We start from the raw sequence: 71,915 nt of genomic DNA, 5'->3' as shown, positions 1-71,915 counted from the left end.
AATAATCAATAATAATTTTCATTTATTGGGCACCAAACAGGAACCAAAAAGAAATGTTTTCTTGTACCACAACGGCACCATTTTGAACGGGACAGCACCAGTACTGTTGACCCTACCTCCCAATAGGGTCCCCGAGTCCTCCTCCATCCTAAAATGATAGTGTATTATGAAAGACGTGTAATTTTTAAATAAAAAACAAATTACTTTTGTACATATCTTTTTTAACTTCTTCTCACCCAAAGTAAATATCTTGATTAGTTTGAAGCGAAAAAATTATGAACGGTAGTTTAAATTTTTTTTATTTTATCAGAATACATCCCTGCAACTTGATAAAAAATATTTTTGGGTAAAGTATTTTTACCCTTTTTCTTTGGAAGCTGTTAATGCCACGGGGCAATTTGTTCGTGCCACGGACATTAATTAGACAGAATTGTAAAAAAGGCTCAATTGCCCTCCCAAGCAAGCAAAATTGTTTTGGTTTCTCTTTTCTCATTTAGCTTTTCAAAAATGTCTCTTGGTGACTTTCCGTGTACAGTCTACAAATCCTCTTCATATATTTTCCATTGCTAATCCTTTTTTTTTTTTTCTGATCTTATTCCTAATCTAATTTGATACTCCCACTATCACAAGACCCAACCAAAACGAAAATGCTATCCGCACTGAATCTTGAGGTACCGAAAATGTACAATGGCATGTGGGGCCTACTTTTTGGTCCCACACGAATAATTCAAACCGTTCATTAATTTGAAAAATAATTTTTTGATTGGCTCCTGCAAAAAATCAACTCAATTGGATTTCCGATAGTGGTTGATCTAATCTTTCAATTTATCATTCAGAGTTTACAATTCTGAATGACAACTTGAAGTTTGGATCAACCACTTATGCATATTCAATTGAGCAGATTTTTTTGAAAGGCCACTTGAAAAATTATTTTAATTAATGAATGGTTGGGATTATTTGTGTGTGATCCAAAATTGACCCGCAAACCGTTGTACATTTTCAATACTCCAAACTTCCGTACCAATAGTAGGACTCCGAACAAAATCTTTCTTCAATAAAACCAAGTTGATACGATTAAAAAAAAAAAAACTGAATTACCAATAACTTCTCAAAACTTTAACTTAGTATAATGATTTCTTCATTTTTAACTCCTCCCATGCTACTGGACTAGGCACTAAAAGGATTGAACACTAAGTAATGCAGTAAAAGGTGTACAATTTTGATTGCTGAGAGGGCAATTGAGCCTTTTTATCATTCAATGTAATTAATGTCCGTGGCACGAACAAATTGCCCCGTGGCATTAACAGCTTCCTTTTTCTTTTGTTCGGTCAACAAGAAGTTCAATAATATTATTATTCATGAAACGGCCAAAATGTTTTTTTTTTTTTTTTTCTCTTTTCAAAAACTCCGTAAGTCGTTTTTGGATGTCATTACTCATCAAGCCCGTAATTGTCCCCAAGGTAGCATATATTTGGTCTGGACGTTTACATGCAGTGGCGGAGGCATATGAGGCCCAGTGGGAGCACAGGCCCCCACTGGATGGATTTGTTTTTTTTTTTTTTGGTTTTTTTTTTGTATTTGTAAAAAAAAGCCTTAGAAGTTTTAGTGTATCACGTTCGAAAAAAGAAAAATCATTGAGGGCATCACCAGATGGTATCTCAATTTGTTCTTTTCCAACACATATTCGTGTGAGACTCAAGAATAAATACTATGAATCCAATATAAATATGTGATGGAGAAGGGTGTTGGAGCACAACCTAGTAAGGTTCCTTATTCACTAAATAACTAAATTACTCATAAGAAAGCCTCCATTCACTGAACATTCGTCTCCAAACCACCACGTGTTCAAGAAATTATAAGTATGGATTATTGTCTTATCAGAAAATGCAAATCAAGCGACGCTCCTTTTCGCCATTTCTCTTATTTCTTTATTTTTCTTCTTAAATCTTTTAATAAGACCTCTCTCTTTTGTATTTGAAGATGATTCATTTAGACCACTAGGGAACTTATAAATTTATCTGCAAGATATGATATTTTTATTTTTATTTTCTTGTTATTTTAATATTATCTAATAGCTAAACACTTTTTAAATAGAAATAAGTCTTGAATAAATAGTGCAAAAGAAAAATCAAGGCATGTTAAGTCGTAAAAAGGAGATAGATAATTTTTTGTTTTTCACAATAAAATCGCGTGTATGAATTGTGCCCCCATTGATGCGATTTTCTGGCTACGCCACTGTTTACATGGTTGGGAAGTCTTTTTCTTATTAATTAATACTAATAGAAAAGTGGACCTGCTGTCGCTTAGGGATAACATGGGTGTTTGCCCCGTTCGGTTCGTCCAAGCTCGGCAATGGACGGCTCAGATCATCTCGGCCGAACAGATCTTAGCCGTCCATGCTGAGCATGAACGGTTCGGATGGGGCCAACACTCCGAGGGACAACAGGGTATCAAAATCGTAATTAATAGTACTATTATTCGTATATATATGGGTCTTTTTCTAATTAATTAACACTAATTCGTATATGTAACGATGTTGTCAAAATATCGATGGTTGATCTGAGAGCTCCGCATCGGTTCTTGCAAAACAAGCTTAAGTACCGGTGTTACTTCTGGCTACGAAAATTGTATAAAAAAGACTCTGCAAATAAGGGTTTGGATTCTTTAGTGATGTATCTCCTTCCTAAAATGCCTCATTAATAAGTTCCGTGATCTCCTTATGACATAGTCCCTACGAAGATGAGTAAATCTTTTTATTTCAGTTTACGTACACTTGCTAGGCTGGTCCGAGCAGTCCTTGGGTTTAGTTCATCCGAGCTCCTTCGTGGGGGTTGGCCGCATTGAGTAGCTTAGCGACCAAATTATGACTCATCATATAGATTTTTAACACCGGCCAGATATACAGTGGCAAATGCGCGTTGTAACATATTTGAATCACACGGTCAAAGTAAATTTCAAAATTTGTACTACTGGAAAAGCAATTCTTTCGTGGGGGTTGGCTGCATTGATTAGTTGAAAGACTAAATTATGATTCATCAATAAGGATTTTTAACACTGGCCAGTTATATAGTGACAAATGTGCGTTGTGACACATAATTGAATCTCACGGTCAAAGTCAGTTCCAAACCTAGTACTATTGGACAATTCGGGGTTTATTCAAATGGTCACTTCTGGACTTAATTATCTTATCAGGCTAGACCTAAGCCATTAATCACATGTGGAATGAGCGCCTCCTAGTTAGGTGCTTCCTAGTAGATTATGGACCATGCCAATTACCCACCAACCATATATCTTAATTTGCACCTGTATTGACTAAGAAATATTTGGGTGTCGAGTAGGTACCACGTGGTGATATCCGTCAGCAATTCTAGTTAGCCGTCCAAACGTGTATTGGACGGCTCAAATTTATTCCTATCTCTCCCCCACCCGATCACTCTCTCTCCTCCTTTTCTCGCTCTAAAATCCGGACCGTTAAAACAAATTTGGACGGCTGGGATCACCGACGGGGGACCACGTGTGTAGTACCTGCTCAGCACCCAAAAACTTCTCGTATTGATTATAAGGTGAGGAAATTCATGAACCACATCTTGACCTGTTGTGTGTGAAAACAAGGCGAGTTTACTGCTCACAAAACATGCCCTTTTGTTTTATTTTTTTATTCGTCCGGTGTCCATGCTCGACTACTTCCGAGACCCTAAAGTAAACAACCAAACAAACTTCCAGTGGTCTCAAGATTTTTTTGTTGACAGTGGAGTCGAACTTTTCGAACTCTGGAATGTAAACCCTTTAACTTATTGCCTGCTTAACTGCTGTGCGGGACTAACGAAATTGTGGTCTGGTTTCGGAAGCCTGTCGTTCTTTCAAGTACTTGTGATACGCTATGCGATATTCTGGTCACGAACATTTCTGAGAGATGCTTCAGAAAATAACAGATCAGGCACGCATTTGCTAATTCGCACAGCAATATGAAGGGTGAATTTTTGTGGTGTGGTCCAAGAGATCATTGAAACACTGTCTTTTAACCGTTAATGTAGCGGATACAAACTCAACTTTACCAGGCCATACGGGTAGAAGTCGAATTCGAGATTGAGACATGTACATGTATATACATCATGTATGAACAGATGGAGATTAATATCATCCAGTCGAAAACGTGAAAATAAATCACTTTCCCAAGTTTTTTCTTCAAAAAACGAATAATCAACAAATGGGTCATGGGTAGATATACAAATTTAAAGAAAAAGACCAGGGGATGCAAGTTTCACGTGATTCCTCAACTACATCAATTGGACAACAAACAAAGAAAATGGAAGGACATTAGATCAGATAGGTAAGTTTAAGGACCAAGTTCGTTCACAATCCCGTGAAGCTTTCTCTCCAAAACTTCTGAACAGATATTGCCCATGATGTGGTAAAAGGACATGAGATCAGATACGTTCTCCACGGACATTTTCTCGATCACTTTCCTTGCTAAATTTGCTCTGTCTTCATTCACCTTCAGTCTGTTCATGCAGGCAGATGCATTCCTCATCTGTTTCAGCCTCTTCTCTTGTTGCAAACTCAATGCCGTGTTTGACTGCAAATGTTACGACAAGGCGCAAAGAAAGAAAAAAAGAGAGGATGTAATTAACGATACGTTAAAAGTGATTTTAACATGAATTGATGTGACGCATCGTAATCCTCCCACACAAACTCTACAACCACACACACTTGTCGCAAAATGTGTGGGGTTCAGACCCCGGTGGTGCAGCGTGTGTGGATGTTGCGCATTGAGGTGACTGAGTGTAAACGTATGTGCAAAAAATCTTTCTGGGTAAAGCACGAGAGGTTCACGTCATACGAGCAAGATTTCGGTATGAAATGCCCATAGACAGTGACACTTGTGATTTTTTCATTTCCAACCAAAGTAAACTATATCCTTCTGATGATTTTTGTGTAAAGACTAAAGAGATCTCTTTTGTACTCCCTCCGTCCTTAAATGTTTGGCATTTTCATGCTTTTTATTGTCCCATATTATTTGTCCATTTTGAAAAGTCAAAAGCAAAATATGGTATATTTCCTATGTTACCCTTTTCTTTTGGGCACCAAATTTCAAATTCAAATTTTCAAGTACTATTCAAAGTACATTTGAAGGGTAAGATTGGATACTTGATTTTTGCACAATACAATAATATTTGTTCCTTAAAAGTTAGAACTCCCAAAAGTGCCAAATATTTAGGGACGGAGGGAGTATTATTTTGGGCCCTATTATTTTCCTAGGTATAGAGGGTGGTTTCACACAGCGCTAAGGCTTTTTATTAGCATTGCTAGTGCCATGGGTACGAATCGCAGAAATGGCCTCCCCCAAAGTTCGGGTTGCGTATAAAATGCCCTCCCACAATCCTCGGCCTCTCAAGATCCCCTCTAGTCGGAAACCAGTACACTGGGTCGTTCCTTTTTTATTTTGTCTTCATTATCTAAATATCATTGTCGCATCGCTCTTAATGAGATATCTTTGGTATGCTAGTTACCTAAAGACTGAATCATAACTCGTAAGATACAAAGCCCAAGTATGCGATAAACTCTATAAATAAAAAAGGAGTTTTTGAACATTTTGACGTACCTCAAGGAATTCTGCCCCGGCTCTAAGCTCAGATTCCTTAGACGGGTGCACTTAACTACCACCAGCATATAAATTCCTAGCAACAGAGAAACTTCGTACGATGTCTTTCTCTCTTCTTCTCCAATTCTTGATCGATCAAGCTTCAAAGATTTTGGCACTCTGGTTGAGCTATTTAGCCTCTTCTGATAAGCAATCACTGCCTTGACAAATTCCTACGCATTTCCATGCCATTCAAATCAATGAACAAAACAATCTTAAAAGTGTACCCAATACAAAACATTACATGGTGGTTGAGAAAGACCACATGGAAATTTGCTCGTGCAATAGCGGTGTGAAATTCCGCCATGGAACCGGGGCCTTGTAGTGCAGGGGGGCACTACAGGGTCCCTAGATCCTTTCCACCATATACACCTACTTCGCTTGTTATGGACAGGACACAATGTCAACCTGGTGTTCCGGACTTCACTGATAATCCTCTCTAAATACAGTCTGACAAGACCACATTAATCGGTGGAGTGCAGACCAAAATTACGATAAATGCAGTGCTTGAAGGGTATAAATACTTGCGGGGTAAGTATCAATTTTTGCTCTGAGAATGAAGATCACAAGTCGACAAGTTCCCGATACCTATCAATCTACAACCAATTCACCATCCCGTAGTTGATCGTTACGGGCCTAAGGCAGATACTATTATCTGCCCATCACGACATTCTTCACTATTTTGTAAGTTATTTCAGGGTCTATAGTTTTCAATTATAAAATGAATAGCAAGGAACAAAAATAATCATATATCTTCAATTTAACCAAAAAAAAAAAAACTGTTATGATTTGTGAATAATATGTCATGGGAGATTGGTGTATTATTACCTGATAAGCAGAGGGGCAACCCAGATATCTCCAAAGGGGTGTTTTCGACCACCTTCACCCGATGCCTATGCCCGTCGTAGTTGTCATAATCCATATGAACCACCCTCTGGTTTTCGGGCAATTTCGAAGACAGTTCTTTCCCTATGTCCTGGTAAAGGGTACCCCCGGAAGCCACATTTAGGACTTGTGACCCCCTGCATATGCCCATGTAGGGTATGTTTCTTCCCAGGCAGAGTTTGGCCAGTCTTAGTTCGATTGTGTCCTTTTCTTTGTCGATTGTGGTGTCGCCTGTGTGGAGTTTTCGTATGTCTTCTAATTCTTCGGGTGATAGACTGGAGGTTTCGGTCTCGTAAAATGATGGATCGATGTCTTCGTGCAGAGGAGGACGCCGTGGATGGGCTCGAAGCTGTCTAAGAGCATGTGGACTCCGCTCACTCGGGGGACGATGACCGGTACGGCTCCGTAGCTGACTATGAGATCGAGAGGTATTCACCTGGTAATTGGAGAAAAAGTTTTAGCAAGCAAACAATGGAAGGTTCAATATACATATCATAACCCAACTCAACAAAACCAATATTCCTTTGTTCTAACATACTTATAATCACATGATTACGCTTGCTCTTCGTCTGTGAAGTAAGTTTAAGCTTCTACTTAAACGGAACCACGTAAATCTTTGTGTTCTATTTGATTGCTTGTTTGATTTATTTTTTTCACTACTACGTGGTTGATCATAACTAAGCTTTTTTTCTTGGGATTCACGTATTTTGAAAATTTATTATCTCAATATCATGAATTGGAAACGTGAAAGAATGCCTTCCGATAAAGGATTAGTGAACACAACATAAACACATGTTCTCTTTTGCTGTTTTCATGCATGATTGTTGTCTAGATGTGCTCACACTAACACAAAAGATTTTCTATATTTTTATAACTTACGTGTCCAGAGCAGTTGACGGGCACAGCGCACCACGACTAATTATGGGAGATCTTCTATTCCTCAAAATTTTATTTTTATTCTTCAACCTGTCTCGATATTCTTGTACTAATTAAGAAACAAGATTCTACGTTCCTCAAAATATCATTTTTGGTATGGCTGTTACATCTCGATGTACGAAATTTACTGCATTTTAGACGGATTTTTTTGAGGGGAGGAGAGGATTGGTGACCACGTATACGTAATACGTGTATGTGTGCCATCGCTTCGGCTGGACGGCAACAAAGGTACATTTAGGTGTCGAGGTGCTAATCCGATTATTCTAACGAAAATGACTTTTGCTGATAAAAATAAAAAAAGGAGAAAAAAAAATGTATGCAGGCATGTGAAGGTAGAAGATAGAAAACCAGAGGAACATGAAGACGTACCGACGAAATCAACGAACTTGTTCTTGCGAACGCTTCGTCTGGAAACAATCAGGACGCGAGGGAGTATTACCGAGAGATCAGATGTTGACATGACTTTCTTTTTGGCGGCTTCTTTAGGGATTTTGTTGTTTGTAGCTTTGTTTGATTGATGTGCTCTTACCCAACCCTCGCACTATTGTCGTGTTTAAGAGAGAGAGAGAGCGAGAGAGAGAGAGAGATATGTGGACGAGTCTAGGCGCTGCGTAAGTAAGGGGTATATATAGGGGCAAGCCAGGTAGAAGCGCATTGGGTTGGGAAGATCTGGGGTTGCGTATTTAGGTCCTAAGGCAAACTTTAAAGATGAGGATCCTCACATATTTCACGAGCGGAAAATTTTATTTGCAGATCATTTTGTAAAGAAAGTTTTACAGAGGTTAATCGTGCGCGGTGAAAGTATTTTTGGACGGTCCGGATTGAAAATCAATTGTGACCGTGATCGGTCAAAATTGAAAATGAATCTCAGTCATTGATTATGCGAATGAACGGTTGAGATTGTGTCGCTCCGTGAATAAGTTTCTCTCGAGTGCACAAAATAAAATAGCAAACCAATCTAAAAAAGAAAATAATAATAATAATATGATATAGACAGATTAAACTTTCGAAAGTAGTGATCGTGACAATAAAATTAGAGTATCACTTAAATATCATTTTTTTAATGGCAAAAGTAGTAATTATGTTACCATAATCAATGATATTGGTTTGTAATTGACTTTTTTTTTTTTTACACATAATATAATACCATATAAAATTGGGAATCCATGGCACAAGCCTTATCTCAGGGACAGACAATAAATATAACCTTATAAGGTATGTTATCCAAAGGGAGGGGACATTAGATATTAGTCATAAATCCTAGCTACTTATGTATATCAAACAAACTTATGCAGCCTAATTTTGTATTAGGCCTTTTGTAATCAATGACATGGAGCCTAATTCCATTAGGCCTTCTATAATTTGAAATATCCCATACTTGTGTATATGAAACTTCTGCAACCTATGCAAGTAGTGATTGCTTTCAAAACATTACTATCGTTTTATGGAATCTGGAGTCACTATTAAATATGTACCAATCACTACTTGACTATCAAAGCTGTCAAGGTAACAAGTGTTTATCAATTGAAACACATTTGGTAACATTTTGTAGTTGGTTTATTGCATTTGATTTTATATATATACTCCAGTATGTGTGTGTGTGTGTGTGTATATATATATATTCCTTTGGGTGATGGCTCTTGTTTCTGTCATCGTCCCAATTTTTGCAGTGATTGATTTCATGTTTTGAAGTCTTAACGTCAAGGTACTTATTTAGCTTCAGTTTCATGTGTGAATGTACGGCTAGGATTGCTTTTTTTGAGAAATCACGTGCTCGCCGGTAGAAGATGGTTGTTTCTTTAGAAAGAAAAGACATCATGAAATTTCTAAACATTTTTTTTTGTTTTTAGTGTCATTATTGTATTTAATGTTTGCAGAGACAAGGAAAAGAATCTTCTGACACCAATGGTGGAAGATCTGACCCTTCTTGATGAGAAATAGCAACAGTTTGGGAGCAAGTTTTCACAGGTATATGGAAGGATTCAAATTGCTCAATTTAAAGTATTCAGTAGATGATTAAAGTTTGTATGTGATCACATATTCATCTGTTTTGAAGCTGAATGCAAAAATTGTTGAGCAGAATGAATTAAAAGAAAAGGAACTGCCACTTGTTCAAGATGTAGAAGCTAAACTTAAAGAACTAACCCAGATCATTCCTGGTCTTAACAATCATCAAATGTCCTTGAAAGCTTCTGCTTGACGATTTTCTAGTCCTAAAGTAATGGGTTGGCCCAAGCGTAGAGCTGAAACCGACGTAACCTAATATCCGGTAAGTCCGGAATCGAATTCACAAAGACGGTGATGTGTGCTGACTAAAAACTCGGGTTGTTACTGATTAAACGGGCTCTTAGGTAGCCACCCCTTATCGATTGATTGAGATTAACTAAAACCTAGAAATTGATTATATTTTTCAAATATTTAAAAGAAAGGTATGCTCGTAGGGTTCATAGCACTCGCAACCAATTAACCTGCTCTATTCAGTGTCCTTAAAAACGTTCGATTTTAGAGAGAAAAAGATACTCCGAGATATGCGAACCTTTATGGTTTCCGTTTACCCATGAGCAGCGGAGAATAAGTTTTGGTCCCCCATTCTCCCGTTCACATAGGCTCCGACAATGCCCAAGTTCGTCTAACAAATGTTCTTTACCTACCTAAAATTGCCTTTTCTTTACTGTTTGAAAATAGGAGCAGTGCCCGAATTGGTTACGGTGTGCTAATCACCCTGCGACCCTACCTATTCGACTACTGGCTAATCAAGCAAGAAACGAAAGAAACCCTAATTTGAAACATGCTTCTATTTCACGAGATGGAAAGTAAACAATAAATATAAACAAATTAAATACCAGCGAATAACTTTTATTAAGAATAGAAATTAAAATGAGTTACCGGAGTGCGATTAGTTGAACAAAACTTTAAAACTTGAAAGGACAAGAAACTCAAAAGAAAAACTCTCGGAACAAAAGTGACTGTCGTTCTTCAATTTTGTCCGTGTGCGCAGCTCTTCCTTTAATATCTTACCGTAGCCGACTCATGTATTAGTCCTATGTTTCCCTTCTTGTTAATTGCCAGCTGAGAATTCCCTTTGGAAGGCCCACCATTTTAGATCTCATTTCAGAACGGATTTTAAGTATTTATTTTTTAAGAATATAATTTTAAGCTAAAAAATAATGGGCTTAATAAAATCTAAAAATATATAATATGGATTTTGTTTGAAAGATCTCATTGAGATCTTTTATACGGTGCAACAAAAAAAATTATTTTTTATTTACATTATTTTTGAGTTTGAAAATGTGAAATAAGTGCTTATTTTTTAAAAAAGTGTTCTAGAACGAGGTTAGTCTAATTAACTGTGAACCATTGGGCCCACCTAGTAGATAAGTCCAAGTCAAATTCTTTTACTTCTAGTGAACATTAATTGTGCCAATTTGACTTGCGAATAATTACTCCGATTGCAGTCCAGACTTTCCACTTGATTGAATTCGAACGGGCCAACGTCGTATATTATTTAATACTAGTGGATGCTCATGCTTGAAGGCACGACGCAACGTATTTTTAACCCAAAAGTGAATGGAATTAGAGAAAATAGAAAAGTAATAGATGACAATAGGTACTCCATTTTGTTAAATTTCAAGTGAGCCATCTACGTACGTTAGAGCACAATCAAAGTCCAAGAAAAATCAAACTCAGTGTAATAATTTATTAACTCCAACACATGCAACAAGACCACATGCGCGCCCCTGCACATTTTATAGGCACAACACAAACAATGATGCCAAAAGCCCCAAATTACCTTGGTAGAGAGGAGAGGAGAGTCGGGTAACCCATAGCAGCTATATCAACTACAATTTCACGGCAATCATCAATAAAGTAACATATTCATATCATCATATTGTTGGGGCTAACTTTGAGGTATTGTCAATGTTGAGTACTCTCTTCAACTCCCTGCAAGTGGGCTGTGGAGCCCCCAGGATTCGTTGAGGTGCGCAAAAATTGACATGAACATCTGAGTTATCAAAAAGGAAGTACATGAAAGGAAAATAAAAATGTTTTTTTTTTCTCCCATTAACAAATAACATCTTAGACTGCAAAAAAACTTCAGGTCCTTACCCTTGAATCCTTAAGGGTTGACCGAAACCAACAATGGGTCAGAATTATAATCAGAATCTCAACTATATTTGTAACATTCCAATTCGGGTCGTTACAACATTGATCATAATTTAGCGAATCAAAATCTGACCGACAACCTGTCTTACAATTTTTTTATCCCACAATTGACTCATAATAAGTAGTAAAGCCTTCATTGTGGATAAGCAAGATTTGTATTAACAAAAAACTGGAAGACATGTACAATTACGCAGGTCATATACCAATTAATCCATACACATTTAGGAATATAAAAATCAATATCATCGCAAACCAGACCACTAATTCAATTAACACTAATCCTGTCATGACTATAGAAAAGCTCCAAAAATAGTATCGTGGATTTCGTGATTGCCCATGCCTAAAGGCACGACACAATACGTCGATAAAAAAAAATAGCGCGACACAACATTTTTTATTACAACTTAAAAAAAATTATCCATGGAGAGAAACAATGTACTACTCTAGACAACATGACACGAAATTGCCTCAAAACATCTAACCTAGAGAGAGGGAGAGAACATGTAGAAACATTAATTAGAATACCCGAAAAATAAAAAGATTTGATTACCTCTTGTTCTGACAAAGTAGAGGTAATGACCCTCTCTCTTTCTCCAATCAAGGTAGGAAGGAAGCTGATATCTTCTCTTCTTGGAGAAGCTTACGAATTAGATTATTAAGAAAAAACGTAGATTCATTGTTGAAGGAAAACGTATGTACATGCTACTCCGTTTTGAGGAAACAACGTAATTATCAAATTTAAAAAATAAAGAATGTTTCCTTTTAGCGTATGAATCAAAAAATGTTTGTTTCGTTTTTTAAAGTAAAAAAATCAACCTAAAAGGAAATTATTGAGTTGGATGTAGGAAAATTAAATAGGAAAATCTTTTTAAGGAAACAATGTAAAAACAATCAATTGGAAGGATTTACCGGTCATAAGGTTAGGGGAGTTTATATTATGAAGTATATTAGAAAGTATTCTCTCAATTAGATGGCTACAACTAACATAAAATATTGATCGGACGGTTGTAAAGGGTGCTGGGTTTATATGTATAGACAAAAACCGCTCTGTTTTATAATATAGATTTCAACTTTGCATATTTTTATATCAAACTCTCCGAATACCTACAACACAAAAATTAAACATTAAAATACCAAGTAATAAAATAAAAAGACTTAGCAATGATAAATTAGAAGGCGCTAATGTGAATATTTACGCGTTTATCAGCTTCTATCAAAAAAATGAAGGAGAAGGCCAAAGAAATGCATGAAAAGGTGTGGTTTTGACCTTTTAGTACTACTGAATTTGTTTTTAGTTCATTAATAAAGGGACAACACATAAGCTTGTTCTTTGCCTTCTTTTTTAGATCATTAATAAAGGGACAACACATTAGATTTTATGTTCCAAAAAACGAAGCCGTGTTGTCTGAGGGTAAAACTAATAAGCTAGTAATTCCTTGAACTTTTATAAAACTAGTGAAAGCAATCTGTGTTATGTAAGGCTTCTGGCATTCTTCATAGAACGTGTTCAGAACTATATTATAAGCAAAAATAGCAATTTCGGTATTGCTGTTGCATTGAGTTATAGGTTTTCACATACGCTAAGTTTCATGGCTTCACATTCCTGCTTCCTTCCTAACCTTGTATAGATTGTGTCTTCGTATTCGTATTCCTTATTTCCCTAATATCTTCCACGGGATTATACGCAGGAGTATACCCTTATGAGTTTGCTTTGTAATTGTCAGAGGTCTTAGTAAAGAATAGTTAGCAACTGGCGAAATTTTGTTTCTCTCTTAAGTTAGTGTTGGGGTTTTGGCTTGTGGTATGAAGAGGATCAGAGTCGCTGAAAATTCTGCGTTGGCATTCTGCACCAGTAGCTATTTGCAACTTAAGAGCTTTACCTTCAACGCCTTACAATAGCATAAGAGATATAACGTTTAGTTTTTACTGGGGACCGAAGCGGAGAAGGGAATGGGTGACTGATTTGGTATCAAGAAACAATGACGTTGTGCAGAGCTTGCCAATCAACATGGGCAGTGCCTTTCTGCTGGCAGTTCTCATCAATCATGGTGTTTCGGGCATACCTCCTAATGCTAGTAGGTAAAAGTAAAAACCTCTGTTTTTTTACTTACTTGCTAATTGTATATACTACTCAAGGCTACACATAGAGTGAGGAAATGGTAAATGGGATGCAAAATTCTGATTATGTTTGTGCATGAGATAAACTTTCTTTTGAAGTTTCAATTTGGTCATGATCCGAACATATTTAGTTGGGAATTCAGATGCCCTAAATCGCGTAGAAGTAAAATTGCATGTTTAAAATGTGATTTGCTTATTTCCTTTAAATAGTTTGAGAAATGCCGTATCTTTGCACAATGAGAAAATCCAACTAGAGTGGAGTTTTGGCATGACCATTGGAGAAGGAAAAATAGGACTCCTAGATTGAGGATTGGTTAGTTTGAACGGTGAGAAATTATGTATTTACCATAAAAATTGAATGCGTCCATAAGAGAGCATTTTAATATTTCAAACATTTACAGTAATCCATCAATAACAATATGTATGCAACCACAAAAATGCAAAAATATCAGTTATAGTTCTACTTGAACCTATGTGTAAAGCGCTGAGTATTGCAGTGAATTGACGGAAAGAACTGGACAATCCAACTATGGGGTAAGTTTCTTTCATAATGAGGGATTATTCAATAATTTTAAAAAACCGAGTAGGCCCCATGAAAAACAGCATGTGCAGGCCCGAATAATTCGAGCTGCTCAATAATATTTTTTTTTAAAAAAATCGAGTAGGCCCCATGAAAAATAAGCTCAATCTGATATGTGTACGTGTTTGATCCAAACTTTTCAAAATCAAATGATCTGAGCCATTCAAAAATGAAAGTTTGGAACGAACAAGTACACATATCGGATTGAGCTTATTTTCCATGGAGCCAACTCAGTTTTTTTTTTAAATTATTGAGTGGCTTGAATTATTTGCATGGGACCTGAAGTGGATCCCGCATACGGTTAGTGGCCAGTCACCGACCCTACTAGTCGGTGACTGTATTGTTTTCGTTAATAATAGTGGAGTATGTGGTAAGTTTGTACAACCTTTTGAAATCTCAGTTAAGTCGTAGCCGTTCCTTTAACATTGCCACGAGTGCATACAAACACACGCGCCCGACCACCACAACAAGTATTACGTAGTACTATTACATTTCCTTTAATATTTTTTGCAAAATTATTTATAAGAACAATTATTTTACCTTGTTAAATGTTCTAAGTCAAAACAAAGCGAGTCCGTTTATATATATACAGTCCGGTTCCTATCTAGACCCCTTCCCGTCCGCACCTTCCATTGCCCGATCGAATTTCGATGATTCGAGCCGCTCAATGTGTTCAGAACGTGATTTTAAGAATACTCGCGAGAAATCGACAAAAAAAAAACACCGGGAAGGGCTTGATTTGAGCAGTTTTTTATTGAACCGTTCAATAAAATACAAACAAAAACTATTCGGATGAAGCCCTTTCCGATCTTTTTTTTGCTGCCGATTTCTTGCGAAAACCTTAAAATCACGTTCTGATCACATTGAGTAGCTTGGATCATCGAAATTCGATCGGAAAATGGAATGTGCGGACAGAAATGGGTGTGGACTTGATCCGGACTATATATATATATATATATATATATATATACACACACACACACACACACACACACACACACATACATACACAGTTCACTTCTCGTAAGGACCACCTTAACTTAACAAAATAATGACCTCCCTTTCCCGATAGAATTTTGATGATCCGAGCCGCTCAATGTGTTCAGGACGTAATTTCAAAGGAACCCGAGAGAAATCAGCAAAAAAAATGACCGGAAAGGGCTTCATCCGAGTAGTTTTTGTTTGTTTTTTTTGTTTGTTCACGTTTTGAACACATTGAGCGGCTTGGATCATCGAAATTCGAACAGAAAATGGGAGAAATGAGAAGGTTTTTATTTTAACTAAAATAAGGATCTCCTCATTTGAAAATGACTGTATATATATATATACACACACACATATATACACACGTGTTATTCTATTTCTCATGCTACTTGATATTAAAAATAGAAATGATATAGGTACCGACGGCCGGGGAGGGATTTCGTACCGACCGGCCGCGCCGGGCCGTCTCCGGCCACTGGAAGGCCGATCCGAGCCGTCCAAAAATTCTAAAAAAAAAAAACCAAAGGGTTTTTGCACGGGAATCAACGGCATCCAAGGTGTGTAGAATGCTTGATCCGAGCACCCCTTTTTCATGTATATATGTATATACGTGTATATACACAAAAAAAGGGGTGCTCGGATCAAACACCCTACACACCTCGGATGCCGTTGATTCCCGCGCTAGGCCCCTCGGTTTTTTTTATAGAATTTTTGGACGGCTCGGATCGGCCGTCCGGTGGCCGGAGACCGTCCGCCGCAGCCGGTCGGTACTTATAGCACAACTCTATTAAAAATAAGAGAAATTTTCGAAATACCCTCCAAACTCTTACCTTAATGTCTAATAGACTCTAAACTTTAAAAAAAATTCAATGTGACACCTAATTTTTCTTCCGTTATTGAAACAGACTTCTACCATCTAAATCCCTTAAATTGCTAATAGAGTTAATTTGTTCTATTAAATGACCCCTGTTAGCAATTTCGTTACCAATTTAACGTATTTAAAGGGTAAGAGTCTATTTGAATAACGGAAGAAAAGTTCAGATGTAAAATTGAAGTTTTTTAAAGTTAATTTGTGTATCTATTAAACATTGAGGTCAAAGTTTGAGAGGTATTTTGAAAATTTCCTTTAAAATAACGATAACAATATCTACCAATAGTATTTGTCAAATTAAGCAGTGGTCAATGTTAGCTTGAGAAATAAAGTTTGTCAAGTTGGTTGTTTTATTTCTCTCTTCAGTGATGGTCTGAGTTCGAATCCTATGGAAAGCAGGTTTGGGGTACCCTGTTGACTAACAAACTAACACCTTGCTAACCCCCACTAATATATCCCGAATGACAAAAATAAAAAATAAAAAATCTTGTTAGCCTCTTCATCCCGCGCGCCATCCATCATTAATTATATATGGAATCCGCGTATCGTTTTTCTACTTTATATTTCTTAGACAATGTGACCTTTTTGACTTCATGGATTACTATTTTAGCAAGTCACCCATTAAAAATGGTTAGCCGAATTGAAATTAATCTGCTGTCCTTTGGTTGTTTCAAATGAATATATGTCCAAATAGATATATTTCTTCACATAGTTTTTTTTTTTTTTTTTAATACTCTGCCTCCAATATTTTTCTTTCATTTCCCTGAAACAAAACAAAACCATTATACGTACCCCGGGCATTGAGCAAGAAAAAGAAATAGTTCTACAAAGATCTCGACGTACACAAATGTATTTAGAACTGTCTAACGAATATAGATCTGACACAATTAGATCAATTTCGAACACATTTGTGACCGGACTTGTGTGTCCGTGTGCATGGCAGTTTTTCTACATACATAAATAAAAGAGCTAATAGGGGCTATATATCTTTTTGTGCGTAGGTGCAACGTAGCAATCGAAAAGACTTGAATCATGGATCAATCTGACCTTACCCGCCTTTGGTCAGTGCGAATGTTTGAACGGTCAAATACGTTAGTGCTGCCCAAAAAAATGTAGAAAGTGATAACTAGGAGTCGATCGGACACTAACGGACAGCATGGTTGAGTGCAAGGTCACAAAAATTTATTTCAAATTAGACGGCCCTACCACCCAAACCTAAATATGGAAACCATCACCTAAGCACAAATTAAATTAAATTAATCTCACGTTGCCGTACAGACAATACCATGATTGAGTTTTCTGTAAAAAAAAAGAAAAAAACAGTAACACTACAACGTACAAAAAGTATATTTGGCGATGAAAAAATAAATTCTTCGTTGTTTTGACAATTTGCACGACAAAATTATTTCCTCACCAGTTGCACCTATTTAGCGACGAAATATAATTTTGTTTGTAGATTTTGTCTCTAAATGTACCAATTTGACGAGGAAAACTAATTTTGTCTCCATATGTACCCTTTTGGCGATGAAAAATGTATTTCGTTAACAAAGGGATACATATGGAGACGAATTTATTTTTTCCTTGCCAAAGATAACCATTTGGCGACAATAAATATATTTCCTTGAGGGATAAGCACGTAATTAACAATTCTTAGTACTCCGCAACAAAATGGAGTTGCAGAGCGAAGGAATTGGACCCTTTTTGAGATGGTCGATGATGGCGCAAGCCAATCACCCGATAAGTTTTTGGGAAGATGCTTTTTTGACTGCAACCCACGTCCCTATTAGCTTCTAAGGAGATGCTCTTTTGACCGCAGCTTATGTCCTTAACAGAGTTATCTTTTTGGTGACGAAATATATTTTCGTTGCCAAATGGTTATCTTTGGTGAAGAAAATTGTATTTCGTCACCAAATTTACTTAAGCCTGATCAACGAAATGTATTTTGTCATAGCAAAAATTAACTTACCATGTTATTCATGAACAGATATTTATGAGGACGAAATTTATTAAAAGGTTGCATACAAAAAAAATATGGTAAGTTAATTTTCTTGCTTAACGTGTATTTTCTTCCTTAACATGTGTATTAATGTTAATGGTACCAGATGATTTGAACTAACATTAAATCTATACAGCAAGATAAATAATGAGGTTTAATAAATGAATTTTATGTTTTAAATTGAAAACGTAACAAATAAAAACAATAATAGATTAGTAATCACATTTGACAATAGGGAAATCAAAAAGTACCAAAAATAAATGTCAAACATATATGTTCTATATTAGATATTTTCAATATATATCAAAGGGTGTGTATGGTGCAGTTGGTTAAAGCCTTGTGCGAATTGCCTGGGTTCGAAACTTAAGAGACGCAAGAAAGTGCATGGGTTTATTTTTCCCATATGAAATTGGCAACAAATTTTTTGTCTCCATTGGGTCACCTTTGGCAAGGAAATCTAATTTCGTCTCCAAAAAGAATAATTGGCGACAAATTTTTTTTTCCCAAGGGTCTTTTGAGTGAAACTTTCTGCGACGAAGTTTTTAGTCGCCAGTTCACTTGGAGATGAAATATGATACTTTTAGAGACGAAAATAATTCCTCGTCTATTATTTGATTTCTTGTAGTGTTATATACTAACAATTACAAAATTCTAAGTTCGATTCAAAAAAGATTGTCTGGTTTACAAAATAAAAACTTCAAAATAATGCAATTTGTTAAGAAAAAAATATCAAACATTTTGCCTTTAGTTACAAAAATATATTAAAAACTTCAAACATTTCGCCTTTAGTTTACGTCCTTAACAGAGTTATCATTTATTAAAACAACATTTAAAATTTTCTTTGATAAAAGTTCTTGTATTTTCCTTGGTGGGTCCCATTAGCACTGACCTAAGATGCATGCATGGACCTGAGAGGATCTGGTTTCTATTTGTCCCAAAGACGATCGGCCGGCCTCTATAAATTAAGCCCCAAGCACTGGCCTAAATGCAGTACCCCATTAGCATTCCCTCTCTCTCTCTCTCTCTCTCTCTCTCTCTCTCTCTCTCTGATATTACTGTGGTGTTGTTTGAAGATGAAGAAAGGGTCTTGTGCTTCACTGCTGTGTGCTCTGGTTGTGGTGCTGGTGGTGCTAGAGGAAGCACGGGTGACCGAGGCGGTGACGTGCAACCCCATGGAGCTGAGCTCATGTCAAGGGTCATTCACGTCGTCGGCGCCGCCGGCAGCGGGTTGCTGTGTCAAGCTTAGGGAGCAGCAGCCTTGCTTCTGTGGGTACAAGAAGAACCCTAGCCTCGGCCAGTACGTCAACTCTCCCAACGCCAGGAGGGTTGCCTCCGCTTGTGGTGTCTCGTACCCGAATTGCTAGAATATTTACAAATCCCAAAACCAAAAGGAAAAATAAAGAGAGTAGCACTATTGGCATGAAAGTGTTAGAATAAAAATGGATCACTTCCTGTGTCCGTCTACTGTTTGTGAACTTGTTTTAATTAAGGATAAATAATAATACAACCCTGTCGGTGAGAGTGAGTCGCCGGCAGAGTCGTCGTTGCGTCTGTCATGTCTTTTTTTTGCTTAGCTTGTTGTGTCATCTACTACAGTTTATGTATTAGCAGAAAATATTGGAAAACATGCTCTTACTTTCTAGTGTTTCCAGATCTGTGTCTCTATTATTTTTGCTGTATAAAAGAGCTAATGGCCATCTTTTTGTAGGTGCAACGTAACAATCAAAAAAAGACTTGAAATCATGGGTCAATCTGACCTTAGCCTTAATTTGGTCGATCAGTGCCAGTGTTCTTATACGTTAGTGTCGCCCAAAAGAATGTAGAAAGTGACATTAATTAACAAAAGAGTAGTCGGATACTAATGGACAAATCTCACGTTGAGGTACAAACTATACAAATCAAACCAAATCGAACTTTATGTTCCAATTATTGCGGTACGAACTATAACATGCATATATGATTGAGTTTGTAGAAATAATTGAAGCTAGCGTACCTAACAGTTACATTAATAGTTACATTAATAAGGTCGCATGTTCAAATCTCTCGTAATTAGTCAAGAGAAGGGCATGCTGAAGGACGGCCGCGGATCTTTAATATTGAATGAGCGAACATTAAATATTGTTATGATCACATACTCCAGAACCATCTTTACGTTAACGTTTTCTCAGCAATATGTTGAAATTAGACGTTTCGTATGAATCTCACCCCAAGTCCAAAACTGAACTTTCATAGCTTGTTCGGTCAATATCTCATTTAGGACCGGGGAACCAGAATCTGAGATTTCGAGCAACGAGAGACCAGTTAGCGTACTAGTCCAAACGAGATAAATAACTCGTAGCAACGATCCAACCTTGTGCACAAGGAAGAAAGAAAGAAACTCTGGAATAAGCCAAACGGTGGAATTACTAATTAGAAACATTGATAATCAACTCCCATAAACCCCATGGAAAGAAAAAATAAAAAATAAATAAAACTCTCATACCATTACGACATTACAGTCTGATAGAAACGTTAGAGGTGATAAAAAAAGAAGGAAATGCTTGATGTCAGTCTCACAACTCAGAAGGGAACCGACAACCGTGAATGGAAAATACTTGCATACAACATACCTTGAGGCCCCTATTTTACCATCTCCAACTCTCCACCTCTATCTTTTGTAGTTTTTATTTTTTATTTTTTTATGAAACTTTGTGTAGAGCAATTTTTGTATGGAAAATATAGGGAGGCCTCATTCAAGAGATTCGCTTCCGGCCTCCAAAATACATTTAGCTCCACCGAATAGATATGGAGGTTTACACTTAGGCTCCGTTTGGTTGAACTTAAAATATTTTACAATGAAAAATATATTTCATGTAAAAAGTTTTACATGAAAATGTTTTTTTCAAAATTATTTTCCTGTGTTTGGTTGAAGTGTCCAATCTTGCCCAGCCTTGATTTGTTAGAGACAGAGTCTTGCTTTTACAGAGAGAGAGAGAGAGAGAGAGAGAGAGAGAGAGAGCACTCTCCTTTGCACCGTTTGATTGAGATGAAATTCTTCCAACTAATCCGACCGAGGTGATCGTGGAGTGGAGTCGGCTATGCGTTGGAAAACAACTTACGGGCTTTTGGACGATAAATCATTTTATGCCCAAAGAGGAAAAAGATTTTCCCAAAAAAAATATTTTCAGGGCTTTTCAATAGCCAAACACCAAAAATCATGTAAAATGTTTTTGGCAAGAATATTTTACGGACAAACAAACGGAGCCTTAGTTTGAAACTTATGAAAAGGAGGTTAAAAAAAAGAAGTAAACGTAAGAAGGAATTCCCTTTCTTTGTTTGGTTTGTAAAGAAAGAGAGAAGAAAATCACGAAACTTGATATCATGCAAAATACACTTTCTTTGTACTCTGCCTCAATTATTTTTTCTTCCTTTCTCTTTATTTCCCTGAAAACCAAACAAAGCATTAACAATGGGCATTGAGCAAGAAAAGAAAATCCATGTACATACGTTGTTTCCATATTAAAGGAAATAGTACTACAAAGGTCTGGACGTACACAGACGTATTCAGTAGTGTCTGATGAATTTAGATCCGACACGATAGATGTGCATGCCACCCAAATAAGTTAATTTGTGACACATTTGTGACCGAATCTGTGTGTCCGCGATAGTTTTGCTACATAAATTAATAAAAGAGCTAACTAGGGCATCTTTTTGTAGGTGCAACGTAGCAATCAATAAGACTTGAATCATGGGTCAATCTGACCTTAGCCTTTGGTCAGTGCAATGTTTGATTGGTCTTATAGGTTAGTGATTCCCAACAAAATGTAGAAAGTGATATATTTTAATTTTTTTTCTCGGCAAAGGCGAAATTTTATAAGATTTGAAAGGATACATCGAGAGAAGGCTGAGGAGCACACATGCTCAAACTCAGCCAGGGGAAGGGGACGCGCAAATCATCCAGCAGAAGTTTGAATGATTTATATGCCAAGACAATTACAATTTTAATGAACAAATACCATCCAAAAACCGTTTGAAATCCTCCACAGAGTACAACCTAATATTGAATTTGACTTTAATCCACTTAGCCACCTTGAACTTAATTATATCCACCACCTCTTCAGATCTTGTAGTCGCATCCTTAAAAATATACTCATTCCGTGTCAGCTGATAAGTGCCAAAATATACGTATTTTGGCCCTCCAAATTATATTTACTAGTCTTTTATATTTGTCAATTGATATTTATTTTGCATTTTTATGTTTACAGGTTGCTCGAGCTCGATTTTCATGATTTTTGGGTAAAGATGGAAGTTAACAAAAGTTTTGAATTGAAGTGCGAAATACATTAGAATTTGGTGATCAATTTAATATTAAACAAAATCCAAGGGACCACTGTGTGATTAATCCATTCAATCCTATAAAACCAACCTTATTTACCCTACTGTCGTCAGCAGCTTTTGGACGACTTCTTCTGTCCGTGGAAAAGAAAACAAGTTACAGAAAGGGGCTGCGGCATATTGTTAAGTATTTTGTTTCTTCAAGTTTTTAATGTTTTGTTCAATTACTCGCATTTTGATAACTCGTTTTTAATTTTTGTTCTTAATAAAAGTTGTTTATCTATTTTTGTTTAGTTTGAATCTCTTATTTATTTTCTGTATCGCGTAATATAAGTATGTTTCAATTTAGGGTTTCTTTTGCTTCTTGCTTCTTGTTTAATAATGAGTGAGTAGTCGTACATGTAGGGTCGCGGGGTGATTAGCACGTTGTGACCGGTTCGGGTACTACTCCTATTTTCAAACACTGAATCAGATAATTTTAGATTGGTAAAATACTTCCCGCAGACAAACCAGGGCATTGTCGGAGCCCATGTGAACGGGAGAATGGGGTCCAAAACTCATTCTCCGCTGCGCATGGGTAAACGGCGACCATATGGTCTCGCATCTTGCGGGGTATCTTTTCCAATCCAAAGTTAAACGTTTTTAAAAACACCGAATAGAGCAGATGAGTCCAGGCCGGTTACGAGTGCTATGAACCTTACGACCGTACCTCTTTTAATTATTTGAAAAATACAATCAATTTCTAGGTTTTAATTTAATCTCAATCAAAACAACAAAGGGTGGCTACCTAAGAGCCAGATTAATTAGTAACAACCCGAGTTTTTAGTCAGCACACATCACCGTCCTTAGTGGATTCGACTTCGGTCTTACCGGGTATTGTGCTACATCGATCTCCGCCCTACGCTTGGGGCAACCCATTATTTTAGGTCTAGAAATCGGTCAAGCATCAGCCAAATGGACTAAATTGTAGCATAAAAACAAGCTTCCCAAATGTGTTTTTCCAAGTTACTGAAACTATTGTCGAACCACCAACACAAAAGATCCGCTATGGAATGCGGGCAAACCCATGAAGTGTGCCACCAATCCAAGATTTGGGTCCAAATGTACCAAGAGAACTGACAGTGAAGGAATAAATGGTTGGGAGTTTCCAAATGCAATAAGCAAAACGGGCATAAAGAATCAGCTAGGGCAATATTCCTGCTCATAAGAACAGATCGAGTGGCCAACCTTTCCTAAACTGCCTTCCACGTCAAAACTTCCACCTTAGGGGGACAAATGTTTTTCCACAGGGAGCTCAGGATAGGATTTCGAATCTGAGTCTGCATTTCCCACTGCTCATAAATTGATCTTACCGTAAAGTTCTTGTTACTCATCCATTTCCATATCAGAGAGTCAGGTTTGGATGGATCCATGTGATACGACTGCAATCTTAGTTTTAGATTCCTTAGCATTAGCTTCTCCCTGTCACGCAAATCCCTTCTAAACTACAGCCCCCAAATTCCGTTACCCACCCTTTCCAACCAAAATGTTATTGACAACCTCTTCTTGTTGAGTGGATAATAGAAACAACCTGGGGAAGTCTTCTTTGAGTGTTTGAGGACCTAACCATCTATGGTTCCAAAAGTAAGTATTCTGACCCGAGAACACTTGGATTTTGAAACCCTCTTGCACAATTCCTCCAATACTTGACCCGGGATCACCAATCGAACAAATGTCTTTCCAAATGGAGGAGATTGAACCTCTCACAGGGCAGACCAGCAACCAACTCCTCTGGTCCAGCCTATATTTATCTCTCACCACTCTCACCCATAAGGAATTGTTGTCTTTGTGGAATCTCCACCACCATTTAGCAAGCAATGCTAAATTTTGTTGCAAAAATCTCTTCACCCCTAAGCCTCCATTTTCTTTCTTCTTTGCTATACTCTCCCATTTAACCAAATGAAGTTTCTTCTTGTCAATACTATCACCCCAAAAGAATTGACGCTGCAATTTTTCCAATTTTTTTGCCACAGCCACTGGCATTTTGAAAATAGACATAAAATAAACAGATAAGTTGGACAAGTTGGAATTAATTTGATTGAGTCTTCCTCCAGAGGACATAGATCTACTTCTCCATAAGCTCAGTTTCTTTTGGGTTCTATCAATCACAGGTTCTCAAGTCTTCACATTCCTTGGATTTGCTCCCAAAGGCAAACCAAGATATTTGATTGACAGGACTTCTACTTTACACCCCAACACTTGAGCAAGGGCAAGCACTTCACTACGATTCACATTTACACCACACAGAGAGCTCTTTGAAAAATTTACCTTCAAACCCGACATTAACTGAAAATTCCTTAAAATCCTCTTGATATTACACATCTCTTCCATATCATCATTGCAGAAAAGGATCGTATCGTCCGCGAATTGAAGACGTGATAACACCAAACCATTGCGACCCATCTCCACCCCTTTAATAATTCCTTTCTCCTTTTGCTCTTTCCAATATGATGTTGAGAGCCTCTGCTACTATATTAATTGAAGAGAAAAGGGGATATAGGGTCTCCTTGTCTAATGCCTTTCTAAGAAATGAACTCCTTTGTCGGCAATCCATTGATTAGGATAGACATCGAGACCGACGAGCAACACTCTTTGATCCATATTGGTCGGACAGTACTTATGGACAGTGCGATTGAGTGCAAAGGTCACAACATTTATTTCAATAATGGATTAGGATAGACATCGAGACCGACGAGCAACACTCTTTGATCCATATTGGTCGGACAGTACTTATGGACAGTACGATTGAGTGCAAAGGTCACAACATTTATTTCAAATTAGACGGCCCTACCACCTAAATATGGACACCATCCCCTAATTAACCACAAATCTTGACAATACCATGATTGAGTTTTCTAGAAAAAAAATATTAGAGTGTACACTATTAGAAAAAGTATATTTGGCGACGAAATTTCGGAATGCCCGGGTTCGAAACCTAAGAGATGCAAGAAAGTGGAATTATTTTTCTCATATAAAAACGTCTTTAGCAACAAAATTTTTTGTCTCGAATGAATCACCTTTGGTGAGGAAATTTAATTTCGACGTCAATTGTTAACCTCTGGCTTCCTCTCCAAATTAAAGGAATAATTGGCGACAATTTTTTTTCCATTGCCAGGGTCTTTCGCATGAAACTTCCGGCGATGGAAATTTTTTTTTATTACTAAAAGTAACAATTTATTAGGAATAGAGAAAAGGAATCCAACCAAAAGTTGGAAATACAGCCTGAGAGGACAAAGCCCAATACACACCGGAAGGCCTAAAATGCCCAAATCAAAACAGATAAAGCTCGGCCTAAAAAACCCAAATCTAACAATGAAGCTCAACCCAAAGAAATCTCAAAACCTAACCCTAAGAGCGCTGTTGCCTCCCGAACCAGATAGTATACCCAACATCGCCGGTCAGCCACCGTCAAACCCTCCAAGCCACCACTGACCGACCCTCCGAAGATGCCATCCCGGAACCCATACATGCCAAACTGCCGTGGATGCTACCCCTGCCGCTAGGCGAGTACCGGGCCATCCAACAACGATCGCGGCGGGAGCCACGCCAACCACAACATGCAATCCGTAGAAATCCATGCTGTTAGGCATGATTGGAAGACCCAATAGAGATACGACCCGGCATGATCCGCGAAGAATTTTTTTCGTCTCCAATTAACTTGGAGACGAAATATGATGCTTTAGTGACGAAAATAATTCCTCACCTATTATTTGATTTTTTGTAGTGTAACTGTTACAAAATACTAAGTTCGATTCAAAAAGATTGCCCAATTTACAAAACAAAAACTTTAAAATAAATCTTTTGTTAGGAAAAAAAAAAAAAACTCAAACTTTTTGCCTTTAGGAACTATTCCGTAAATCTCAGCTAAAAGAAAAAAAATAGTGCTTACATCAATTTGGAGAGTGGAGAAATCAATTTTATTTATTAAAATATATTTAAAATTTTCTTGATAAAAGTTCTTGTATTTTCCTTGGTGGGTCCCAGTAGTATTGACCTAAGATGCATGCATAGACCTGAGAGGATCTGGATTCTATTTGTCCGAAAGACAAGTCCGACCTCTATAAATTATGCCGCAAGCACTGGCCTAAATGCAGTACCCCATTAGCATTCCTCCTCCTCCTCTCTCTCTCTCTCTCTCTCTAAAATTATTGTGGTGGTGTTGGAAGATGAAGAAAGGGTACTCTTGTGCTTCACTACTGTGTGCTCTGGTTGTGGTGTTGGCGGTGCTAGCGGAAGCACAGGTAACTGAGGCGGTGACGTGCAGCCCCTTGGAACTGAGGCCATGTCTTGGCGCACTCACGTCGTCGCAGCCGCCAACAGCAGATTGCTGTGACAAGCTGAGGGAGCAGAAGCCTTGCCTCTGTGGGTACATCAAGAACCCTAACCTCGGCCAGTTTGTCAACTCTCCCAACGCCAGGAGGGTTGCCTCCACTTGTGGTGTCCCTTACCCAACTTGCTAGAATATTTACAAATCCCAAAACCAAAAGGAAAAATAAAGAGAGTATCACTATTGGCATGAAAGTGAAAGAAAAATGGATATCACTGCCTATCTACATGCTTGTGAACTTGTTTTAAGAATACAAAAAAAAAAAAACAACAACAACAACTCTACCGGTGGGAGTGAGTCGCCGGCAGAGTCGTCGTTGCGTCTGTCATGTCTTTTTTTGCTAGCTAGTTGTGTCAGCTACTACAAGTTATGTATTATGAGAAAACAATGGAAAACATGTCGTAGTGCTACTCTCCTTTCTAGTGTTTCCAGATCTGTCTCTATTTATTTTTTTTTGGCTGTATACAAGTGCTAATTAGGGCCATCTTTCTCTAGGTGCAACGTAGCAATCAAAAAAAGACTTGAAATCATGGGTCAATCTGACCTTAATTAGTCTTAATTTTGTCAGTGCCAATGTTTGATTGGTCTTATCTATACGTTAGTGCTGCCCAAAAGAATGTAGAAAGTGACATTAATTTACAGAGTAGTCGGATACTAATGGACAATATGGTTGAGTGCAAGGCCACAAAATTTATTTCAAATTAGACGGCCCTACCTAAGCACAAATCTCACGTTGCGGTACAAACTATAACATGCATGATTGAGTTTGTAGTAATAACTGAGTGTAACAGTTACATTAATAAAGCCGCACGTTTTAATCTCTCGTAGCTAGTCAAGGTATGTGCAACTTGATCCGGATATCCGGTTATCAATAAAAAAGAGAGAGCTGATAATCAGACTAATAGACACACATTCAAGGACGGCCGCGGGTCTTTAATATTGGATGGGCGAACATTAAATATTGCTATCACACACTCCAGAACCATCTTTACGGTAACTTTTTTCAGCAATATGTTGAAAGACATTTCGTATGAATCTTACCAAGACGAAAACTGAACTTTTATAGCTTGTTCAGTCAATATCTCATTTAGTGGGGAGTGGCCACCAGAATCCGAGACTTCCGGCATCAATATTTCGGGTGTGGTCGTCTATATAATTCAGATGAACTCGCATAACGAGTACGGAAATTCGGATCTGTTTTCCCGTGTGCGACCATGTAGACAACTTGATCGAAGAAGAAGTACGTCGAAGCACTCTTTCCAATGCCCCGAGCTCAAATGATTTACATGCTAGATTACTCCACCCAAAGTTAAAAGCAACCAACGTATGGTGCAAATCTTGCCAATCTTGGGTGTAAATTCTATGATCAGCCTCTAAAATTCTTTTGAAGATCGTGACTCTAGTGCAATTCATACTGTGCTCCTGTTCTTCCATAATATTTCTTGCGTCGCTTCTCTTACTTAGGTTTTTTAACCCAAAACCAACTTGGGTCTTTTTTGCATCGTGCATGGGAGAGATTATTGGGATTATGTAGCTTTGAAATCAAATATATAGTTAATCCGGAGATCATTCAAAGTGCCATGATATGATCCAGACCCTCGTACCTCAAAATACGCACACAAAATACCTCTTATTATGCTCCTTGTTTTTAATGACTTGGCTTTGCATTTTGTCCAACCCTTTGGCCATACTCAGTGGCGCGTCTTCCGTTCCTTGTGATCGCCCCTCATTTTTCTGATGTGTTCATAGCAAGCCGCTCCTTCAACGAACCTTGAAAATGAGAACATTCTAAGGAATATTTAATTTCGTTAATGTATTCAAAAGTTACCACAGCACCATTAGGGCTTCGAGCATCAAAAACATCATTTTATCCGCGTGTTCTTCGTGCATGGCTAACCATTTCATATATAACAACTTAATTCGTTTGGAAACAAATACACTAGACCGTTGTTACCAGTAGGTTTGGCTTTTGAAGACATTGGGAATCCAACAGGTTCGAAGACATTGGGAATCTTGCATACAAAATCACATGTGGGTGGGTTCCACTTTATGTGAGAGAGACGTTACAAATTATCATTGTATTGAGAATTTTCTCTGTATTGTGTTTCTTACTGCTGGTGAGATTTTGTATCGGGTAGTGCTTCTCTTTTTTTGTTCAAACAGAATAGTTAAAATTAAGTTACGCGAATAAGTTCAAGGTGCAACAACTACAAAAATAAAAGATAGAAAACCCAGGCAAAACAATGCCTACCCTAAACTCTAAGATGCCCCACACCAAGGGCATCTGCCATAACGAATTCCCTTGCCGCGAAGGGAACATTCCTAGTAACAATAAGGTCATCCTCTTGTTGAGAACCAAGGTGTGCCAGACAATCCACTGTCTGGTTGGCTTGACGGAATATGTGGGAGAAGGAGGAGTTGGTCCCAGCTGCGACTCTTCTAGCTTCCTCCACAATATGACATTGAGGATGGTCCGGAGGAGTACCTTTTTTTCTCGGCAAAACGAAACATATATATAAACTCGAAAGGGTATATCGAGGGGGCTCGAGTGACGAAAGCTAAACAAACTTATACAAACAATCAGCAAAAGCAGAAAAACAAAACAAAAAAGCCACGCCCCTTACAATGACTTCCAACAGAAAATTGGAGGAAAAAACAAACACCTCATACACCACTGCAAACAATCTTTACAGTTTCAACATTCTAATTCCATCCAAAAAAAACCTTAAAGTCCTCGACCGTGTACACCTTAATGTTGAACTTTGCCTTTATCCACATAGCAACTCTAGCTTTAATCTGCTCGCCCACAACCCCAGCTCCTGATGTGGCGTTGTCCGGAGGAGTACCTTGCTGGAGATACTGAACCGCGACACTGGAATCAGATTCAATCTTTACATTAGACATGCCTTTGTCAAGGATAATCTGCAATCCTCTGTAAAGCGCCCAGATTTCAGCTTCTAGACTGCTACTGCTCTCAGCCTTCCCATAGAATCCAAGGATCCAACTGCCACTGCTATCTCGGAAGACTCCCCCAAAGCCAGACTTTTTTGGATTGTAAAAGCTTCCATCTGTATTAAGCTTAATTTCACCTGCCAAAGGTAAATGCCACGTAATTACACGATCACGGCAGAGCATGTTAACCTGTGAGGCCTTAAAAGCCTAGAATATCTCCTAATCATACAAAATATATTTATAATGAATATATAAAAAAGAAAGAAAGCAGAAACTAAGAAAATTAATCTTCAGTCAATTGATATCAGAGGCGTGTTGAGTACAGTTCTGAAATCGATTGTTTCTTCTCGTGTGAACGTTGAATAGAATACACCGTTGCTATCGGAAGTTGCCCATAAGAAAGAGAGTCGAGAGCTATGAGAGAAAGGGATCGGCCACAATTTTTTATATGTACGAGTGCGCGGTGTGAGAATACAAGTATCAAAATTACACCACACTGGAAGCAAGTCCACGAACTAAAAGCTCATCCCAACTATAACCGAGGAGAAATAATCGCAACAAATACAATGAAAATAAACTCACACGCACACAAGTATGCAAATTGAAACTCTTAATATACTCATGTAATAATCTTGGTCAACTGAACTGATTCACGAGATATTGCAAGGAACATATACAATCCAAAAGGCCACGACAGTGATTTCTTAAAATAAGCATTAAATTCCATAACCAAGTTACAAAGGCAATGACACTGCTTGTGTTTGTCACCTCCGACAAGGCAATGCCTGGAGCGACGTGTACCAGTCAAATCTGTCACATTTTTTAAAATAGATTTTATCTGGCTACGTATCTCACTTCCTCAGCAACCCGTAAAAAGTAGATTCATCAAGATCGGAAGGCAAGATCACAGTGCTCCTGAACCAGGAGCAGGAGAGTCTTTGATCGGGAAGGGTCGAGTAAATGTACTGGAAAGCAGCGAGGGAATCAAGTGTACGGCATCTGCCGTGCGCGCTTTGGTCCCTTCTTCTTCATTTATACTTTAAAGTCCGTGTATCTGATCAAAAAACTCTAGGAATACAAGGAGTGTTATAGATGAGAGGCAGAATTCTCTACATCGAAAATCCCTTTGCTTTTGTGCTGAGGGGATAAAAAAAATTACAAAATCCAACAGCCAAAAAACCTTTTGATATAAGTACAGAAGTTTTCGGAGACAGAGGAAATCAGACTCCATAGATGATACCCACCTCCTACATATCTAATGACGCCGTGGCACGTGGCAAGGCTATACATTCAATTGCAACTCTGAGCCCATACTGGATTCCATAACGTTACAGAAGAATCCATCAATTTTTCATGCATTTTCATGGCCTGTGGCATCCTTGGATATGAATTTTGACTAAATTGAACCGCCCCATCGACACAAAGTGAAGAGAATTGGAAAGGAAATGGGAGTACTGTATTTGTTTCTGATTATTATTATTTTTTTGTTACTTTATTCAATTTATGTCCAGGCAAGTATCCCATTCTAACAGCTCGAATCAAGACTTCAAATATCGTAAAATAAGAATAAAGAGATTGTTCATTTCATCGGCTAACTAAGCTTGCTCTATCCCTACAGGAAACAACAAGCTGGATGCTAGCCAAGAGCGGAGGATAGGGGATTACCTTTCCTTGCAGGCAAGGAAAGTTATGAGTTCCCAATGTGGAATTACTCAAGGAAGGCGCTTCGGCAGCAGATAACAATGGGTTACTTGCTATAACTCAAGACGAAGCCACCCGAAATGACTGCGATCAGACCTGAAGCTTACTCGGGGATGGGAAAGGTAATAAGAGTTTAATCAGGGGCTAATCTACCTTTTGCTGGTGTCACAGTGTAGGGTTTGTAACCGTTCCACTCGAGCAAACTCGTGTGACGATACATCATTTGATTCTACTATGACTCAAAATGCAACTTAGGCCCCGTTTTCTTGAACTTAACTTAAATCTGAGAGTTTTGTTCTTATTTGAAATTTTTTCGCATTTGTTAGTTTTGGGCTAAATTTTTGTAGGTTATTGATTTATCTTGACGAGGGGAATCGCAATAGTAATTTTTTTTACTTTTACACAATTATTTTGAGAAATAATCATTTTTTCCTAAAAATATTTAACAATTCACGACCGCGACAACCGATTTCCATCCGTCATATATCATTCGATACTCGCAATACCATTACACCTCGATGGTTACGGAATGACTATGTCCCGATGCCATTATTTAAAACCTTGGTGGATCCCATTCCACGCCATGCATGGACCACACGAGGCCTCTATAAATTGCGCCCCGAGCACTGGCCTAAGATGCAGTACTCCATTAGCAATCCTTTCTTTCTTTCTCTCTCTCTCTCTCTCTCTCTCTCTCTCTCTCTCTCTTCGATAATATATTGGTGGGGTTGGAAGATGAAGAAAGTATCCTGTGCTTCACTACTGTGTGCTCTGGTTGTGGTGGTGGTGCTAGCGGAAGCACGGGTGGCCGTGGCAGTGACGTGCAGCCCCTTGGAACTGAGGTCATGTATGGGGGCATTCATGTCGTCGCAGAATCCGTCGTCGCATTGCTGTGACAAGCTGAACGAGCAGATCCCTTGCCTCTGTGGGTATGTCAAGGACCCTGACCTCAGCCAGTATGCCAACTCCCCCAACGCCCAGAGGATCGCCTCCGATTGTGGTGTCACTCTGCCCACTTGCTAGAGTATTTTCAAATCCCAAAACAAAAAGAAAAATTAAGAAAGATCAGTACCATTGGCGTGATAGTGACAAAAAAGTATCACTACTTGTCTGCATGTTTGTGAACTAGTGTTAAGAATGCATAATAAGATGCCGGTGAGATCGAGTCGCCACCGGCAGAGTCGTCGTTGTATGTTGCTGCATGTGCGGCGACACACGTGCGTGTGTGCCATGTCTTTTTATGCTAGCTAGCTAGCTAGTTGTGTCATCTACTACAAGTGATGTAATTTGCAAAATAAAGGAAAATATGTAGTACTACTCTCTCTCTCTCTCTCTCTCTCTCTCTCTCTAGTGTTGTGTAACTCTTACTATATGGTGTTATGCATCTTCTAAATTTCATGTAGGTGTAGTAGTAATCACTTATTCCCGTTTTGCTAAGGGAAATAACTTATTTTTTGAATTAAATGTAATATATTGTGAGAGAATGACATGTCTTGTAAAACAAAAAATAAGTACTTAAAAAATAAAAACCTTAACGAAACGGGACCTAATAATCAGGATTTTCATGGAGTTTTTAGTATGTGGTTTGTCTAACCCATCAATTCTTCAGTTGGGCCTGTCCATATGAGCTTTGTGCGATTTTAATTAAACATTGTTGTTGAACAGTGGAATTAGTTCATATGGCCTCTGATTAGTCGGTTTATTGGGTTGAATACCGTGTAATCAAAACATATTGCTATGTATCTTCTAAGTGTCATCAAAACAGTCTTTAAAGCTTTATAGGGTAATTTTGATGCTTTTGAGGCTAAGTTCCGTTAAGATTTTTGGGATTTTTCTATTTTGTTCTTATTTAATTTTTTCTTGAGAATCAACAATTATGACTTTTACCCAAATATTTTTTGCAAAATCCAAGATAAAGCCAAGCCCGCTTTTTAGGCTAGCGCTTTATTTTGGATATTTTTGAAAATTTTTATTTTTTTGATTTGTCTTGACGAGACGAATCAATAATTCACAAAAATTAGGCGTAAAACCGACAAACTCGAAAGAAAGTTAAACAAGGAAAAAATAAAGAAAAATCCAAAAATCTCAAAAAGCCTTTAGCTGAACTTAGCCTGAATTTATATTTTAGAACCAGCGTTATCTAAGTTTAAAAGTTTGGACAACCATCACTTCAGCTATTTTTAACTATGTATATATGTAGCAAGGTATTATATTGGCACTTAGCATTAAAGCCGGTCAATTATTGGGTACTCCCGGGTACCAATGTGGCTTTGACATGTATAATTTCTTGCAAATAAAATATCGGCATCACAAAACGTGGGTCATTTTTTGTCTCTTAATCACCCCAAAAAAAATGAACGATCATGTTTCTACCACCTAATTGTCGCTACGGAAATTATTGGGAGTATCCCGAAAAACGCTGAATAATAACTTCTTTTCAAATCCCCTAAAACAGAATCCATTTTTGTTCACCCTCACGCAATGAGGTGAACATTCACTTTATTGGCTCTTTTTAACTCTCTAGTCCAATAAAATTTAATCATAGTTAGCATTAAAAGCCAACAAATATGGGAGTAAATCAAAAAGGGCAAAAGAGTTATCATTGCAATGGAAGGATTCAATACGTTGAATTTGAACTATTCACCCACCAACCCAGGCCTGTTTTTTTTTTTTTTTTCACTCGGCAAAACGAAGATATTATTGGCTCAAAAGGGGTACATCGAGAGGAAAACTCACTAAGCACAAATACTTAACGAGCAAAAGATATAAAAACCAAAGAACAGAAAAAAGAAAAGGAGGACATCCAACAGAGAATTGAACCGCACCAACCCTCACAAAAATAGTTACACTTTCACCAACCCAGGCCTGTTGATAGCTAGTCTTTTGCGCCAAAACTATGCCGGTTGGACAGCCATCACCCCTGCTGATCGATGCTCCCCGATTCCGTGGCGTTAGATTTTAAAAAAGGAAGTGGCCGATGCCCTCTAGTTTAAGTTTTGGACAGGAGACTATCCAATGCTGCATTTAGTAGTTTGGATCTACTCAGAGACTCTTCGCATGAGGAATTGAATTCTTCTTGCGAAGAGTTTTTTAAGAATATCTGAACCATTGATTTTTCCAATATGCGGCCTAGATGAGGACTGTTTCCCAAGATGTGGCCGCTCATGTACACCCCGCAAAAATTGAGAATAAGTATTGTTGGCCCTGTGCTAAAGTCCAAGGTGCGATCGCTCATGTACACTCCCAAAAATTTGTTTACTTTGTTATCCAGTATTCATGTATATAGAAAAATTATACTAGATAATATATATTGAGATAAGTATTTTTCGGGGGGTTTTTTTATGTGTTCAAGTTAAATTCTACAAGATGAATATTTGAATATATATGTTTTGCCAAGTTAAAAAATGCTTTGTAAAGGTACTGCCAAAAATTCATTGTGTTGTCGTAAATACTACTATTGCTGCTGAAATTACAAAAAGAGTAGTATTGAAGTGATGCTTTTTAAATCTTGTAGACCCTGTTCGGTTTTGGTTTTGAGGGCGATTTTTAAGAGTAATGAATGAAAAGTAATAGATAGAGAAAATTTATTGGGGATCGTGCGCATGGATTTTAAGACTATCAAACGAATAAGCTCGTAATGTTCCGTTATTTCTTTTTTGGTTTACTGATATTTAAGTGATGCATTTGAACTCCTATGCTGTTTGGTTACTGTTTGGAATATTTCTGTATCGATAAATAGTTGTATTTGTTTTGGAAAAGATTAATTTATGAACCCTATATCTTCTTAAAAAAAAAAAAATCATAAAGAACCCGATCTTTGTTTTTCACCTTTTAAGGCCCCAGAAAGTAGGGTGGGCTCTGTCTGCAATTCAAACATAAACTATATAGAGAAACCTAATCCTGAAGGTCTCTCTTAGAGCAAGTCCAATGGGATGGAAAATGACTTGATCGTAGTCATTTGGTCATTTTAACATATAAAAAAAAGGTATTAAAAGTCAGTTGGTTGGAAAGTAGGACTCTCCCCGGCCCTCTCTAATGGTGAATTCTAAAATAGAATCAAAGAGTTCTAAATAGGGCCGGCTCATAGGGTAGACGAAAGCGACCGCTTTCAGCCCCCGAATTTTGGTCCAAAATTGAGGTCCTACTGTAATATAACTTACATATTAATATTATAATATTTCCAAATAAAAACACAATTGTATCTTATTTTTTTCAAAAACTCTTGCAATCATATCTTTTTATATTTATATTGTCATAATTGTATCCTTTTAGTTTGATTTTTTGTTATTTTTTTGTACTTTTATCATTTTTTAAGAAATTCATGATTATGTAAAGGGCTTAATATAGGGACTTCGGTTCAGGTCTCCAAAATATATGAGCCAGCACTGGTTTCTAAATGCTAATTAATTAACTTTTCCTCCACCTTATTTCCCCCAACTTTCTCAATCCTAAATATTCAACTACTATTTTCGTTCAAAAATAATCGTCGTGTCAGCCAAACGAGGATTTCATGTAAGTGTTTATCGTGGTGAGTTTGACCAGTGTCCTAGTCAGCATTTAATCTACTCTTGCTCTATACATTCATATTTATAATCCAAAAAAGTTTGCAAACAGAAGTGTGTGTAGATTAGATTCATAGTCATATACGTTTCTAGACTGTTTCATGTGGTCTATTCATTTTCTATTTGAAAACAGAAGTGTGTGTATATTTATATATATTGTCCGCATGAACATTAAAAAAGTAGGGGTCAAGAATGCTCATCGTTGGCCTTTCGTTAGTGGGGAAAGACAAGTCCAATTGTAGTAGGATCATGGGTCCGATTGCGGGTCGGTTCGATTCGGTTTGATCCGTCACGTTGGAAGCTGTTCGATTAGATTATCATGTGACAAATTAAACCGAATGAACTAGATTGACACGCGAATGGTGTAAACATTTTCATGAATTGAAATTGAATTATGTATACCCCTCTCCCACCAACATATCGCAGCGTTAATTAGTATAATAAAAAACCATTTGTCCCAAACACTCAAAATAAGGGAAGAAAAATAGCAAAATTGTTAATATTTTCCTTTGTGCTGCCAAGGGCTTTGTTTGCCAAACCCACCATTCTCATTTCAGATTATTGGGAAAAAATAAAACGATTATTGTTTGGTTCCAATTACTAGATTAAATCTTACATCTTATACACTTGGCTATTTTTTTAGGAGATGACATTTGAGCGAGCAGGGCATATTACCATTGATCGATCAATCCAAGCTCCCATGGAGGCGGAGTCATTCTTCCGTGATGACGAGTTTATTGAGTTTTTTGTCAATTCACAACCACCCTCGCAATATTGACTTGAATGTGCGAGGATAAACATTAGATTGTGTTTTTTGGAATACTTTTTAAGTAGCACGCGAAATTGTTTTAGATGATTAAGTTATTAGAGGATATTTCATTACGTCCCCTAATGTTTTCATTATGTCATCAACATAAGAATTGAGGGGAACATTCGCACCTTTTCTTATAAACTCCTCAGGATTAGAAAAGGGCTGACGCCCTTTAATTCATTGAAAAATAGGGTATACGATTCTGTTAGATCTCTTGGAGGGTTCCAACCTAAATCCAATTGGTCATAGAGTAGTCTCTTAATTTTAGTATCAGCCAAGCTTGGGTGGTGCTTACACCATATATTCACCGCACGTTGATGATCGACCGAAAGGTGGCGATTATGAGAAAGCAACCAAGCTTGGGTGTTAAATATTCGTCTTCGTATTAAATATTCGAGTCAAATGTGAAATTAAGAATGAAATTGAAGACAAACGAAAGAGACTACTCTAGGTTGCATTCTAATACTAGTTCTAATATTAATACAAATACTTAATAATAATAAAATAGGTTGCATTCCCATAATCGTCACCTTTCGATCGATCATCGACAGACGGTGAATATATAGTGGAAACAGGTGGCTTAGATGAGCGATATGGGATAAAGTCTTAACATTCCCCCTCGTGTGCAGCATAGATGCACGTGGAGGTATGAATTGTGGAGATCAGGACATTTGCTCGGGTACCATAGACTCGACCACGTAAGGTAAGGCCACCAAGACCTAGCTCTGAGCTAACATGGTATCAAAGCTAGGTTTTAGGTGACTTTACCTCTTGTGAAAAAGTCTTTGTCATCTCCGTCACCCGAGCCAATCACTCAGCTCCTAGCCTGTCACATCCACGTGCATCCGGGCTGCATGTGAGGGGAGTGTTAGACTTGTCTCATCGCTCATTTAAGCCACCAAAGCTCGGTTAGTAAAAAATCTAGAGTTTACTCCACTTATTGCCAATTGATTTTAAGTTGAAATCCTCTAAGAAATCTAACAAATATTTATTCATCAATTACTCCATAACTATCGGAGCTCCATCTGCGGCGACACCTTTAGTACACCTTCGGTAGCATTTTACGAACATTCTGTCAGGTTCATTAAAGCCCCATTCAGCCAAGGTTTTTATTTTTAAGTGCTTATTTTTTGCTTTACGAGATAAATTATTCTCTTATAATATATCACCTTTATTTCATAATACATCACTTTCAGTAGAACGGGGCCTAAGAATAAAAAAGAAAAAAAGAAAAATCATCAATGTTTTTTTTGTTATGACATAGGAATCGAGTGGCATATTCGCACCAATGTCAGCATAATTTAAAACTCCTCAAGATTAGAAAAGGGTTGACACACTTCAGTTCTGTTAAAACATGGGGTCTCAATCCAAACCAAAAGCCTATCCAGTTACTACTTCCCCAAGAAGGAGGGAGAAATTTTTGGGTGCCAAGCGGATACTATGTGGCGGTATCCGTTGGCAATCCCAAACGTCCAAACATATTTTAGACGGCCTCAGATTTATTTTCCATCTCTCCCCTCACCCCACCACTCACCTCCTCATTTTTTCTCTCTAAAATCCGTATCGTTTAAAACACGTTTAGACAAGTGAAATTGCTAAACCAGAGGAGGAGGAGGTGGCAGGAAATTAAAAAGTGGATAAAGACACCAGCCAGCCAATAGCTAGCTAACTAGCAAGCGCAGTCCGATAGTTACTCACAGCCTCAACCAATTTGTACTTCCCTGAATCCCTGACAAGGCACTCCTCATCCACCTTTGACTCCGTCAAAAAATGGGATTAATTTCCCCTCCCTTTGGATAACAACATACCTTATAAGGTTATTATTGCCACGTTTTAATCCCACCCTCTCAATTATTATCATTATTTATTGTCCGTCCCTGGGATAAGGCTTGTGCCTTGGATTCCCAATTTTATACGGTATTATATTATGTGAAAAAAAAAATAAGTCAATTACAAACCAATATCATTGATTATGGTAACATAATTATTACTTTTGCCATTAAAAAAAAAGTGATATTTAAGTGATATTCTTACGTTCTTGTCACGATCACTACTTTCAAAAGTTTAATCTGTCTATATCATATTATTATTATTATTTTCTTTTTTAGATTGGTTTGCTGTTTTATTTTGTGCACTCGAAAGAAACTTATTCATGGAGCGACTCAATTTCAACCGTCTATTCGGACAATCAATGGTTGAGATTCATTTTCAATTTTGACCGATCATGGTCACAATTGATTTTCAATCCGAATCGTCCAAAAACACTTTAAACGCGCGCAATTAGCCTCTGTAAAATGTTCTTTACGGAATGATCCATAAATAAAATTTTCGGCTCGTGAAATATGTGAGGATCCTCATCTTTAAAGTTCACCATGGGCATTAAAACGCAACCCCAGATGTTCCCAACCCAATGCGCTTCTACCTGGCTTGCCCCTATATATACCCCTCCTTACGCAGCGCCTAGACTCGTCTCTCTCTCTCTCTCTCTCTCTCTCTCTCTCATACACAGTTCTCACACCCAGTCTCTCTCTCTTAAACACGACAATAGTGCGAGGGTAGGGTAAGAGCACATCAATCAAACAAAGCCACAAACAACAAAATCCCTAAAGAAGCCGCCAAAAAGAAAGCCATGTCAACATCTGATCTCTCGGTAATACTCCCTCGCGTCCTGATTGTTTCCAGACGAAGCGTTCGCAAGAACAAGTTCGTTGATTTCGTCGGTACGTCTTTATATTCCTCTGGTTTTCTATGTTCTACCTTCACATGCCTGCATACATTTTTTTTCTCGATTTTTTATTTTTATCAGCAAAAGTCATTTTCGTTAGAATAATCAGATTAACACCTCGACACCTAAATGTACTTTTGATGCCGTTGAGCCGGAGTGATGGCACACATACATGTATTACGCATACATGGTCACCAATCCTCTCCTCCCCTCAAAAAAATCCGTCTAAAATGCAGTAAATTTCGTATATCGAGATGTAATAGCCATACCAAAAATGATATTTTGAGGAATGTAGAATCTTGTTCTTAATTAGTACAAGAATATTAAGACAGGGTGAAGAATAAATTTTTTTTCTTCTCGGCAATAAAAATAAAATTTTGAGGAACAGAAGATCTCCTATAATTAGTCGTGGTGCGCCGCGCACGTCAACTGGTCTGGACATAAAAGTTATAGAAATATAGAAAATCTTATGTGTTGGTGTGAGCACATCTAGACAACAATCATGCATGAAAACAACAAAAGAGAACATGTGTTTATGTTGTGTTCACTAATCCTTTATCGGAAGACATTCTTTCACGTTTCCAATTCATGATATTGAGATAATAAATTTTCAAAATATGTGAATCCCAAGGAAAAAAAGCTTAGTTTTGATCAACCACAAAGTAGTGAAAAAAATAAATCAAACAGGCAATCAAATAGAATACAAAGATTTACGTGGTTCCACGTAAGTAGAAGTTTAAACTTACTTCATAGACGAAGAGCGAGCGAAATCATGTGATTATAAGTATGTTAGAACAGAGGAATATTGGTTTTGTTGAGTTGAGTTGAGTTGGGTTATGATATGTATATTGAACCTTCCATTGTTTGCTTGCTAAAACTTTGTCTCCAATTACCAGGTGAATACCATCTCGATCTCATAGTCAGCTACGGAGCCGTACCGGTCATCGTCCCCCGAGTGAGCGGAGTCCACATGCTCTTAGACAGCTTCGAGCCCATCCACGGTGTCCTCCTCTGCGAAGGCGAAGACATCGATCCATCATTTTACGAGACCGAAACCTCCAGTCTATCATCCGAAGAATTAGAAGACATACGAAAACTCCACGCAAGCGACACCACCATCGACAAAGAAAAGGACACAATCGAACTAAGACTGGCCAAACTGTGCCTAGAAAGAAACATACCCTACATGGGCATCTGCAGGGGGTCACAAGTCCTAAATGTGGCTTCCGGGGGTACCCTTTACCAGGACATAGGGAAAGAACTGTCTTCGAAATTGCCTGATAACCAGAGTGTGGTTCATATGGATTATGAGAACTACGACGGGCACAGGCATCAGGTGAAGGTCGTCGAAAACACCCCCTTGGAGAAATGGTTCAAGGAGTCTTTGGAAGGTGAGGAAAGGGAGATTATGGTAAATAGTTACCATCATCAGGGGGTTAAGAGATTGGCTCAGAGGTTTGTACCCATGGCTTTCGGGCCTGATGGGTTGGTGGAAGGTTTTTATGACCCGGATGCTTATAATCCGGGTGAAGGGAAGTTCATCATGGGGCTCCAATTTCATCCGGAGAGAATGAGAAAGCCCGATTCGGATGAGTTTGACTATCCGGGTTGTCCATCTGCTTATCAGGTAATAATACACCAATCTCCCATGACATTATTCACAAATCATAACAGTTTTTTTGGTTAAATTGAAGATATATGATTATTTTTGTTCCTTGCTATTCATTTATCATTGAAAACTATAGACCCTGAAATAACTTACAAGATAGCGAAGAATGTTGTGATAGGCAGATACTGGTATCTGTCTTAGGCCTGTAGCGATCAACTACGGGATGGTGAATTGGTTATAGATTGATAGGTATCGGGAACTTGTTGACTTGTGATTTTCATTCTCAGTGCAAAAATCGATACTTACCTGCAAGTATTTATATCCTTCAAGCACTGCATTTATTGTAATTTTGGTGGTCTGCACTCCACCGATGAATGTGGTCTTGCCAGACTGTATTTAGAGAGGATTATCAGTGAAGTCCGGAACACCAGGTTGACATTGTGTCCTGTCCATAACAAGAGAAGTAGGTTTATATGGTGGAAAGAATCTAGGGACCCTGTAGTGCACCCTTGCACTACAAGGCCCCCGGTTCCATGGCAGAATTTCACGCCACTAAAATTGCCATGTGGTCTTTCTCAACCACCATGTAATGTTTTGTATTGAGTACACTTTTAAGATTGTTTTGTTCATTGATTTGATTGGCATGGAAACGTGTAGGAATTTGTCAAGGCAGTGATTGCTTATCAGAAGAGGCTAAATAGCTCAACCAGAGTGCCACAATCTTTGAAGCTTGATCAAAAATTGGAGAGGAAGAGAGAAGACATTGTACGAAGTTTCTCTGTTGCTAGGAATTTATATACTGGTGGTAGTGAAGTGCACCCGTCGAAGGAATCTGAGCTTAGAGCAGGGGCAGAATTCCTTGAGGTACGTCAAAATGTATGAAAACTCCTTTTTTATTTGTAGAGTTTATCACATACTTGGACTTTGTATCTTACGCGCTATGATTCAATCTTTAGGTAACTAGTATGCCAAAGAAATCTCATTAAGAGCGATGCAACAATGGTTTTTCGATAATTAAGACAAAATTAAAAAGGAACGACCCAGTGTACTGGTTTCCCAGTAGAGGGGATCTTGTGAGGCAGAGAATCGCGGGAGGGCATTTTCTACGCAACCCGAACTTTGGGGGAGGCCATTACCGTGACTCGTACCCATGGCAATAGCAATGCTGATGAAAATGCCTTAGCACTGCTTGAAACCGCCCTTCATATCTAGGAAAATGAAACAAAAGAGATTTCTTTACACAAAACTCAGCAGAAGGATACAGTTTACTTTGGTTTGAAATGAAAAAATCACAAGAAGTGTCACTGTCTATGGGCATTTCATACTGAAGTTATGCTCGTATGACGTGAACCTCTCGTGCTTTGCCCAGAAAATTTTTTTGCACATACGTTTACACTCAGTCACCTCAATGCGCAATACCCAAAGTCAGCAATTGCTTAGGTGAGTTGGTATGTGGAATTATCCTCTTGCCCTCCTTCAAAGTCACCTCAATGCGTGAGATCCACACACACTGCACCACCATGGTCTGAACCCCGCACATTTTTGTAATAAGTGCTTGTGTGGTTGTATGTAGAGTTTGTGTGGGAGGATTACGACGCGTCACATCAATTCGTGTTTAAATCATTTTAACGTATCGTTAGTGACAACTTTTCTTCTTCTTTTTTTTGCGCCTTGTCATATCATTTGCAGTCAAACACAGCATTGAGCTTGCAACAAGAGAAGAGGCTGAAACAGATGGGGGCAACAGTGAGGAATGCATCTGCCTGCATGAACAGGCTGAAGGTGAATGAAGACAGAGCAAATTTAGCGAGGAAAGTGATCGAGAAAATGTCAGTGGAAAACGTATCTGATCTCGTGTCCTTTTACCACATCATGGGCAAAATCTGTTCAGAAGTTTTGGAGAGAAAGCTTCACGGGATTGTGAACGAACTTGGTCCTTAAACTTACCTTTCTGCGTTTGTTGTCCAATTGATGTAGTTGAGGAATCACATTAAACTTGAATCCTCTGGCCTTTTCCTTTAAATTTGTATCTATCTACCCATTACCTGTTTGTTGACTTTTCGTTTTTCGAAGAAAAAACTTGTGAAAGTGATTTATTTCCGCGTTTTCGACTGGATGATGTGAATCTCCATCTGTTCATACGTGATGTACATAAATGTTGATGTCTCAATCTCAAATTCGACTTCTACCCGTATGGCTTGGGAAAGTTGAGTTTGTACCCGCTACATTAACGGTTATATGACTCTTGTAGTCTTTTTGAACCTTTATGAATGCTGTTTATCTAGCTTGTTGACTTTGATTGTCTAAGTTAATGCATGATTTTCCGCTTGACAAAAAAAAAAAAAAAAAAAAAAAGATGGTGTTTCAATGATCTCTTGGACCACACCACAAAAATTCACCCTTCATATTGCTGTGCGAATTAGCAAATGCATGCCTGATCTGTTATTTTCTGAAGCATCTCTCAGAAATGTTCATGACCAGAATTAGATTGACTTTCACTTGTTCATTTCGTAGACGGATGGAGAAAATGGAATAGCGTATCACAAGTACTTGAAAGAACGACAGGCTTCTGATACCAGACCATAATTTCGTTAAGCCCCACACAGCAGTTAAGCAGCGGCTATCCTCAAAGGGTAGGCCGAGAGGAAGCAGGCAATAAGTAGAGGGTTTACATTCCATAGTTCGAAAAGTCCGACTCCACTGTCAACGAAAAGATCTTGAGACCACTGGAAGTTTGTTTGGTTGTTTACTTCAGGATCTCGAGAGGTCGAGCATGGACACCGAACAAATAAAAATAATAATAAAGGGCGAATTTTTTGATTGCTAAACTCGCCTTGTTTTCACACACAAAAGGTAAAAGATGTGGTTCATGAATCTCCTCACTTTATAGCAAATACAATCTAGTCAATACGAGAAGTTTTTGGGTGCCGGGCAGGGTACCACACGTGGTACCCGTTGGCAATCTCAGCCGTCCAAACGTGTTTTAATGGTTTGAATTTTAGAGCGAGAAAAGGAGGAGAGAGAGTGGTCAGGTGGGGGAGAGAGAGGAATAAATTTGAGTCGTCCATCGCCAACAGATACCACCACGTGGTACCCGCTCGGCACCCGAGTATTTCTTAGTCAATACAGGTGTAAATTAAGATATATGGTTGGTGGGTAATAGGTGGTCCATAATCTATTAGGAAGCACCTAACTAGCAGGTGCTCATTCCATATGTGATTAATGGCTTAGGTCTAGCTTGATAAGATAGTTAAGTCCAGAAGTGACCATTTGAATAAACCACGAATTGTCCATCCGGAATGTTAAATTGGCAGGTAACCCAATCCGCTCTTTCTTACAGCAAAATATAAGAGAGAGATATATAGTAGGTAGATGAACAAAGATTTACTTTCCCAATAGTACTAGGTTTGGAACTGACTTTGACCGTGAGATTCAAATATGTGTCACAACAAGCATTTGGAATCATGTCAGTGTTAAAAATCCTTATTGGTAAGTCATAATTTGGTCTTTGAGCCAATCAATGCGGCCAACCCAAAGAAAGAATTGTTTTTCTAGTAGTACTAATTTTGGAATTTACTTTAGCTGTGCGATTCAAATGTGTTACAAAGCCCATTTGCCACTGTATGTCCGGCCAGTGTTAGAAATCTATATTGATGAGTCATAATTTGGTCGTTAAGCTAATCAATGCGGACAACCCGCACGAAGGAGCTCGGATGAACTAAACCCGAGGACTGTGGACCAGCCTAGCAAGTGTACGTAAACCGACATAAAAAGATTTACTCATCTTCGTAGGGACTGTCATAAGGAGATCACAAAACTTATTAATGAGGCATTTTAGGAAGGAGATACATCACTAAAGAATCCAAACCCTTATTTGCAGAGTCTTTTTATACAATTTTCGTAGCAAGGAGTAACACCGGTACTTAAGCTTGTTTTGCAAGAACCGACGCGGAGCTCTCAGATCAACCATCGATATTTTGACAACATCGTTACCTATACGAATTAGTATTAATTAGTAAGAAAAAGACCCATATACGAATAATAGTACTATTAATTATGATTTTGATACCCTGTTGTCCCTCAGGGGTGTTGGCTCCATCCAAACCGTCCATGCTCGGCATGGACGGCTAAAATCTATTCGGCCGAGATGATCTGAGCCGTCCATTGCCGAGCTTGGACGAACCGAACGGGACAATCACCCATGTTATCCCTAAGCGATAGCAGGTCCCCTTTTCTATTAATTAATAAGAAAAAGACTTCCCAACCATGTAAACGTCCAGACCAAAGTTGTCAATCCCGTACCGGTCAGCGTACCGTTTTCACTACTGGAATGGTACGTATTGGTACCGGGCTGTATCTCAGTACCGTTCCAGATTTACCGCAATTAATATTTTATATATATTTAATATATATCTACCAAGTTGCAAAACCATTTCCGAGAAACAAATGGAAGCAAAAAATTATCCAAAAAAATTCAAAACAAAGTTATGAAACAAATCAGGATTCCATTGTGATCTTAATCGAAGAAAATCATATATAAGCCCATAAGTTTCTTTTAATTAGTTTAGAGCCCATAACTTATGTCTTTAAAAAAAAGAGAGGTAATTTTGTACTGTCTGGAACACCGAAAAATGTTCGGAACAAACCGGTATCGTCCGGTACATCCGGTATTGGCCGGAACAGGCCGGTATTTCAATCGGAACGGATCTTGAGTCTTTGTGTTCCGTTTAAGCACCGGTACGGTACGTACCAGCCGGTACAGAACGGATTTCACAACTTTGGTCCAGACCAATTTTCTTTCGAGTATCAAATTTAGCTTTGACCTTTTTTTGTCTTTTTTTTTTTTTAATAACAAGTTCTTTTTTTCCCAAGTTCTGCGGCTCTCCGGGTTTCGTTCTCAATCAGGCTTATCAATACCGTTCCATAACGGTAGGTACTGTAACGCTTCAAAACCAATTGGCAATGAGTGGAGAGGTCCCAGGTGTTATTAAGTGATCACGTATTTCACTCCCAAGCAATGTGGGATTCATTTCCTTAACATCCTCCCTCACGTGTAGTCGCGTTTGAGATCTGTCACGTGTGACCACTTTTGGGTCCTATCATCGTGTAGCCTTTTTTTGTTGGTCTGTCATCTTGGGGTGTGGATTGTGAATTTTTAAAATGTGGGGTGGAACGGGCCCCGCTCTGATACAATGTAGAAACTTTATATCCATCTCAAAACCAATTGGTAATGAGTGGAGAGGTCCCAGATGTTATTAAATGATCACCCATTCCACTCCCAAGCAATGTGAAATTCATTTCCTTAACAGATTTACGTTAGTGGTTTCGGTTCCAAACCGATCCAAACCATGTGTGTGTATATATAACTCATTTAATTTAGATACACCAAGTACACATGCTCCAAATATTAATGTGGCCAATTAATCCCAATCAGCCTTTCCAAATCCAATTTGGCCCAATTGAGGTCCACCATAAATGAAACTAAGGCCCAAAAAATAATATTTTTGCCATTAATTCTTCAATAAATCCTTTTTTTAAAATTTGGTCAAAATGGGTGTAAACTGTTTTGGTAAATAATAAAACATGGAGCCATGCATGTTCCACTTGCGAAGCGTAGTAGTCCTTGACTTGAGTGATGATTTGCTAAGGCACAAAATATGGAGAGAGAGAGAGAGAGAGAGAGAGAGAGAGAGAGAGAGAGAGCAATTACTTGTCTTGAGGTTGATTTGTCTTGAGTCATGTTTCACATAACTGTGATGTGAAATTCTGAAGTAACTTCTATGAATTTTCCCTCTCTACCAATCTTGTAATAGTCATCAAATGACCTGAGTAGTTCCAAGTCTCTCTCTTTTCAAATACCATTTGTAAACAGTCATTCAAAACACGCCTATGGAACACAACCTGTTCTTACACCTATCACTGTCATGAAGGGTTACAGGATCATGATTGTGGACTCATAGTTACTCATCTGTTAATCAAAATATGCTATCAGCCAACTACTGTCTTAGCCTCATTAACACGGCATAATTTGTTTGGTTTCATCATACGTTACACGCTTCCCGTATTCCATCATCGACTATCAGTGCTCACAAAGGTTTTAAGATTAAAACTTCAAAGTGTTTTTTAAAAATAAAACAACAAATTCTAGACATGAATTACATATGCAGAAACAAAATACCTAGAATCGGTTCGAAAGTGCGCCCATTTCTTGAGATGCTCCAACCCTTGATTTCTGCACTCAATGCTTATCATTAGGAAAAGATCCTCAGTAGGAAAATTCCAGTTGCAAAACAAAACAGAAAGATTTTTAATGAAAAAATGACGGTCCATGACGTAGTTTGATAATTAATACCTGCCAATGACATTTTTAGCATTAATAAATGTTCTCAGCATGTCCTTGGTGAATATTAATTATCAAAACACGTTATTGGCCCTCATTTTTCCTTTTTTAATTGGAAGAGAATGCAACTTGTTGCCAAGTTGATGGGGGATGGTACCAGAGAGTTGATTGCCAACTTGGTTTTTTTTTTTTTTTTTTTTTGCTCGGCAAAAGAAAAGATTTTACTAAACTCAAAGGGATACATCGAGGGAACACAAACATAGAAAAGGAAGTATAGACAGATAGTGCATCCAACCAAGAAGTTGGATGATACAACACCTCACACCCTAAGTTACAACTTTAGTTTACGGATTCCACCTAGGAAGCTCCTAAAATCCTCCACCGAATATATCTTGATGTCGTACTTTGCTTTCATCCACATAGCCACCCTTGTCTTGATTAAATCCCCAACTTCACTTGCTGGCCTTAATACATTGTTGAAGATGAGGTCATTCCGCGCAAGCCACAAAGACGCGAAGAACGTCACCTCCCACACATGCCTCTCTAACTTTCAGAAACTATTGCCAAACCACCAAAGTGCTAGGTCTGCCAAAGAAGAAGGGTAGACCCAAACCACCTGCCACCACTGCATTATACTCGACCACACGCTCCAGGAAAGCACACAATGCAAAAATAAATGCTCAGGTGTTTCCTCAAAAATAGAACAAAGAGGGCAGAGTGGCGATAGACCCACTTGAAGCATATTTCTATGAGCAAGAACTGATCGAGTGGCCACCCTTCCTTGTTTGTAAAGCCAACCAAGAAAAAATTTCCTCCTTTGGTGGGCTTAGATTCTTCCATAATGACCCCAACACCTCGTCCCCAATCTGGACTCCTTGCTCCCACTGTCCATACATAGATTTCACTGAAAAACACCTATCTGATGACCATTTCCACTGCAAGGAATCTTGTTTGGATGGGTCCAAAACTATTCCGTGCAATCTGTTGCATCTCCTCCTCTTGACATTATTCCCAATCATATAAACGTCTCCCAAAAGTTAGATTCCATCTGTCATCACCACCCTCTTTCTTTATATCGCTGACCACATGCCCTTTCTGAGTTGAAATCGAATACAATCTGGGATATACTCCCTTGAGTGCTTCTTTCCCCAGCCACACGACGTCCCAAAATAGAGTTTTCCGACCAGAGCCCACCTGCACTTTAAATCCCTCTTGAATTATAGGACCAATAGGCGAAGAGACATTCCTTATGCAACAAATGTCTCTCCAAATATTCGATATCTGACCAGAGGTTGGGAGTTGGGGGAGCCAACATCTCGGGGGCAAATTGTATTTCCCTCGGATAACCTTCACCCATAGTGAATCATTGTCAATACTGAACCTCCACCACCACTTTGCAAGCAATGCCAAGTTTTGATTGCCAACTTGTTTTCCAGTCTTTAGTCTTCCACTCTCTGAGTATTCTTCACTTCCAAAATATTGTAGTCACTGACTTGAGCGATGACTTGCCAAAGCACAAATGTGAGAGAGAGAGAGAGAGAGAGAGAAAGAGAGGGGATTCAACATCGCTCGATTCCATAATCTTGGCATTGAGACAAAAAAATAAACTAAAAGGCACAGAGAAATCAAAATTAGCCCTGTTATGGAAGGGCAAATTAATTCAGCATTGCTGGATTCCATAACTTTTATGACATTTGTACTATTGAATTTTGATCATCGATTGTTAGCACTCCAAAGTTTTTTAGAGTAAAACTGCAATATTTCTAAGGACGGATGCAGGATTTCAAAATTGGGTGGACAAACATTGAAAAAAGTTTTGTTACATATGAAAGGCGATATCAAATTTTCCAATAAAAATTGTAAAAATTTTCCAATAATTCTTATATAAATTTGAAACTGGCCCACCTCTGCATGATTTCCTGTAAAAATTAATGGGTAAACACACATGAAATAATTGGCTCTTTCCTCAAAAATAATTGTCATTCACGGTACGAATTTTCCTTATACCCTTCTAATGTTGTCAAGAGAAAGGAAGGAAAAATTTATAAAAAATAAAAAATCTCTCCCATTGTTTGGTTTGGAGAGAAAGAAGAGAGAAAATAGAAAAATATAGAATTGTGGATAGTACAATTCTCCTCTCATTTTTCTCTATTTTCCTTTTTCTTCTTTCCTCTCAAGTTCTTTAACTTCCAAACAAAGACTTTCCAAGTTTTAAAGTCTCTCTTTCAATAATGGGTAGAGTAGTCTTATATATGGGAGACTGACCAATTTGCACAGCCCCACTTCGGGTTCCCGTGCAAATGATTCAAACCGTTGATTATTTTTGAATATTTCTTCAATATTAAGCATATAAAATTTCAAATCAATCGAATAACTTTAAGTGCTCGATCCAATGTTCAATTTTTGTTTCACAGTTTAGGATCCTGAATTTTGAAAGAAACATATGACATGTAGATTATGCGCTTACATTTATACAATTGATTTAAAATTTTACAGGGATACTCAAAAAAAAATTAAAAATAATATATGGTTCAGATCAATTGTGTGGGACCCCAAACTGGATCCCACAGTTGGTTGGAATCCCGTCGGTCCCTGTACAAGGACCCGTGTTCACATGCCCTTAAGTGAACACACTCTATGGTGATCCATCAACAATCATTTAAAAACCCGCTCACAACGAAGCATGAACCATAAAACTTAAGGTGTTTGGTTCATTGACACAAACCAGAAACGGTTTGGCCACGTACTGATTCATAGCAAAAAAAATCAAGCCAGGGTCATTGGCTCTTTCCTCTGAAGTAATTGTCATGCATGCTAAGAATTTTCCTCGTACCATTCCATGTAATTGTCATCAAACGACCTAAGACTTTTCAAGTCTTTCTGTTTGAGTACTTTGTAAACCGGTCCCTATAACTTTCCACATAATAGTGGGTCCACATAATAGTGGGTCCACATGCTCTTGAGAAAACTCATTCTATGGTGATCATTCAATAATCATTCATAACTGCGCCTATGGCAAAGCATGTGCGGCTGAAAAGTTTAAGGTTTGAATAATCGAATTCACAAGCACACCTTGCGTACAAGGAAAATAATAGAGAAACTCTGAATTTTATTGTTGTAAAAGATTGAATAATTGAATAGGTTATATCCCTTTTTATAAGACCCTAACCCTAGAAATCCTACTGAAAAAGAAATTCTAAATAATGTCAAAACAAGTGGCATTAAAGAAAAGATAATTCCTAATTAAATAAAACAAAATCCTAATTCTTGTAGACCAAGAATCCTAATAAAGTTGGAAACTAAAATCAAACCGGATACAGAAAGGTAATAATTCTAAGCTAAACGAAAATATTTTCTAATAAAAATCTTATTCTAAAGCAATAGAAATAAAATATAGAAACTCTCCAATATTGTCATACATTAGGAAAATCTTGGAGAAGAGAGATCACTTAGTGAAGAAAAAAAAACAAACGCTTGTCTCAAGTATCGAAGATAGAGTAGCTAGGAATTTATATTTGTTCAGGTTCGAATTGAATAATGCATCCAAATAAATTAAAGGCAACCCAATAAAAATTAAACAAAATACTAGAAGTGGAAGGAGTTAACAAGTTTTGGGAAACAAGGTAAGATGTATTGAAAGTCTCGTTATAGAATCTAAGTACTGTGGTCTTCTCTCACAAGTGTGAGTTCTCAATCTTCCACCCATTTGGCGTGAGTGGCACCAAGTCCTCTGTACCCCCCTTTTTTATGTGTTTTTAGCTGCCTAGATATGTTTCGAGATTTCCATATCTTAGTATTTTCACGTGATTCAAGGGCGAGAAATACTTGTAAAGATAGGGAATATGAATACGAAAGAGTATATGGTGCCGGTACGACTACTAGGCTTGTCAATGGGTCAGATCTAATCCGAATCCGATAAGACTTGAATTAGATAGTGGTAATCCGAATCCGAAAAATTCGGATCCGATCCGAAAACTTTTTTACTTCAAAAATTTTAGCAAAATAAAAAAAAAATTTCAAAAAAAATATTTTCTGAAAAAAAAATTAAAAATTAAAATAAAAATACAACTTCTTAAACATTTTTTTTTCAAAATAAAAAATTTACGGTTTTCTTAAAAAAAATTTAAAAAATAAAGTTCGGATCGGATTAATAACGGATTTAATCCGAATCCGATCCGATCCGTATTTGAAATATTACCGAATTTGGATTATTGGATTATCGGATTCTTCGGATCGGATCCCGTCCATTGACAGGCATAACGACTACCTTAAATTCAGCCCATGGCCTTTTGAATTGGGAAACAAACTAGAAGGTATTGCCCCTTCGAAATTAGCCCTGTTACGGAATTGCAAATTAATTCAGCATCGCTCAATTCCATAATCTTTTGCAACATTTGTACATTTGAATTTCCTGTGGGCAGCGTGCCCTAAAAAAGACGAATTGATGAGCGCGCTTTTTGGCAGACGAGCGCTTAATGCAGAGTCGCCACTTGGGTTTGAAGGTCCGACACCCAAGGAACCGAACTTGAAATGCTCGATGCACTGTTTGTTTTAAAAAAGTGAAAGCACATGTCCGTCATAACCATATTTGGGTTCGGGAGTCAGGTTACAAGAGGAGAAGGGTTTTATAGCACCCCTCTCGCCCAATCCGGAGATCGATCTCTACTTAGGCATTTGTGAAAACATTTGCGATTCTGTTTGATTAATCAATTCTTTAGCCATTTAGGGCGGGGGAACAGTTTAATAGGGATTAAAGCTGTAACATGTTTGCAGGATGTGATAGATAGAATGCTCGCTTATTGAACAATTATTATAGGATGAAAACAGACTGCTGTGGGAGTTTAAACAAACTGAGAGGCAAAGTGTTTTGGAGTGACGTGCGCAGGAAGAAACCAGCATGCATTGAACAAGTCACTGCATGATGTCCACTCCTGCGCGTGCAACTCCAAGACACACGCGCGCTAGTGAGCTCAAACCCACAGCTCTTATTCTCAAACCCTCTGGGCTCTGGAAGGACCAGTGCACATCCAGGACAAACCAAGCAGTTATAAACAGTTGATAGGCAGTTATAATATACAGTTGTAAGCAGTTTAAAGGCTATAAGAGCCCTACAAATTAACAAAACACCCCATAAACAGTGTGGGGACAAAATAATGGCCTAAAGCCAAGTTACCCGTGCAAGGCCACTCACTGGTCGGAGGCAGTCTGGCGTGCGATGGTTGCGCCCTAGCGCACGATTGTCCCGCCCTGGCGCGAGGGACTGATCCAGTCCAGTGCTTGGTTTACATGTTTCTGGGTTCTGGGACAAGTTCAGAATGATCCCAAAGGTACTTCATAACAACAGAAACTCATATTGAACTAAGCCTAACAATTTTAACTAAAAAGCAGTAAACATGTTGTTAGCATGCTTAACAGTGATCTATAAACAAGAAGACATAAAATAGTAGGAAACCAACCCCCACACGGTTCATCATGCGCAGCAACAGAATGTCGCACATGAGAGTGGGACCGACGCACGCTGGTCCTACCATGACGGTTTTTGAAACTTTGCCAGCTTTAGGACCAGAACTGGTATTGATTACCAGCTTTGGCCCTACTAGCCCCCCTCAGGGATCAGAATAGGAAAACAGTAGGTATGCTATACCTAAATTGAGATTGAACTGATGATTGAGGTTTGAGGAAAGATTGAGGTGTTTGAAAAGGTTGAGATGGAAGAACAAGCTTTGTTCTTGGATGTTTGTTGTTTGGCTTTGGAACCCAAGGTGTATGAGTATTCTAACCTTTCAATTTTTAGAACCCTTTTAATGGATGAACCATGGGAGTATTTATAGGGAGAGAGGGAGGTAGATATGGGCTGCAAAGAGAGGAGTTCAGCCAGCCCACGAGGCTGGCCTTGGGTTGCATTGGTGGCCAAGTTTCCACCTTTGGAAAAGGTCGGTGGGAGACAGGCATTGCACTCTGGCGCGCGATGGAGTCATTCTGGCGCACGAGGGTTGCGCTCCGGTGCGTGATGGTTGCGCCCTGGCGCAAGGGTCAACGGTCAAACTTTGACTATTGACCACCACCTGTACGTTTGACCGTCGTGCGTGGGAGTCAGTCTGGTGCACGACGGTGGGCCCTGGCCTGCGTCAGGAAGGTTTTTGGCTTCTTTTTTTTTTTTGAAGTGGCTTAGGATTAGGTTAGGTTCAAAAGGGTGTTAAACACTCAAAGCTCAAACACTCAACATTCCCGAGGTATTTTTGATCCGTTTCATCATTGGAGAATCAAATACCGTAACTAAACTAATCTGGAAGTCCAGATTGGGGTGTCTACAGTAGTCCCTCTTTGACGGCACTTGAAGCACCATCGACTTGGTACAAGTAGCGTCAAAGATTTCTAGACACCCCTCAAGGCAATCCAGAGCAAAGCATACTAGCAAAGTAGACTTGTAAACTTAAGAAACCTGATTGGTGGAGTGGACGAGAGGTCCATTGCCGATGATGGAAGTAGAAGTGGACGAGTGAATCGCTGCTTGTTGATCGAATTTGGACAGGACAAGCTGTCGTTGTAGATGTGGACGGGACAGGCCATCGTTGTTGTGGATTAAGCTATCCTCGGCACAAAGCATTCCAACAAACACGGGTAGGTCATGTCAGGTAGGTTAAATTCCATCTGTTGGAAATCAGAGTCAATCTCCTTATCAAAGACCATCCGAGACAGAGCAATAAGGCTGTTGGAAGATGCATTTGAAGCTAGACTGAAGTAGAGGTAATCGTTCAGGGCAGGCTGAGGCGGGCTCTCCTGGGGAACAATTAGTTGCGGATTGGTGAACCATCGAACCATATTCTGATCGTCTTTGAGGGAGTGAAAGGACAACATTTTAATCGTCTTTATTGGATTGATCAAACGATATGGCTGATCGTCATTGACGGATCGAGAAGGACGATATGGCTGGTCGTTGTTGACGGATCGAGACGGACGATATGGCTGATCGTCGTGGATGATATGACTGACCATCGCTGAATGACTAAGATGGACGATACGGCTGATCGTCATCACTGAATGGACTGAGATATCGCTGAATGGACTGAGACAGACGGTGTGGCTGATTGTCATTTCTGAATGGACTGAGACAGGCGATGTGGCTCATTGTCATCGCTGAATGGACTGAGACAGACGATGTGGTTGATTGTCATTGATGATATGGCTGACCATCGTCAGGATGATCGTGTCGTTGATAATTGGACAGGACCAGCTGATCATACTTCAGGATGAACATGCCGTTGTGGATAGGACAGGACCGGATGTCATTGATTTGGAGACGGGAAGATCAGTGTGTAGAATGATCAAGTCGTTGAGAAATTTGACAGGAGCGGCTGTCGTTGATTTGGTGACGGGAAGATTAGTGTGCAGAATGATCAAACCCTTGAGAAATTTGACAAGACCAACTGTCGTTGATTTGGATGGGCGGATCATCAGTCTAAATGATCGAGTCGTTGCGAATTGGACAGGACTGGCTGTCGTTGATTTGGAGACAGAAAAAATAGTGTGCAGAATGATCAAGCCGTTGAAAAATTTGACAGGACCAGCTATAGTTGATTTGGAGACAGGAAGATCAGTGTGCAGAATGATCAAGCCGTTGAGAAATTTGATAGAACCGGATGTCGTTGATTTGTTCCGCAGAAGATTTTATCGCATCCTGCTATGAGAACAATGCCGCAAGAGATTTTCAATCGCATCCGTCAGTAAACAAATCATGGATTCAGGGAGATTCCTTCGCATCCGCTGACCAATGATAACAAAACTGCAGGAGATTGCATCGCATCCTTCGACAAACAAATCGAGAGTTAGGGAGATTTCCATTGTCTCCGCTAGACAAACGGTAACGATACCTCAGGAGATTGCATCGCATCCTTCGGCAAACAAAGACTTGATGGAAACCATTCGGACATAAACTCCCACAAACTAGCCACCTTCCTATTTTCAACAGTTGATATACACAATATACAAAGATGTATGCTATATGAATACACAAACTGAAAATGCAGACCCTAGCTAAGGGCGGCTCCTAGAAGGACAATGATGCTTAAGGACCATCACTGAGCCCTAGTACTTTACTGTTTTTGCTTCTAAGATGCGCACCCAGACAAATAAATGGTTGAGTGGGCCGGCGTGCCCAATTGACATAGTAACGGCATTGGGCTTGCGCGCCCTTTCTTTGATGCATGGGCAGACGTGCCCCGGAGATATGCTTTGCTTGGCCTTGGGCTGACGTGCCTTTGCCGTCCACGAGATTTCACAGCTTGTGGGTTATAAATACTACGGTAGCAATGTAAAAATTGCATTTTTCAGTTTATTGACATGTAAACCATGCGCTAATATCTAATTTGCATTGACAAGTAAACTGAGTCGACACACAGACACACATATATGTACAGACTCGCCTAGCTTGAACGAAAAGGGAGAAAAAGCCCCAGGATACGACATTGTGGGCACACGCCTCGAAAATCCGATTTTCATGTATAAGATCGGGTGCGCCCTTTTTTGGAAAAGCGCGGCGAAACGCTACAATTCAGAGTCGCCACTCAGGTTTTGCGGTATGCACCTGAGGAATCGAACTTGAAACGCTTGCTACGTTGTTTGATTTTGAAAAGGCATAGACTGGTCCGTCGTCACCTTCGATATCTGAGGTTCGGGAGCCAGGTTACGAGAGAGGAAGGGTTTTATGGCACCCCCTCTCGCCCAATCCGAAGATCGGTCTCTACTCAGGCATTTTGTAAAACATTTGTATTTTTCTCTCATTGATCATTTTTTAGCCAATTAGAGCGGGGAACAGTTAAAAGGGGATTAAGACTGTAACAAGTTGCATTTATATGAAAAAATGTGATGGATGTGTTGTTGAAACAATTGATAATAGATTGAGAAAAAGCATCTGTGAACATTTTAGGTGAACTGGAGCACGCTGATCTGGAATAATATACGCAAAAACAAACCTGTATGCACTGGCCACACCACTGCATACAGAGATGACTTGCGTACACCACACCAACACTGGCATGCGCCAGTCGACCCAAAACTCACAGCTTCTGTTCCCAATCCTTTGGGCTCTGGAATGGACCAATGCACACCCAGGTTAAACCACGCAAATAATATAACAGAATAAATATAGTTAGAGACAATAGATATAGCTTTATAACCAGAAAATCAATAGAACACCCCATAAACAGTGTGGGAAAATAAACAGAGGCTAGGATTAAATGACATGCAAAGGCCAGCCATTGGACCCATTGTAACTGTCGTACGCCAGTTACATTATTTGGTCAATGCTTGGCTTTGCATGATCTGGGCTCTGGAACACGACCAGATAAATCCCAGTGGCCTTTAAAACAGAAGATACAAATAGCCACTACACAGTTCTAAAATACAGAAAGTAGTAAACTAGTTCTTAGCATGCATAAAGGTGATAAAATGGAAAGAAAAGCAGAAAATAGCTTATCAGTGATCCACACGCCAGTACTTCACGTACAGCCATACTGGCATACGGCTTGAAATAACTGGCGCGTGCCAGTGATAGCTTCACACGGCCTTTGAAACCTTACCAGCTTTAAGGCCAGAACTGGTATAAATTACCAGTCTTGACCCTGCCAGTCCCCTTCAGGGGTTAGAACAGAACGTACGTAAAGGGTGGTACACCTTTGTTTTAAGGTTGATGAAGAGTTTGGGCTTGAACTTGAGGTTTGGTGGATGGATGGTGGATAGAATGAGGGTTGTGGTTTGTGACAATGATGCTCTTTGCTTGTTCTTTCAATGAATGAAATGAGGAAGAGCAAAGAACTAGAGAGAGAAGAGAATAAAAGAGTTGGAGTCTTTATGGTGGTTACCCTTGTGAACCCCTTGCATATAAATGCAAGGGGGGTATTTATAGGCCAGAAGTGGATTGAGAAAAGGGAGTGATCAGTTGGATTACGGGGTGGTTAGGTTAAGGAGAGAAGTCCCCATGCATTAAATGCATGGGACTTGGGTTGAAAGGTGGTGTAGGAGAGAAGGGGAGCCAGCTGCACGATTGTAATCATCGGGGAACTATAGATTACGTCAGGGTGGCCGCAAAAGTCTTGAGCACGTGGTTGAATAGTGACATTTGACTAGCGTACGCCAACATTGTACCTGTGTGTGCCGGTGGTAACTGAGTCAACGGTCGATGACTGACACGTGGCAGTTTACCAGCGCATGCTAGCACAGTACTGGCTTAAGCAAGTATGGTTTTGCTGAGGCCATTTGGTTCTGGCTTGAAGGGTTTGGACAATGCTCGACAAAGGTTTGAATGAGGTTCAGGACACTCAAAGCTTAAACACACCAATAACCTCGGAATGTTCTTGATTGTAATCATCATTGGGAAATCAAAAACCGTAAGTAAACTAATCTGGACACTCCAGAATAGGGTGTCTATAGTAGCTCCTCTTTGACGGCACTTGGAGCACCATTGATTTGTTATAAGTAACGTCAAAGGTTTTCTAGACACCCTTCTGAGCTACCTAGAACAGCGCAAACAAGTCAAAGTAAGCATGGAATTTAAAGAACCTGCTTAGTTGAATGTGTATGAGCAGTTGTCACTGCAGGGGATAATATGGACAAGATAGATTGCCGTTGGATTTGAATAGAAAGGATCGAACAGGTTATCGTAGAAGAAGGGTCCTCTTTTGGGGAATAATCCGTTGCAGATGGATCGACTCTGTTGGGGAAAGAAACAGTTGGACGGGTGGACCGTCGTTGATTTGAAATTGAACGGGCGAACCGTCGTTGATTTGAAATTGGACGGGCGAACCGTTGTAGATTTGAAATTGGACGGGTGGACCGTTGTTGATTTGAAATTTGGACGGATAGATCGTCGTTGATTTGAAATTGGACGGGCGGGCTGTCGTTGATTTGAAATTTGGACGGATAGATCGTCGTTGATTTGAAATTTGGACGGGCGGACCGTTGTTTATTTGAAATTGGACAGGCGGATCGTTGTTGATATGAAATTGGACGGGTGGACCGTTGTTGATTTGAAATTGGACTGGTGGACCGTTGTTGATTTGAAATTTGACGGGTAGATCGTCGTTGATTTGAAATTGGACGGATGGATCGTCGTTGATTTGAAATTTGGACGGGCGGATCGTCGTTGATTCGAAATTGGACGGGCGGACCGTTGTTGATTTGAAATTGGACGGGTTCGTTGATTTGAAATTTGGACGGGCGGGCCGTCGTTGATTCAAAATTGGACGGGCGGACCGTTGTTGATTTGAAATTGGACGGGTGGACCGTCGTTGATTTGAAATTGGACAGGTGGAGCGTCGTTGATTTGAAATTGACGGGTGGACCGTCGTTGATTTGAAATTTGGACGGGCGCTTGGGGATAAGTTCACCATAGGCACTAAAGTGGGCTAGGGCAACCTAGGTTTTCATTTGAGAGTGGATTTTCAGTTCAGGGAGTGATTTGGGCTTGAGGCCCAGATGTTACTGGTGTACGGTGGAAGATTACTAGTGTACGCCATATTTTTGACAGACCCGAGCCCAGACCCGGCCCAACGCTGCTCTTTCGACTTATAAGTTTCTGCAGGCGTACAAACCGCCATACTTCAGGTTTTTTTCAAACTCCAAAAGTTCTCAAACCCTCTCAAATCCCTTAAACTCACCCTCATTCTCCCGTTCTTCTTGAAAACCCATTTACCCACGTTCATCCATGGCGGAATCTGGTGGTGACGGCAGCGGTAATGGAGGCGGCGGCGAAGAGGCTTGGCCGAGGAGTGATATTGGGGCAGCAGGGGTTCGAATCGACGATCAACCTGTTGGAGAGGCTTCGTTGAGTGTCGGTGCAATAGTTACAGGTGTGGATGGCCGTGGCGATGGCCATGCAATGGGGGAAGGTGATGGCCGTGAGCGGCATACGCCAGGAGAGAGGGGGCGTACGTCTGTAATGATGGTATTAGAGGGCCCTCTCCGGGTTCATCGATTGGATTCAAGGAGTGATGTTGAAGGCTTAGTGGTGACCGATATGGGTTTGGGTGGAGCTGGCATCGGCGGCAATAGCAGTAGTGGTGGGGGTGGTGGCGATGATCAACCAGCAGAGACACCACCGAGAGATCCGGCAAAGGGTAAGGACCCAATGGTTGAGGAGGAGACTGCCCAAGGGGTACCAACAGAGGAGGTTGAGTTTAGGCCAGTAGTGGGGTCCTTGGCACATGTTCCCATCACGCGCGGAGATTTTGCAGAGTTTGTATCGGAGGAGGAAGTCGGCCGATTGCTCCGAGACAATTCGGGGGTAGTGGCGGCGGTGATAGCGGCTCGAGAGGACATGTAGAGGCAGGTTGAAAGAGCTCAAGAGGAGGAGCGCTTGAGAGCCCAGGCCGAGGGGGCTAGGGTCGAGGAGGAGGCCTTTGTGAGAGAGGCCCAGTCGACCGAGAGGGCTCAGGAGGAGATATGGGCACATGAACGCGCGGTGACGTTGGCCGAGTCCTTACGGCAAGCACCCTATGCCAAGTTCGTTGCAGAGACGTACGCCCCACCAGAGCCACACCTGTTCTTACCGTTTGGGGTTGAAAGCTACGTGCCTCGGTGAGATAGCTACGACGCAGAGCTTGTGCTGAGGGACCCTGAGAGGCACTTGTCGGCAAATTGGGCGTAGGTATTTTCTTGAATCTTGCCTCGACTTTCATCTTGAAATTGCATTACTTTTAATCCTCATGCTATTTGAAGTTATATTTGTATCACTCGAACCGCATGTAACTTTGAACTTAGACTTGGCTTTGTAGAATGTCATGACTGCTTGATTCGACTATTAATACCTTCGAACTTGATAAGACTTGTCAATATTGAGCTTGAATCGACCGTAGACTGCCTCGACTAATAATGTGATACTGGGATTTGAACTTGACTAAGTAGAACACCATGATATGGTAATCATCAGAGTAGCATGCCCGATTGTTTGAATCGACTGGCCAATGAATAGAATGCCTTTGAAATCGACTGAAAAGTATATCTTGATAGAATCGACCAACAATTATGCCTTGATTGAGATCGACTAGTAGAATGCCTTGTAGTTTGGAACTCGACTGAGAAATGCCTTTGATTTGATTCGACCGATTGTAACACTGGATATAATGATCATGTAAACGAGTACCTTGTAGCTTGATCGACCCCTATAATGCCTGTTTTGATCACAGTATTACTCTTGAGATTCTGAATTCGACAGACTGTTGGATTTGAAATGCTTTTATTAATAACACTCTTCCTATGATGGCTATTTGTTGTATGCAGAGAGGATCAGCCAGTACTCGGGGACATGGTGGTCCAGCGAGTTAGGGTTGCCTGAGCGAGTCAGAGCCTTGGTTGATGCCGCAGGGTTTCGGCCGTTCATTCTCACATTGACGGCAGTGTAGAGTGACCATGCCCTACTCACTGCACTAGCCGAGAGGTGGTGGGATTCCTCAAATACCTTCCACTTTTCGATCAGGGAGATGACGGTGACTCCGTCAGACTTTGCAGCTCTCATTGGCTTGAGGGTAGGAGGAGAGCCTATCCCATTCGACTCAAGGATTTACAGAGATACCGAGGCCTTGGAGTGGTTCTTGGGGCAGGCGCCGGCAGGTGAAGCAGAGACGATCCACTATGAGTAGTTCAAGAGGTACTTGCAGGGGAGGGTACTGAACTCAAAGCAAAAGGAGGAACAGATGGCGAAAGCTTATTTGTTATACTTGTTTGGGGCCACGCTGTACCCAAACAAGCGGGCTACAGTGCACTTGTCCTACTTGCCGGCACTTCACGACCTACGCACAGCTTCATAGTATGACTGGGGAAGAGTGGCTCTAGGAACATGCTATGGCTTCATGGGTGAGTTCTCGCGAGGGAAGAAGGCGATAACTGGCTATTGGAGAGTGTGGGAGGTAAGAAACAACACTTGTAGTTCATTCCCTATTTCCTTTCTTGCACTTGCCTTTGATTTGCATATGAACCGTATTCTGATGCTTCGATTGTTTAAAAACTTGCAGATGTGGGCCTACGAAGTGTTGAAGATGTACACTCTGGAGAATAAGTGCCCAAACTTGAGAATGCTTCCACGTGCCATGATCTGGGGGGCCTTTGTACAGCGGCAAGAAGAAGTCGAGGGGGAGTCTCCTAGCTTTCAGGTCGTACCTTGACGAGTTGTCGGGTACTCAGGTAAACAAACACTCCCATCAATCATTTAGCCTCTGAATTGCTTTAATGTTGTCGCTGATGTCTATTTGATTTTGAACCTTTGACTGTCATGCAGGTGGAGTGGGACCCATGGAGAAATGCGGAGCCTGAGCCTGAGCCTAAGTACCTAGAGAGGAGTAGGGTGGTGACTGCGAACCGAGTGTTGCTGGAGTCGGCCTTTGGATGGCAGTGGTACTTAGGTGACCGGGTGACATGCCAGTCACGTGGCTTTCTTGAGTACCAGGTTCCTGGGCCACTTCCGCCTCACGCCTCTCACACAGATAGATATATGCTGGCAGAGTTGTGATGCTTCACTGTTCCGACTGGCCTTGCTGCTTTCTTGAGGCCTGAGCGTGATGGGTACGAGAGGCCGTTCGCTTGATGTTGGCCATGGAGAAGGAATTCCATAAGATAGCGGGCGGTGCTTCCTTACAGTTACACTATCCACCAGCGGATCCGGCTCCTGTTGTACAGCCTCAGGTATATCCCGAAAACTTGCGATGCTCCACTTTCGATACTCAGGCAGGCCTGCTCTCGATACAATACATGCTTGATAGAACTGCTTTTGATATTTCCTGTTTTCAACATTTCAATATGTACAATATGTACAATGTATGCTAAATGTTTAATGACTATGACCATGCAGGGACAGGCCAGGGCAACTCCTAGGAGAAAGAGCGTGCGGCCCTCCCCTCCATAGAAGAAGATGGCCAGCTCCTCTTCCACTCCGGCCAGTTCTCAGAGGCAGACCAGCTCTACACGGCCAGGGACTAAAGGAATTGAGATCGCCTCAGGGAGCGACGAGCCACAGTTCCGTAGAGAGCTGAGGAAAAGGCCCGCAGAGAAAAGGCCAGCTGAGGGGCCATCACAGAAGAAGAGAAGAGAAGAGGAGGAAGAAGAGGAAGAGGAGCGCTCGCCTTACAGCAGCGGCTCCGACGACTCCGCCGACTATCCTAGGTACAAGAGAGACCCGAAGGAGAGAGAGGACGATGATGAGGAGGACGACGACGAGGACCTTTTTAACGACTGAGGGCTATCACCGAGCTTCAGTTACTTTGCTGTATTTTGGCATTTGATACTTGATGTTTTAGTTTTGGAGATAAGGCATGCGTGCCTTTTGACTTTTGAGCGGATGTGCCCGGTACATGTTATTTTTGCTCGAGCCGTTGCGCCGCTTTAGTACATTTCCACCTTTTGCTTATGGATATTGACTTGCTAGTATATAATAGCTGCAATTCTTGTTTATTAATTCCCTTTTGTCGAGAACTTTGACAAAGGAAAGTATAAACCATCCACTAATACCTAACATGCATTAATGAATGATTTGAATCGACAAAAAGACACTCGCATATATACACGACCGACCTAGCTCAAAAGAAAAAGATAGAAAAGCCCCAGGATACGACACGTATCTTAAGACACACGGAAAATAACAAAATTTTAGACATTGATGAGCCAAAATTCAAAATTCTCATAAACAAGAGCAACTGACACTTCTACAAGACCACATAGATGTACAATGACTTGTACGAATTGACAAAACCGTCAAGGATACCCCAAGGTGAGAAATATACCGAAAAATGCTAAAAATATCGCAAAAATGAACATAAGACACAAAGGATGACTCGATATAGTCCTGGACTGAAACCGACACCCCCGTACAATCATATTAGGCTCATATGACGCGCAGAGTATGACAAAACTTGACAAATGTTCTTGGAACGGATTTCGACCTCCCGAAACCTTGATTTGAACTTGAAATGAGCCACCAGACGTTCGAAATCTTCATTAAGCACGATGTTTGGTATTCGGCGCTTTGACATAGTCCTATATACCATTCATGACTTGTATGAACCATCAAACTTGCAAAACAGGCCCCGGAGTCGAAAACGGGCACTCGACGACAGTAACTGTTGTAGCACCTGTTTCTGGTATTTTGACTGGCGTGCGCCACTATTGTGATGGCATACGCCAAAAATTGAGGGACACGTATACGCCAGTAGATAACTGGCGTGCGTCGGCCAAGGACCATGCGTCCTAGCTCCATAATGCAAGTTTCTGGTTTTACACCGCTTCAGCTTGCTCCAAACCCTCTGAGAATCAATCACATGGAGAACTCGCCACAAAAGATGGCTCAACTCTCCGAGGACTCCCACATTTAGTTGAATGTGGGACGAAAGCCGACCACAAAGCCATTAAATTAGACATTATCCCTGGGAAGAAATAAAGGGACACCTTTAAGAAGAGCAATAGTGCAGAGAAAACTAAATAAGGTTCCCTCATCAAGATCTCCTTTGCACAGTTCCATTTCACGAGAAGATTTGTTGATGTTTTGATACTAACAAGTTCAACAACGTAGATTGAAAAGTACTTCTGATGAGGATTAATCGCCTCTTTTTTAGAAGTACAATATCCAAGATATTGAGATTTCGTATTGAGGAAACTACACAAGTGCAAGAAAAGGAAGTGCAAAATATTCAATATCCTCACAAATTACGTGGAATTCAAATTCGGCAGCTGTAATTAAGCAAGTAATGGTGATAAGTAAACCCAAGTGGAGCATCTCATCATTTCACTAAGGATGTACTCCCTCCGTCCCATTTTTATTGTCCATTTTTGTTTTTCGTGTCGTTCTTTCAACGCTTATATCTTCCAATATGTATCTCCAAAAATATGCAATATGGATCTTGTTTGATAGTTCTTGATTAGATCTATAATACAAAGTTTTCAAAATTACAAAAAACATTGTAGATTAGGAGATATAAGTGTTGAAAGAACGGCACGAAAAACGAAAATGGACAATAAAAATGGGACGGAGGGAGTATAAAACAAGAAATCAGAACACTATTGAAAGCATGACAGGACAGCAGTAACGAAAAAGAACGAAATAGCGAAAAGCCATAATCGCGGGATGGTTATCTATCTACACAAGAAAAGTATACTTTTTCCTGTCGACAAGGTAGTTGCAATGGGTGTTCCATAATAATTCTCAAACCAAAAAGGTTGATCTGTTATCATGGTTTACAAAGTTTATATGACACTCAGTTCTCATATATTTGCCTTAACATACACATGCCGCAGATTAGAGAAATGGAAAGGAAACATGTTTAAACAACATGTTGAGGCAATGACATAATGATTTTGATACTTCTGACTGTGGTCACTGAACCAGGTTGGCCCATATTCGGACTGATGCATGTGCCTTAATGATTTTGATTTAAGCGCCTTACAAATACAAACTACGAGTTTTATTCTATTCAATCAATGGTGCAAAAAAAGAAGATACATAATTAACAGTCATAACAACCAAGGCCTCAAAAGGAATCGAGACTCTTTTCAAACTTGGGCACTGATCGCTTCATTCGATAGTTGGACATAGTACATGTTCTGATTCCAAAGCTGTAGTAGTGAAACTGTACGAAAGGGTGAAGCTAGAGCCTTCCTGCGAGAAAGAAACTCTTGAGATAGGCGTAGCATTGTTGGTCGAGATTTGGGCTCAGGATGTATACATGCAAGTGCCATTGTAGCAATTAGAACAATGTCCCCGGCAACCATAGGGTTCGTAGGTACTGGAAGGCGTGGATCTAAAACATCAATTATCATCATGTTTTCACTAGGATGCGACGTCAAGGACGATAGGAGGTCTCTCGGATGCCTTCCCATGATTGTTTCTAGTGCCACCACTCCAAAGCTATAAACATCGCACTTTTCAGTCACAACCATGGTATAGGCTAGTTCTGCACAGACACAAAGATGGATTTAAAAATAACCAGACATTTACTTTGATAAAACAAAGGTGATAAACTGTACCTGGTGCAATATATCCGTAAGTCCCTGCAAGAACGGTTCGATTGGATGAATCGGGATGCAACAATCTTGCAGTTCCGAAGTCAGAGACAAAAGCCTGCAGTTTAGAGTTCAATAGAATGTTGTTGCTTGATATGTCTCGATGAACAATTGGCAGTGTGCAATCATGATGCAAGTAGGATAAAGCATGTGCCATATCTCCAACTATGTTTACCCTTTGAGTCCATCCAATTTCAGAAGCTTTGGCATCGAATCTTAGGGCGCAAAATAAGCTTCCTTTTTCCATATACTCGTACACCAAGAACATGCATCTCTTGTGCAAACAAAATCCGTAAAGCTTCACGATGTTCTTGTGTCGTACATTAGTCAACATTTGGACCTCATTCCTGAAAGAATGGTCGAATGTAGTGTCCTCTGCTTCCAACTGATGAAGTTTCTTCAAGGCAACTACTTTGCCGCTTGGCAACTGAGCTCTGTACACGCTGCCATATCCACCTGTGCCAATGCAATATCTAATGTCGAAGTCATTTGTTGCTTTGATAATGTCCTCATATGCAATTCTTCCATCGTAATTCCATATGGAGCAAATGTTCCCATGATTCATTGCTCTTGCCTCACTTTGGATATTTTGGTTCTTACGGAAACAAAAGCACGCAACAAACCCTAGGAAGGAAAGGAAAACTGTGCTTAGCATAGAAACTCCAAGAGTAAATATCATTGTTCTCTTTCCTTTATTGGCCATGGAGGGAAAACTACAAGAGCAATATTTGGCTTGATAGCAAACCTCATAACACTCATTTCGAGATCTATGTCGGATCTGACCCTCAAGATGATTGTATGTCAAGTTGAGAGTTGCTAGTAAAAAAAGACAATTTGGGACTTTCCCAAACAGATTATTGTTGGAGAGATCTAAGTATTTCAGTTTGTGGCAAATATGGTCAAACTCTTCAATAGAACAGAGGAATAGAGACCAGTCTAAGAAATGGTAGAAAAGATCCCTTATGAGAAACGACAACCAACACCCACAAGGGATGAGAGAGTCCTGATAAGTGTCAAAATATACATATTTTGGCCCTCCAATCTACATTTATTAGTTGTTTATTTTGTTAATTTATATTAATTTTGTCTTTTTTGTGTTTATAGGTTGCTCGAGCCTGTTGTTCGAGATATTGAGTAAAAACAAAAGTTAAAAAAAGTTCGAGGACAAAAGTGCGGAAAACTGTTGGATGATTTTATCATTGCAGAAAAGTCCAAGGGATCTTTGTGTGATTAATCAATTCAATTCCTATATAACCAAGAGAAAACCTACTGACTTGGTTTCTTCTGGCCGACATAAAAGAAAGCAGCGGCTTTGGTCGACGAAGGCAGTGGACGAGACGAAAGATGCTGTTGTACATGGAGATTCACTTAACGTCTCTAAATTCTTTACTTTCTACGGGCAACTAATCATCTCTCTTAGGGTGTGATGAAACCCTAACCAAATAACCTATGTTTTTATGTTAATTTTGGGATTCGATTATTGAAATGACGGTTGTATAACTCGGAGATTTGTTTTTATGATTCACTCTTATTCTTCCAATCTAGTATTATGTATTTGTTTTCTGTGATTGCAAATATATAGCTATACAATGATATTCTTTATCCATGAAATTGAGAATTAGAATAATCTATGCCTAGGAAAAACAAGTTGTGCCTAGATTAATTAGTTATAGAATCAAAGACGATTCGTGCCAACCGAAGATAGATTATGTCCAGTTTTCAATTACATGAATTTTTCTTGGCGATATCACTAGGGCTTGTAGCTTTTAGTAAATCAATGTCATTTTGGTAGTCAGTTTCTTAAATTAACATAATCGTTTAGTTATAAAGTTAGGGTGGATTCGAAACCCTAAGACCTTTTCCATATTTGAATTCAACATCTCTTGCTTTTAATTACTTAGATAATTTTAGTTAATCAAAATCCAATCACTCTTTCTTGAATTGAATTAGTAATTAATTTTAGAAATACAACAACTTAGCCTCTTGATCTCCGTGGTACGATACCTAGACTTAAACTACTATTCTACTTGAGTTGAGGTTTTTGCTTGGTTTTAATAAATTATTTTTGGTGTGAAAAACGACCTACCAAGTCCCACGCAAGGGATAGAGTCACACAAAAGGGAAAAAGGAAAAGCAAAAGAAATCAAATTACATAAATGGGTTCACTATTTTTGGAGAGATGCAGCCACTGGGTTTATTTGGAATGAAGAGACAAATAGGCAAGAGCAGTTGAATTTATAATAGATGGAGGGATTGGACCATCAAGGTAGTTGAAATTCATATCCACCTTAACCAAATTCTTTAGCTTACCTACTTCATGAGGGATGGAATCTTTGAGTTGATTCGAATGGAGAGACAAATGGGTAAGAGCACTCAAATTTTCAATAGACGGAGAGATTGGATCATCAAGGGTGTTGAGATACAAATTCAACTCAGCCAAATTCTTTAGCTTACCTATTTCATGAGGGATGGGGACGTTGAGTAGAGTTGTATAAATATAATCTTTTTTTGGCAAATGTGAGAAGTTGTATTCAACTGCGATGCGAAACCTTACACAACAGAGAGGAACCCCATGGGGACACAAATGGGCATCCACAGAACTTGAATTTCTTCTCCTTTTTCTCTCCAAGCTTTTTGTTCTTCCTTTTTTTTCCTCTTCTCCCTTGGAGAATTCTTTTTTTCTTGTCTACATTCTTCTATTTTTTGTATCCAATAGAGTAGTATATATAGTACTTTTCCAACTTATTTTGCCAACTCCAATTTAAAAAAAAAAAAAAAAACTTATTTTGCCGACTTAAAACATCTATAACTTCTTATAAATTTTGTCCTCCAATAATTCAAAGTTGACAATCCAGTTAGTTTCACTCCTCCATTATCTTCTTCCAATATTTCCTCAAACACGAGACACCACATGATTATGATCTCTACTAAATGTTTAAGAAGTCTATTACCTACCAGATACAAATAATTTATAATAACATAGGTGTTGAAACTTTATGTCAAACTCAAAGCCGATTAGTAATGAGAGAAAATGTCTCAATATTACACTCCCTCCGTCCCTTTTTAAGTGTCCTGCTTCGTAACTCCAACTTATTAAAAAGACATCATCATTACACCTTTCACATCAACTTTTTCCTCCACTTTCCCTACTTACCCATCATCATTACACTTTTATTTACTAACTTTTCAAAATGAAATATACTTTTAGGGACAAAATAGACAATGCACCAACTTTTACCCCTCTAACTTTACAAAATTGACACTTATTAAGGAACGGCCCAAAATGGAATACTGGACACAAAAAAAGGGACGGAGGAAGTATTAAGTAGCCTTCCAATCTCAAGCAATGCGTGACTATATTCCTTAACATCTCCCTCACTTACAGCCGCATTTGAGGTCTGCCATGTGTAGTCTTTTTACTGGGGTGTGAATTGTAATTTTTTTTTTTAGTAAATGTGGGATGGAATAAGCCTGGCTTTAATACCATGTGAAAATTTTATATCCAATTCAAAGCCAATCGGCAATGAGTGTAAAGGACTCAATATTATATTAAGTGATCACACATTCCACTTTCAAACAACGTGAGAATATATATATTTCTTTAACATCAGGAAATAACAATATAAAATAAAGACTAATTGCATAAAAGAGTGATAGAGATAAATAATCCCATACTTACCATGAATGTTGGATCTCTCATCGACACAAGGGATCAAAAAATTTCCAACAGCAGCAGGAGCAGAACAGCCGATAGCCACCATAAGTACAATAAGGAAAACATCGAGAGTCTTTTTCAACTTTTGAGTTGGGCTCGGTATTGTGGGGTCCAGAAGATCCGTGTTTCGGGTTGTGTCAACCGAAACATATGGAGGGAAAACTGGAATCAATCCACAGAGCATATTATTGGAGAGCATCAACTGTGCCAAGTTTCTCATATTAACAAGAGAGTTTGGAATTTTCCCGGTAAGTCTGTTGTTGGATAGATCCAGCACTTCCAATCCGTTCAACCGCGACAGAGTTTCTGGTATCAGGCCTTCAAATTGATTGCTGCTTAAATTTAGAGCAATCTGCAAACTCTGAGGCATCAAAGGAATTTCCCCGCCCAATTTGTTACTCCCCAATTGTAGTTCTATGAGAGAATTCAAATTACCAATGGACAACGGTATTGAACCACTGAGATTGTTTCCTCTTAAATCCAAGCTATTAAGACTCTGGAGCCTAGAAATTTGTGAAGGAATCGTACCATTAAGCGAATTCCAGCTGATATTCAACTTCCTCAACCATTGCAATTGGGTAATTTCATTTGGGATTTCCCCAACCAAATTGTTGGCTTGAAGTTTCAGTTCCTGAAGTTTGGTGAGATTACCCAATTCAACTGGGAAAACACCAGTGAGTTGATTCTTAGCAAGATTCAACAGTGCTAAATTATTGCAGAAACCCAATTCTGGAGGCATTGAACCTCCCAAACTATTGTTGTCCAATTCCAAATAGGTCAACTTTTGAAGGGTCCCAAAGGATGAAGATGGTATAGTCCCATTTAAACGGTTGTTTCCCAATCTGAGTATTACCAAACTTGATGATATGTTATCGGGTACTGACCCTTCTAGTGAATTAGAAGACAAATCCACGGTATGCAAATTTGATTGGGACAAAAGGTCACTAGGAATTGACCCATTTAACTGATTATAACTAAGGTCTAGAACCCTGAGAAATTTTGATAGCCCCAGTGGAATTGCACCAGAAAATGAATTCTGGTTCGCAGCAAATTGCCATAGTGTATGGAAACTTGAAAGGAATTGTGGGATTCCACCACTCAAACTATTAGAAGATAGAATTAAAACTTGCAGATTGGGAAGCTCTCTGAATCTATCAGGGATAGACCCAGAGAGACCATTAACACTAAGATCAATTGCAGTCAATTTTGAATAATTCGCGATTTCTTCTGGGATTTTACCTACAAATTGATTGCCATAAAGCCCAAGTTGTTCCAAAATCATGGATTTTCCCAAGTGGGTAGGAACAGAACCAGTGAATTGGTTGTACCCAAGACTCAAATTTTTCAGACTAACCAACCCATCCATCTGTAAACTAATCGTTCCACTCAAAGAATTATGAGACAAGTCCAAAAATTCCAATTTCAAGAACCCATCAAAATTAGGTAAAGAACCAGACAATCTGTTCCTACTGAAATCCAATGCTCTCAAACCACTAACATTTCCACAACCTGTCATGAACCCACTTGGGATTGAGCTCAAGCGATTGTTGGAGAGGTCAATAGACTCTAGTGTATCAATCTGGCAAAGAACAGGGAGGAAATCAGGGTTTGAGAGAGAGGGGAATTGGAGAGAGAATTGGGTGATGGAGGAGTTGTGGACATTGCATGTAACTCCCTTCCATGAACATGGATCTCTAGTGGAATTCCATGGAAAAGGAGATTGACCCATGTTGTTTTGGAGGAGATTATAGAGGTTGATCATGGTGTTTCTCTGGTTTGAAGGAATTTCAGAGACTACCGATTGGAACATGAAGAAGAGGAGTAACAGGAGAGAAGTGATGTGTACATACCTTCTCATTTTGGGTTGTGGGTGCTGAGAATCGTGTACTCGCAGCAATCTTGGTATTTGGTATGATGGCAGCCAAATTATAAAACTATAAGAGGGAGTGTATTAGAATTTAACCGGGCAGTTGGTCTTATAGTTGTGTTGATGCATTTGAGTACAGTAAGATCGTGGGTTCAACTCCTATGAAAAGAATGTTGATACCTTCGTGATAATGGGTTGGGGTTAACATAATTTCTTCTAGCATGTGGTCAAAGAAAAAGTATGCCCGTATTAGGTTCAATTGTTTAAATAAAGATAAAGAGGAGGGATCCAGAGACTAAAGAGGAACTGAGGAAAGAAGGGGATAGAAGAGGGTGGAGATGGAAAACTTGGGAGGCAGATTGGCGGTAGACTGCGTGACTGGACTCGAATTTTCAGAGCCAAAGACCTGACTTAAGAACCAGTATGATTTTGGACACTCTTGACTTCTGTCCTGATTTGTTTGTCCACTTTGAGAAATTCAACTTAATAACGAAACATTATCATTGCACTTCAAAGTTTCAAAGAAATGTCCATCCATTCAAAATTGGACTTGTCATTTCTATTTCTGAAAGAAGGGTAGAAGAGGAAACTCGAAGAAATTTTTACTTAAATTTTCTAAAATGATGGACAAACAATTTATGCCATCAAAAGTTGGGGACAAACAAAATGGTGATCAATCAACAATCACTCACACATTGGATCCGTTCCTGCCTACGGCAAAGCGTATACAACTGAAGCA

At 39.3% G+C, this 71,915-nt stretch overlaps 5 protein-coding genes, 1 long non-coding RNA gene and 1 pseudogene across 8 annotated transcripts; 4 read left to right on the top strand and 3 right to left on the bottom strand.

Moving 5' to 3' along the window:
* Positions 1-4,163: 4,163 nt before the first annotated feature.
* On the bottom strand, positions 4,164-6,952 carry LOC131302838 (putative glutamine amidotransferase GAT1_2.1; annotated as a pseudogene).
* A 1,985-nt stretch (positions 6,953-8,937) lies between these two features.
* On the top strand, positions 8,938-9,650 carry LOC131303650 (uncharacterized). The gene is made up of 4 exons (XR_009192115.1): positions 8,938-8,968; positions 9,133-9,167; positions 9,340-9,430; positions 9,519-9,650. It is a non-coding gene; the product is annotated as an uncharacterized LOC131303650 (long non-coding RNA).
* Positions 9,651-19,146: 9,496 nt separating this feature from the next.
* LOC131303649 (non-specific lipid-transfer protein 2-like) lies at positions 19,147-19,826 on the top strand. The gene has a single exon (XM_058330611.1). It carries the CDS (start codon positions 19,249-19,251, stop codon positions 19,537-19,539), a length of 291 nt encoding a protein of 96 aa, XP_058186594.1. The 5' UTR covers positions 19,147-19,248; the 3' UTR covers positions 19,540-19,826.
* A 6,798-nt stretch (positions 19,827-26,624) lies between these two features.
* LOC131303647 (non-specific lipid-transfer protein 2-like) lies at positions 26,625-27,265 on the top strand. Its single transcript, XM_058330608.1, has one exon. The coding sequence runs from the start codon at positions 26,695-26,697 to the stop codon at positions 26,986-26,988; it is 294 nt and encodes a 97-aa protein (XP_058186591.1). The 5' UTR covers positions 26,625-26,694; the 3' UTR covers positions 26,989-27,265.
* Positions 27,266-29,107: 1,842 nt separating this feature from the next.
* On the bottom strand, positions 29,108-29,990 carry LOC131302837 (uncharacterized). Its single transcript, XM_058329631.1, has 2 exons — positions 29,580-29,990; positions 29,108-29,302 (listed from the first exon to the last, which is right to left on the bottom strand). The coding sequence occupies exons 1-2, from the start codon at positions 29,988-29,990 to the stop codon at positions 29,108-29,110; spliced, it is 606 nt and encodes a 201-aa protein (XP_058185614.1).
* A 9,364-nt stretch (positions 29,991-39,354) lies between these two features.
* On the top strand, positions 39,355-43,321 carry LOC131303644 (putative glutamine amidotransferase GAT1_2.1). Its single transcript, XM_058330606.1, has 4 exons — positions 39,355-39,601; positions 40,503-41,233; positions 41,873-42,079; positions 42,905-43,321. Exons 1-4 carry the CDS (start codon positions 39,511-39,513, stop codon positions 43,154-43,156), a joined length of 1,281 nt encoding a protein of 426 aa, XP_058186589.1. The 5' UTR covers positions 39,355-39,510; the 3' UTR covers positions 43,157-43,321.
* Positions 43,322-64,872: 21,551 nt separating this feature from the next.
* LOC131303642 (probable leucine-rich repeat receptor-like protein kinase At1g35710) lies at positions 64,873-71,686 on the bottom strand. 3 transcript variants are annotated; one of them, XM_058330602.1, is made up of 4 exons: positions 69,274-71,686; positions 65,770-66,218; positions 65,559-65,652; positions 64,873-65,485 (listed from the first exon to the last, which is right to left on the bottom strand). In XM_058330602.1, exons 1-4 carry the CDS (start codon positions 71,165-71,167, stop codon positions 65,085-65,087), a joined length of 2,838 nt encoding a protein of 945 aa, XP_058186585.1. In that variant the 5' UTR covers positions 71,168-71,686; the 3' UTR covers positions 64,873-65,084. The 3 variants fall into 3 exon arrangements, with proteins under 3 accessions (XP_058186585.1, XP_058186583.1, XP_058186586.1); XM_058330600.1 differs by having other exon boundaries at positions 65,559-66,218; XM_058330603.1 differs by having other exon boundaries at positions 65,279-65,439; positions 65,559-66,218; positions 69,274-71,684.
* Between the last annotated feature and the right edge of the window lie 229 nt (positions 71,687-71,915).

This window comes from Rhododendron vialii, chromosome 10a (assembly GCF_030253575.1).
Source record: "Rhododendron vialii isolate Sample 1 chromosome 10a, ASM3025357v1".
In the NCBI taxonomy this organism is placed as follows: Eukaryota; Viridiplantae; Streptophyta; class Magnoliopsida; order Ericales; family Ericaceae; genus Rhododendron; species Rhododendron vialii.
This window is presented reverse-complemented; position numbering and strand designations above follow the sequence as displayed.

Bases quoted from the DNA above. Each gene is read 5' to 3' on its own strand.
- LOC131303642 (XM_058330600.1), bottom strand. From the start codon at position 71,167: ATGAGAAGGTATGTACACATCACTTCTCTCCTGTTACTCCTCTTCTTC. The intron at 66,219-69,273 runs GTAAGTATGGGA...TTTCCTTCCTAG, and splicing joins TGAGAGATCCAACATTCATG to GGTTTGTTGCGTGCTTTTGT. The intron at 65,486-65,558 runs GTACAGTTTATC...GTGTCTGTGCAG, and splicing joins TTACGGATATATTGCACCAG to AACTAGCCTATACCATGGTT.
- LOC131303644 (XM_058330606.1), top strand. From the start codon at position 39,511: ATGTCAACATCTGATCTCTCGGTAATACTCCCTCGCGTCCTGATTGTT. The intron at 41,234-41,872 runs GTAATAATACAC...GGAAACGTGTAG, and splicing joins GTTGTCCATCTGCTTATCAG to GAATTTGTCAAGGCAGTGAT. The intron at 42,080-42,904 runs GTACGTCAAAAT...TATCATTTGCAG, and splicing joins CAGGGGCAGAATTCCTTGAG to TCAAACACAGCATTGAGCTT.
- LOC131303649 (XM_058330611.1), top strand. From the start codon at position 19,249: ATGAAGAAAGGGTCTTGTGCTTCACTGCTGTGTGCTCTGGTTGTGGTG.
- LOC131303647 (XM_058330608.1), top strand. From the start codon at position 26,695: ATGAAGAAAGGGTACTCTTGTGCTTCACTACTGTGTGCTCTGGTTGTG.
- LOC131302837 (XM_058329631.1), bottom strand. From the start codon at position 29,990: ATGCTCTGCCGTGATCGTGTAATTACGTGGCATTTACCTTTGGCAGGT. The intron at 29,303-29,579 runs GTTTTTTTTGGA...CATATTGTGGAG, and splicing joins ACACGGTCGAGGACTTTAAG to GAAGCTAGAAGAGTCGCAGC.